General features: G+C 48.1%; 1 protein-coding gene and 1 non-coding gene across 2 annotated transcripts; one reads left to right on the top strand and one right to left on the bottom strand.

Moving 5' to 3' along the window:
- Window positions 1-31,843: 31,843 nt before the first annotated feature.
- Window positions 31,844-32,007, bottom strand: LOC112059981 (U1 spliceosomal RNA). Its single transcript, XR_002889271.1, has one exon. It is a non-coding gene; the product is annotated as a U1 spliceosomal RNA (small nuclear RNA).
- Window positions 32,008-37,552: 5,545 nt separating this feature from the next.
- Window positions 37,553-70,788, top strand: LOC101947352 (zinc finger protein 3-like). The gene is made up of 4 exons (XM_065553213.1): window positions 37,553-37,688; window positions 45,762-45,819; window positions 46,479-46,605; window positions 70,509-70,788. Exons 2-4 carry the CDS (start codon window positions 45,778-45,780, stop codon window positions 70,646-70,648), a joined length of 309 nt encoding a protein of 102 aa, XP_065409285.1. The 5' UTR covers window positions 37,553-37,688; window positions 45,762-45,777; the 3' UTR covers window positions 70,649-70,788.
- Window positions 70,789-71,685: the final 897 nt, after the last annotated feature.

The raw sequence follows: 71,685 nt of genomic DNA, 5'->3' as shown, positions 1-71,685 counted from the left end.
GAGTATGGCCATGAATTTTTGAAAGGCTCTTTCACAGGTGGGTGTCCACATCACCCATCTTGGGGCGGCATCCTTAGTCAAGTCAGTGGGGCGGCTAACTGAGCTCCCGCCAGACAGCACACCCATCGGATCAGCTCTAGTGACAGGCCTGTCTGTTCTTCTTAGTAGGGAGAAGGGATGAAAGTAACTTACAGGACTTACCGGTACTGCCGGAGTACTGAGAGGGGCGTGGCCTCATCTGGAAGAGGGCTCAATTTATCAATGGAAAGCTTCAGTCCATAGGCCTCCAACCTGTCAAGCACTTTAAGAAGTCTTTCTTCATGCTCCTCCAAGGTTCTTCCAAATACAATCCGATCATCCAAATAACCTAAGACTTGCAGTAAATTCATGTCTCCCACAACTTTCTCCATAAGATGTTGAAATGACAGGTGCTCCAGAAATCCCTTGGGGCATATGTTCAAACTGATAAAACCCTAATGGGCAGACGAAGGCTGTCTTCTCCTTATCTTCTGTTCCCAGAGGGATCTGGTAGTATCCATTTCAAAGATCCAATACTGAGAACCACTGGCTTCCCAGCAAACCGTCTAAGGCATCTTGTACTCGAGGCATGGTCTACTGGTCAACTACAGTGTTTAGAGTGCAGTGTGGTAGTCGATACACATCCGGATGTTCCCTTTTTTTTTTATGGATCACCACAATGGGTGAGGTGTATGGGCTGCAGGACTCTGTAATGATGCCATTTGCAATCAGCTCCTGAAGATGCTGTTGCACGTCTTCCATCTCTGAGGGCGCAATCTTGCTAGATCTCTCCCTGAGAGGTCGGGAGTCTTGTAGTCTGATGTGGTGCTCTACTCCTTTTGCACATCCCATGTCCCACTCATGCAGTGAGAATACCTTGGATCTTTCACAAAGTTTCTTCCTCAGGCAATCCTTCCACTCCTCAGACAATGGCGAATCTCCAAAGTCAAACCTTGCAGGATCTATTGCAGGAACTTCAGTTTCACACTGGGGTCTTACAATGGTTTCAGGCTCAAAGAGGTCTGCTATCTTCTGCCCTTGCTTCACAACAACATTGTGGCTTGTTTCATTAGCAATCACTATAATCACCTTTTCCTGGTTTTCAACAGGTAGGGTTATGACTCCACTTGGGACCAGCACTCCTTCAGGGAGCTCTCTTTCAGCCAGCTGCTCTACCATTGCTAATGCCCCTTTACTGTCTTTCAGCCAGGTACTCATGACAAGTACTTCTAACTCCATCCTTGCAAGCACTACTAAGGGGGTTGTGCCCGCATACCTCAATGCTCCCATTGGTAGCTCAGACACCTCCTTTTTAGTGTTGTCAATTTTTCTATAGGCTTCATCACGAAGTGTATGGATCATCAGCGTGTTTCATTTTAGGTAAGACCGGGGACTCTTAGGGAGAGTCCACACCTGGCTGAGACACCTGTCCCCCTCCCTCTCTGCTTTCACAGGGGTCTGGATATCGAGCCCCTGGCTTAACAGGGCCCTTTCAGCTGAGGGTGACCCCCTCATTTGGGACAGGTTAAGTACAGTTCTGCTCCCATTTACTCAGACAATAAAGACAACAACATTGATAACAACATTTCACTACCCCTGCATTCAGTACTAAAGTGATTTGTAACCCAACACCAGCCAAAGTTGATCACTTGGAGCTACACATCTCCTGTCTGCTAGATACCTACGCAGAGCAGGTATGTTCATGTAAATACAGTTTGCTCCTGAAGTCTCTCCCCCTCCCCAGCTAGCTGTCAGGGGAGAGTTCATTCAGACCCTGCTTACATCAGTATAGCAGGGCTAGCTGGGCCATGGGCTCTCCTTAAACCCTTCTCTGCTGGTGTGGGGTCTCTCTGCCCTGTTACAGAGCCCTAAAATTAACAGTTTTTGGATAATGTGTGGGGTGCATTTTTCTTGAATTTTGAAGAAGTTCCTCATGGAAATTCTGCCCTGATACCAAGACTTTGGCCTGCTCTTCACTTAAATGATTTGCAAGCATAGTTTGGGTTGGGGGGAAAATCACATCCCTAATTGACATAGCTATACCAGCAAAATCTCTGGTATAGAATGTCAGGGTTGGAAGGGACCTCAGGAGGTCATCTAGTCCAACCCCCTGCTCAAAGCAGGACCAATCCCCAGGCAGATTTTTGCCCCAAATCACCCCCTCAAGGATTGAACTCACCACCCCTAGGTTTAGCAGGCCAATGCTCAAACCACTGAGCTATCCCTCCCGTCACAGTGGCAAAAAGACCATTTTACAAAAAAGCCAAGGGAATTAAATGCCCATAAATGTCATTAATGCAGAGTTAAGATTAACCAGTGTTACCTTGTGCCGCCCAGAACGTAGCTAAACTTAAGCCTCTGAAAACCAGGAAATGAAGAATTAAAGCGCATTGTCACTCCTGCAATGCAACCTTAACTCTGCCCCCACTCCCTAAACCCTAGAGCTGGCAATAGACACTGGGAATGGTTCAGGAAGGGTGGTGCAAAGTTTAATATACTACCCAGGGAAGAGCAGGATTCTTCATCTCTTCAATTCAATCCTTTCAGGAAGATGATTTATTCAAACACAAGGTATTCAGCTCAATACAGCAGTAACTAGATGAAATGTTATGGCCTGTGGATACGAGGAAAGTGAGAGAACATGCCATTGTTTGTGCTGTGTTTAACACACTGCAATACCAGCATTGATCTGCATGCACTCCCTCCAGCTGTGTGCACCATGTCAGCTGTAGCTGTATCTGAAGGATAGAGGGATAAGCTGGAGCAGCTTGGTAGAGCTGTGACTGTGATATGAAGGAAGATGCATGTGAACCCTGAAGGACCAAATCTCCTTCATAGCAGCGCTGAGTGTTGTAGCTTGTATAAGTATACATGCACAAGAGTGTGTTCTCACCAGGGGGATTGTCAGCAGTCTGGTACCATACATGTTAATTGTCACCAGGGCTTAGTGGGGGGTAAGTGATGGCAGTGACTCAGAAGGAATCCTCAGGGCCTGGCTAAAGTGGGGTAATGTTTTGCATCTCTGCGGGGGCATCTACATGGCAAAACAAAATAACCCACAGCAGCAAAACCACTACACTGTCTACACTGCAAAACCAAAAAAACCTATGCATCAGTGACTCTTAGAGTCTGTGTCTAGACACGTGAGTTGGAAGGTTCACACTATAGCACTGAAAACAGACATGTAGATATTCCAGCTTGGGCTGGAACCTGGGCTCCAAAACTTGCTGAGGAGGATGGCTCTCTGAGCCTGGGTTCCAGTCTGAGCGGGAATGTTTATACTGCTATTTTTGGCCCCGGGAGCCCGAGTCTCTAGAGCAGGGGTAGGCAACCTATGGCACGCATGCCGCCTTCGGCACACAGGCTGATTTTCAGTGGCACTCACACTGCCCGGTTCCTGGCCACCGGTCCTGGGAGCTCTGCGTTTTAATTTAATTTTAAATTAAGCTTCTTAAACATTTTAAAAACTTTATTTACTTTACATAAAACAATAGTTTAGTTATATATTATAGACTTAGAGAAAGAGACCTTCTAAAAACGTTAAAATGTATTACTGGCATGCGAAACCTTAAATTAGAGTGAATAAATGAAGACTTGGCACAGCACTTCTGAAAGGTTGCCGACCCCTGCTCTAGACCTAGTCTCTGAGAGTCGCTGATGCGTGGGTTTTTTGGTTCTACAGTGTAGACACCCCTGAGATGATTTGTGTGGAGCATGGTCAGTGGTTAGCTGTGGGTCAGTTGTAAAGAGCTTCTATTCCCTCACTGGACTTAACCCCAAGTTTTCCCTTAGCAAAGAGAAGATATTAGACTTTGTGCTATCCTGTGATGTGCTCTGTTTCCAAAGTGTTCTGTAGCGGGGAGGGCAGAGCGTTAGCCTATGTGTCACTAGCATGTTGGGCTATTGCTGAAACAGGGCAGAGTTGAGGTTGCATTGTGGGAGTGACATGAACCTTAATTCTTTATTTCCCCTTCTAATATCCAAGGGGACAGGAATCCTTACCCAGCGAGGTAACGTTCTCATAGTTCTGCATGATGTCCTGTAGAGGGCTCTCTGAGCAGGGTCCAGCAGAGCCCACTCCTCCTTGGTGAAATACACAGCCACCTCCTCAAAGGTCACCAGCCCCTGAAAGAGCAAGAGCCCCCCACTCAGTACATGCTGCCCCAGAGACAGCCCCCTAGTCACGGAGGAGCAGGGCCAGGAAAATGGAAGCTCTGGGAGGCACAGTCCCCACAGTCCCACCCCCTCCCTGCTCAGAGAAGCCAGGAGGCATCAGAGTGAGGAGGGAAAGAGAGAGCCCCTCGTCCTTCCCAGCAGACAGAGGGGGCAGGGTCTTCACATTCATCACACACCTATTAGCCAGAAGCTGACACAGCCGATGGAGCCCCTGACAGGCTCCATGGACAGCCCCAGGGTAGGAATCCCAACACCCTCCCTATTGACAGCAGCAGCATGTGAGGAGACAGGACATGTCCCTTGTGCCGCACTGGTAGGTGCGCTCTTCATAGGTCATAGGGGCCTCTGGTTAGCAGGGTCAGGTGTCAGCACTGGAAGCCTGGTAAATTTTCCCTGCCCAGTCTAACGGATTTGTTTCCGGTTCCATAAATTAGGGAATTTCCACCCCCAACCTCCATGGGTCTGTTCCTAGAATCTAGGCTCCAGGTTAAACTAGTCCCAGCAGTTTTGTCACACCATGTTCCCCTCCCTTTCTACAGCCTGTGTATTTCCTGCCCCCTCCCACTCATAGGCGGCAGGTTTGTATAATTTTTGGTGGTGCCCAAAATGGTGGCTCCCGCCCTGTAAGCCGATATAAAATGAAGCTACAATGCGTCGGCACTACAAAATTACAAGGGTCAATTAAAAGTGGAAAGTCAGAAGCAGCACTTGCCTGCTTCAATATACGGTATTATATTTTGTTGCACCTGTTGTGACAAAGAGGGAATGTTCTTAATGTTTTCTCTGAATGGGTGCCTCAGTTTCCTGCAAGGTGCCAACTGAAGGTATTGGGGACAAAGAGATCAAGTGGCCTCCTTATCCAGAAGAGACACAAAGGCCAGAGGAGGGAGTGTCAATTTGGAGCTGGCTGGGGAAATGGGGAGAGGCCCAGAACTTGGATCTGGGCTCCTCACCCCCAAGATGGACCTGACTGAGGGGTCCTGTTTTCTGTACCTACAAGCTCTGTTTTAGACTGTGTTCCTGTTGTCTAATACACCTTCTGTTTTACCGGCTGACTGAGAGTCACGTCTGACTGCAGAGTTGGGGTGCAGGGACCTCTGGTTGCCCCAGGGCCTGCCTGGGCAGACTCGCTGCGGAAAGTGCACAGTGTGGAAGGGCATGCTGAATGCTCTGAGGTCAGACCCAAGAAGGTGTAAGCTTCTTGTCCTGGAGACAGTATGCTCAGAGAGAGGAGGCTCCCCCAGAGTCCTGATTGGCTTTGTGTGGAGCAGTTCCAAAGCATCCCAGCATCCCCTTCCACACCAGGCGCTTCCCGGAAGTCCGCACAGGCACTGACACTCCTTCCTCTGGCCTTTGTCTCTTTTCCAGGCATTAGGAGGCCACCTGATCTCTTTGTTCTCCAACACCTTCAGTTGGCACCTTGCAGGAGAGCGGCCCAGGCCATCAGTTGCCCGGAGACAGGGTTTCGGCCATTCTCTGTGCAGACGGCATCACACTGGCCCTCTAGAGCACTACAACAATCACACCCCCTTATCCCACCATCTAGATCCTTGAGAAATGTATAGGGGAAACTGAGGCACTCACACAGTATTCAGAGAAAACATTAAGAACATTCCCACTTCGTAATACCTGTATGCATACGACCAGTTATATACTTTAAAGGGTGTAAAATAATCAAGTATTGTGCTAAACACAATGATACTCCAAACTGACCACCAAATTTAAATTGCACATTTTTCCCCTCAGGTGAGGGCTCTGGGGTGGGGCTGGGGATGAGGGGTTCACAGTGCAGGAGGGTGCTCAGGGTTGGAGTGCTGGGGGCACAGGCTCTGGGGTGGGGCAGGGCTGGGGATAAGGAACTTGGGGTGCAGACAGGCTGCCCCAGGGCTAGGGCCAGAGAGGACTCCCCCACCCCACTGGCAGCAGCAAGCTCCGGGGGAGGGACTCCTCCTCTTCTCCCCTCCCCCCCCCCGCAGCACACTCACTCTGCACCACAGTCACTGCACATGCTCCTAGGGCCTCTCTCAGGTCCAAAAAGCCCACTGACCTCAAGGGTACCGGGAGGGGGGGATTGCCATCATGTGTGGCCTCCCCTGCTGCTGCCCCTCACTATAGCCTCACTGGAGATGGGGGATGGGGCTGCCCCTGGCCCAGCGTGGGGCAGGAGTGGGGACTGCAGAGTGGTGGCTGGGGGGAGGGGGAGGGTGTCACAAAATTCACCCAAGCCCCAGCTGCTCAGGTCTAGGAAGCCCCCCTCCCCCATCTCCCCTGTGGTGGGTGGGTGGGTGCTGGGGGGGGCGGACTGCCATCACATGTGGCTTCCTTCCTCCCCTGCTGCAGCCTGCTGCCCCTCACCCTAGCCTCACTGGGGATGGGGCTGCCCCTTGCCCAGCATTGGGCAGGAGTGGGGGCTGTGGGGGGGGAGGTGGTGGATCACAGGGTCAAACCTCACGGAAGCCCCAGCAGCTGCTCAGCTGAGTGAGGTCCACTCCAGATGTCCATCTCCTGGCCGAAAGTTCCCTTGGTGTTTCCTCCAGGTGGGTGCCGGGGGATGGGACAGAGGGCTCCCAAGCACGTGCATGCCTCCTCCTCTCTCCCCCTCCCCCTCCCGAGGTGCTCCAACAGTCTGACGGCCTCTATAGCCTTAGACAGAGGCAGCGGCAGGCAGCCTGCAGCACAAGCAAGGGAGAGAGGCACGGTTTTGTTTTGTTTTATCAGGCAAGGAAGCCCTCCGGGGCGGGGGCTGCTCCAGGCAGGGCCAGGGGAAAAACCCAGCTCCAAATATTGGTGGAGCACAGCCCCCAGCCTTGAATATTCCTGGTGCTCGAGCACCACGAGCCCATATAACCTGCCGCCCCTGCTCCCACTCCCACCTCCACACAAAGATCCCCATCCTAAGTATTTACCTCTCCCTCCAGCAGGAACCTGCCAGCACCTCCCCCATAATCCCTACCTGAACTCAAGTATCAGGGGGTAGCCGTGTTAGTCTGTATCTACAAAAATAACAAGGAGTCTGGTGGCACCTTAAAGACTAACAGATTTATTTGGGCATAAGCTTTTGTGGGTAAAAAACCTCACTTCCATTTCTCTTCTTTGTTCTCTTAGAGGATGGGGTCATCTAGAGCAAAACATGGACATTGCTCTGCAGCCTGTCAGGGCAGGAAGGGCAAATCGGGAGATTTCAGAACAGGCTTTAGTTAATTTCACATCATAATTCCCCCCAGGCTTTTTCCCTGCAGACAGCCCTTCTAGACTCTGCCATGCAAATAACAGAAATATCCCAAACACAAGACCTGCTGGTAATGGGGGGACCTGAGCTGCCCAGATATCTGTTGGAAAAGTAACATAGCCAAACACAAAATGTCCACTCAGTTCTTTGAATGCATTGGGGACACCTTTTTGTGCCAGAAGAAGTAACCAGGCTCACAGGGAGTCAGAGGTGCTGGCTTCCTCCGGGCCTCAGGGATGCTCAACCCCCTGCTCCGCCCCAGGCCCCGCCCCCACCCAACCCCTTTCCCCAAGCCCAAACCCCCACCCTGCCTCTTTCTGCCCCCGCTCCACCCCAGGCACTGCCCCCACCCCACCTCTTCTCCCAAGCCCCTACCCAGTTCTGACTCCTCCCCACAGTGCATCCCATTCCCGCTTCTCCTCTTCCTCCCCCAGCGCCTCCTCCACACCATGGAATGGCTGATTGTGGCAGCTGGAAGGTGCTGGGACGGGGAGGAGTTGATCGGTGGGGCCTCTGGCAAGTGGGAGACGCTGGGGGGCAAAGGGGGAGCTGGCTGCTGGTGAGTGCTGAGCACCCACTAATTTTTTTTCCAGGTCTGGAGCACCCACGGAGTCGGTGCCTATGCAGGGAGTAACTGATTATGACCCTGAAGGTGGAAGGAAATTTGGTGAAAGGGCTAATGAAATCAGCAGCACAGGAGCTAGCAAACAGATATTGATAAATGCCAGTTCTGCAGAACATCAGTGAAGTATGTGGGTCACATCATGTCCCAAGAGGCCTAGGTTTCTAGGTTTCTAGATATTTGCCTAGTTTTAAAACAGACAACATAAAAAGCACTAGCAAAGTCAGTACAAATTAAAATTTCATTTAGGCCTGGTCTACACTATGGGTTTAGGTCGAATTTAGCAGCATTAAATCGAATTAAGCCTGGACACATCCACACGACGAAGCCCTTTTTTTCGACTTAAAGGGCCCTTTAAACCGGTTTCTTTACTCCACCTCCGACTAGGGGATTAGCGCTGAAATCGGCCTTTAGGGGTCAGATTCGGGGTAGTGTGGATGGAATTCAACGTTATTGGCCTCCGGGAGCTGTCCCACAGTGCTTCATTGTGACCGCTCTGGACAGCACTCTCAACTCAGATGCACTTTTGAATTTCATTTCCTGTTTGCCCAGCGTGGAGAGCACAGGTGACCATGCACAGCTCATCAGCACAGGTAACCATGATGGAGTCCCAGGATCGCAAAAGAGCACCAGCATGGACTGAACGGGAGGTACAGGATCTGCTCGCCATATGGGAAGACGAATCAGTGCTAGCTGAACTCTGTAGCAGTAAACGAAATGGCAAAATATTAGAAAAAGTCTTAAAGGCCATGAAGGACAGAGGCCATAATAGGGACACACAGCAGTGCTGCGTGAAAATTAAGGAGCTAAGGCAAGCCTACCACAAAGCCAGAGAGGCAAACGGAAGATCTGGGGCAGAGCCGCAAACATGCCGCTTCTACGCAGAGCTGCATGCCATGCTAGGGGGTGCAGCCACCACTACCCCAACCGTGTGCTTTGACTCCATCAATGGAGAATCACGCAACAGAGATCCGGGTTCAGGGTACGAGGAAGATGATGATAAAGACAATGAAGATAGCTCATGTCAAGGCTGCTTCCCCACTCTGAACTTTAGGGTACAGATGTGGGGGCCTGCATGAAAACTTCTAAGCTTAACTACCAGCTTAGGTCTGGTCCGCTGCCACCATCACAAAGCTAATTCCATTCCCTGGATAGCCTTGAGAGACCTTCACCAATTCCCTGGTGAATACAGATCCAAACCCCTTGGATCTTAAAACAACGAGAAATTAACCATTCCCCTCCTTCCTCCCACCAGCTCCTGGTGGATCAAGATCCAAACCCCTTGGATCTTAAAACAAGGAAAAATCAATCAGGTTCTTAAAAAGAAGGCTTTTAATTAAAGAAAAGGGTAAAAATCATCTCTGTAAAATCAGTATGGAAAATAACTTTACAGGGTAATCAAACTTAAAGAGCTCAGAGAACCTCCCTCTAGCCTCAGGTTCAAAGTATAGCAAACAAAGATAAATACTCTAATAAAAGGTACATTTACAAGTTGAGAAAACAAAGTAAAACTAAGACGCCTTGCCTGGCTTTTTACTTACAAGTTTGAAATATGAGAGACTTGTTTAGAAAGATGGGGAGAACCTGGATTGATGTCTGGTCCCTCTCAGTCCCAAGAGCGAATGAACTCCCAAACAAAGAGCACAAACAAAAGCCTCCTCCCCTCCCCCAAGATTTTAAAGTATCTTGACCCCTTATTGGTCCTTTGGGTCAGATGCCAGCCAGGTTACCTGAGCTTCTTAACCCTTTACAGGGAAAAGGATTTTGGAGTCTCTGGCCAGGAGGGATTTTATAGTACTGTACACAGGACAGCTGTTACACCCTTCCCTTTATAGTTATGACACGCCCCCCAAATCACAGATAGTGTTGGACATCCGGTTCCACACTGGCTGTGATTTCTTCCTGGAGCTCTAGGAGAAAACAGAGTTAATAAGACACATGTACCTGTAGACATACTACTGATTATATAAAAACTAACAATATGTTCCCCATTCCAAGAACAATTTTTAACCAGTTGATTCTGGGAAACTTTCCCTGGAGAGTGCCTCAGCCACTTTGTTAGAAGCCCCTGAAATGTGTTGTATTTCAAAATCAAAATCTTGGAGAGCTAAACTCCACCGAAGAAGATTTTTGTTATTCCCCTTGGCGGTATGAAGCCACTGTAGCGCAGCATGGTCTGTTTGTAGTTGGAAACGCTGTCCCCAAACATATGGGCGTAGCTTTTCCAGCACGTACACAATGGCGTAGCATTCCTTTTCGCTGATTGACCAGTGGCTTTCCCTCTCAGACAGTTTCTTGCTGAGAAACACGACAGGATGGAATTCTTGATCTGGTCCTTCCTGCATTAAAACTGCTCCCACGCCTCGCTCGGACGCATCTGTGGTTACTAGGAACGGTTTGTCAAAGTCTGGGGCCCTTAGCACAGGGTCAGACATGAGTGTTGCCTTAAGCTGGTTAAAGGCCTTTTGACACTCATCAGTCCACTGAACTGCATTTGGCTGTTTCTTTCTGGTTAGGTCTGTCAGCGGGGCGGCAATTTGGCTGTAGTGTGGTACAAATTGCCTATAATATCCGGCCAAGCCTAAGAAGGATTGTACCTGTTTCTTTGACTTTGGAACCAGCCACTTTTGGATAGCATCCACTTTGGCCTGTAGGGGATTTATAGTTCCTTGACCCACCTGGTGCCCCAGGTAAGTCACTCTGTTTTGGCCTATTTGACACTTTTTAGCCTTAACTGTTAGTCCTGCCTGCTGGATGCGCTCGAAGACTTTTTCCAGGTGCTCCAGGTGTTCTGTCCATGAATCAGAAAAAATGGCCACATCATCGAGGTAGGCAACTGCAGATTCTCCCAATCCCGCTAGGAGACCATCTACAAGTCTTTGGAAGGTGGCGGGTGCATTTCGCAACCCGAAAGGGAGTACATTGAATTCATACACCCCTGCCTGGGTGACGAAGGCTGACCTTTCCTTAGCGGGTTCATCTAGTGGTACTTGCCAGTACCCTTTGGTTAAGTCTAAAGTAGAGATGAATTGGGCATGTCCCAATTTCTCCAATAGCTCATCTGTGCGTGGCATTGGATAGTTGTCAGGACGAGTTACAGCATTTAGTTTATGGTAGTCCACGCAAAAGCGTATTTCCCCATCTGGTTTGGGAACTAGAACCACTGGAGATGCCCATGCACTATTAGAGGGGCGGATTATACCCATCTGTAGCATGTCCTGGATCTCCCTTTGTATAGCAGTTTGGGCATGAGGTGACTTCCGGTAGGGTGGGGTTCTAATTGGGTGAGCATTACCTGTGTCAATGGAGTGGTATGCCCGTTCGGTCCGTCCTGGAGTGGCTGAGAAAATTGGTGCAAAGCTTGTGCACAGCTCCTTGATCTGCTGTCGCTGCAGACGTCCAAGGGTCGCGGAGAGGTTCACCTCTTCCACTCCACCATCCTTTTTTCCTTCGTAGTAGACACCTTCAGGCCACTCCGCATCATCTGTTTCCTGAGATGTAAACTGGCAAACGTTTAATTCTCTGGAATAAAAGGGTTTAAGAGAATTAACATGGTATACCTTAGGCTTTATGTTGGAGGTGGGGGAGGCTATGAGATAGTTAACAGCTCCTAGACGCTCCTGAACCGTGAATGGTCCTTCCCACGACGCTTCCATTTTATGGGCCTGGAGCGCCTTTAAGACCATGACTTGGTCTCCTACTTTGAAGGACCGTTCTCTGGAATGTTTATCATACCAGGCCTTTTGCTCTTCCTGAGCATCCTTTAGGTTTTCTTTAGCAAGGGCTAAAGAGTGTCGGAGGGTGCTTTGTAGGTTGCTTACAAAGTCTAGAATGTTAGTTCCTGGAGAAGGCGTAAACCCCTCCCATTGCTGCTTCACCAACTGTAATGGCCCCTTAACCTCACAGCCATACACAAGTTCAAATGGTGAAAACCCTAAACTGGGATGTGGTACAGCCCTGTAGGCAAAAAGCAACTGCTGCAACACTAGGTCCCAATCATTGGAGTGTTCATTTACAAATGTACGTATCATGGCCCCCAAAGTTCCATTAAACCTCTCCACCAGACCATTGGTTTGATGGTGATAAGGGGTGGCAACCAAGTGATTCACCCCATGAGCTTCCCACAGGTTTTTCATAGTCCCTGCCAGGAAATTAGTTCCCGAATCTGTAAGGATGTTGGAGGGCCAACCTACCCTGGCAAAAATGTCTGCTAATGCCTGGCACACACTTTTAGTCCTGGTGTTGCTTAAGGGTACTGCTTCCGGCCATCAGGTAGCAAAATCCATGAAAGTCAGTATGTACTGCTTTCTTCTGGGTGTCTTCTTTGGGAAAGGACCCAGAATATCCACAGCTACTCGCTGAAATGGGACCTCAATTATGGGTAGTGGCTGGAGAGGGGCTTTAACCTGGTCTTGGGGCTTTCCCACTTGTTGGCACACCTCACAAGACCGGACATAATTAGCAACGTCCTTGCCCATTCCCTCCCAGTGGAAGGACTTCCCCAACCAGTCTTTGGTTCTGTTCACCCCAGAATGTCCACTGGGATGATCATGGGCTAAGCTCAAGAACTTTACCCGATACTTAGTGGGAACTACCAACTGTCTTTGAGGATGCCAGTCTTCCTGGTGTCCACCAGAAAGAGTATCCTTGTATAAATGTCCTTGTTCTACAACAAACCAGGATCGGTTAGAAGAGCTGAGAGGCGGTGGGGTGCTCCGTGCCGCCACCCAAGCTTTCTGAAGGCTGTCATCTGCTTCCTGCTCGGCCTGGAACTGTTCCCTTGATGCTGGAGACATCAGTTCCTCCTTGGACTGTGGACTGGGGCTTGGCCCCTCTGGAAGCGATGCAGGTGCTAGGGCTGTTTCTATTGACTGTGAACCGCTGTCCGCTGGTGCACTATGTGGTATTTCAGGCTCTGACTGAGCCTCTTGGGTAGGGTTATCTGCTGCTTCCGCCAGTTCAGGCTCGCTCGTGCCCTCTGGCATTGGAGTTGTAGACGGGTTTGCAAGCGCTGGACTCAGTGCTGGCAATGGTTCTGGTGCTGGTTGCGTTGCCAGTTCCGGTTCTGGGACTGGCTTTGGCTGGGTCTCTGGGATTGGATCCACTACGGCTGTTGCAGTCGTTGGCAGGGGATCCGGTTCCACCACCTTTGTTTGGGTCTCTGGTAACACAGACAGTGCCCTGGTGGACGACTCAGGAACAGGGATGGGGGTGCAAACTTGCTTAGCCTGGCTGCGGGTGACTATTCCCACCCTCTTGGCTAGCTTCACATGGTTGGCCAAGTCTTCCCCCAGCAGCATGGGGATGGGATAATTGTCATAGACTGCAAAAGTCCACACTCCTGACCAGCCTTTGTACTGGACATGCAACTTGGCTGTAGGCAAGGTTACAGACTGTGACACAAAGGGTTGAATTGTCACTGGAGCCTCCGGGTTGATGAGTTTGGGGTCCACTAGGGATTGGTGGATAGTTGACACTTGTGCCCCAGTGTCCCTCCAAGCGATAACCTTCTTTCCGCCCACTCTCAAGGTTTCCGCCCACTCCGAGGGTATGAGAGAGGCATCTGGGTCTGGGGATCCTTGGTGTGATTGTGGTGTAATGAACTGTAATCGGTTGGGGTTCTTGGGGCAGTGAGCCTTTATATGTCCCAGTTCATTAAATTTAAAACATCGCCCTGCTAAGGTATCACCGGGGCGATGTTGGTTGGTGGAGACTGGTGTGGTGGGGTGAGAAGGCACCTGGGGTTTCCCTTGGGATGTGGGTGGGGCCTTGGGTTGTCCCCGGTGGTAAGGTTTTGTTTCGGCTTGCCCCTTCTGATATTCACTCCAACTGCTACTAGCTTTTTTCTTTTCTGTCACCTCCACCCATTTGGCTCCAATCTCCCCCGCCTCGGTTACAGTTTTGGGCTTCCCATCTAGGATGTACCTTTCTATTTCCTCAGGAAAACCCTCTAAAAACTGCTCCATTTGCATTAGGAAGGGCAACTCTTCCGTAGATTTAACATTTGCTCCTGATATCCAGGCATCCCAATTTTTCCCAATGTGGTAGGCATGTCGGGTAAATGACACATCGGGTTTCCACCTTAAGGCTCTGAACCACCGACGAGCATGCTCGGGTGTTAGCCCCATTCTGATTCTGGCCTTGTTTTTAAGAAGTTCATAACTGTTCATGTGTTCCTTAGGCATTTCAGCCGCCACCTCTGCTAAGGGTCCACTGAGCTGCGGCCTCAGCTCTACCATGTACTGGTCTATAGGGATGCTGTATCCAAGGCAAGCCCTTTCAAAATTTTCTAAGAAGGCCTCAGTATCATCGCCTGCCTTGTAGGTGGGGAATTTTCTGGGATGGGAAGTGGTACCTGGAGAGGGGTTGTTAGGATTGGCTGTTGTATCCGGACTAGCCCTTGCTACTTCCAGTTCATGCTTCCTTTCTTTTTCTCTCTCCTCCATCACTTTTTCTTTCAGCTCCATCTCTCTCTTGTGGGCCTCATCTTTGGCTTTTTCCAGCTCCATAGTTCTCTTGTGGGCCCCCTCTTTGGCTTTCTCTTCTCTGTCTCTCAGCTCTATCTCTTTTTCTTTCAGCTCCATAGCTCTCTTGTGGGCCTCCTCTTTGGCTTTTTCTTCTTTTGTAGTCATTTTCCTGTTTTCTTGTGCTGGGTCACACCCCTCTGCAGTTGACTGAAACTGGGATGTACTCAGCTCTGGCTGCTGCTGAGTTAACAGAGACTTTCTAACTAGCTACTCCTGAGGATATAAAAAGAAAAAAAAACAATTCAGCTTGTAAATTCCTTTTACCAGTCGTTTGCTCATTAATTGAACCCTTCTCTTAACGAAGGCCCTTGTTAAAAAAACCTAACACCTCTGCCTTCAGGCAAGGAGAGATAAGATATGCATCTACCTTCAGCTCTGCTTTCCAAGCAGCTAGAAGGAAAAAAAAATCTTACTGGGTTTTGGGTTTAAAATGTATCCCACCTCTGCCACCATGTCAAGGCTGCTTCCCCACTCTGAACTTTAGGGTACAAATGTGGGGGCCTGCATGAAAACTTCTATGCTTGTCTACCAGCTTAGGTCTGGTCCGCTGCCACCATCCCAAAGCTAATTCCCTTCCCTGGATAGCCTTGAGAGACCTTCACCAATTCCCTGGTGAATACAGATCCAAACCCCTTGGATCTTAAAACAAGGAAAAATCAATCAGGTTCTTAAAAAGAAGGCTTTTAATTAAAGAAAAAGGTAAAAATCATCTCTGTAAAATCAGGATGGAAAATAACTTTACAGGGTAATCAAACTTAAAGAGCTCAGAGAACCTCCCTCTAGCCTCAGGTTCAAAGTATAGCAAACAAAGACAAACACTCTAGTAAAAGGTACATTTACAAGTTGAGAAAACAAAGTAAAACTAAGACGCCTTGCCTGGCTTTTTACTTACAAGTTTGAAATATGAGAGACTTGTTTAGAAAGATGGGGAGAACCTGGATTGATGTCTGGTCCCTCTCAGTCCCAAGAGCGAACGAACTCCCAAACAAAGAGCACAAACAAAAGCCTCCCCCCCTCCCCCAAGATTTGAAAGTATCTTGTCCCCTTATTGGTCCTTTGGGTCAGATGCCAGCCAGGTTACCTGAGCTTCTTAACCCTTTACAGGGAAAAGGATTTTGGAGTCTCTGGCCAGGAGGGATTTTATAGTACTGTACACAGGACAGCTGTTACACCCTTCCCTTTATAGTTATGACAGCTCACAGCAAGGAAGCGGAGAAACCGATTTCCCCAACAGCCAGGATATGTTTATCACCCTGGACCTGGAACCAGTAATCCCCAAACTCACCCAAGGCGTGCTCCCAGACCCTGAGGGCACACAAGGGACTTCTGGTGAGTGTATCTTTGTAAATATTACACATGGTTTAAAAGCGTGTTTAATGATTAATGATTAATTTGCCCTGGCAATCGCGGCCAGTACACTTATTGGAAAAGTCTGTTAACGTGTATGGGGATGGAGCGGAAATCCTCCAGGGACATCTCCAGAAAGCTCTCCTTCATGTACTCCCAAAGCCTTTGCAAAAGGTTTCTGGGGAGGGCTGCCTTATCCCGTCCACCATGGTAGGACACTTTACCACGCCAGGCCAGTAGCACGTAGTCTGGAATCATTGCATAACAAAGCATGGCAGTGTATGGTCCTGGTGTTTGCTGACATGCAGACAACATCCATTCCTTATCTCTCTTTGTTATCCTCAGGAAAGTGATATCATTCACGGTCACCTTGTTGAAATGGGGTGATTTTATTAAGGGGACATTCAGAGGTGCCCGTTCCTGCTCGGCTGAACAGAAATGTTCCCCACTGTTAGCCACGCGATGGGGGTGAGGGGTGAAGTGATCATCCCAGAGAATTGGGTGTGTGTGGGGAGGGGGGTTGGGTTTGTGCTGCATGTTAACCCGGAAACCGCAGCCCCTCCTTTTACATTGCAAACCCATTTTAAATGGCCAACCCAATGGGTGCTTGGTATGGGAAATGAGGGTGCTGCTGTTTGAAACCATTCCCACATGTTATGAAGGTTAAAAAGGCCAAAAGACTGTGGCTTACCATGGCTGCCTGCAAGCCGAATTCTGTTGCCTGGCACTGCGTAAGTGATCTCTCACACCAAACCGGCAGGCCCTCAATATAAGAGGAAAAATGCGACCTTGTAACGAAAGCACATGTGCTGTGTAATGTGAACACCAAAATTTAACGTGAAAGAGTGTACCCATTGTTCTCTAAAATGTGTCTTTTTTAACCAACTCTCCCTTCTCCTCCACCAGCTGCAAATGTTTCTCCTTCACAGAGGCTAGTGAAGATTAGAAAGAGAAAACGGCGGACTCGGGATGATATGTTCTCAGAGTTCCAGATGTCCTCCCATACTGACAGAGCACAGCAGAATGCGTGGAGGCAGTCAATGTCAGAGTGCAAAAAAGCACAATATGAACGAGAGGAGAGGTGGCGGGTTGAATCGCGGGCTGAAGAGAGCAAGTGGTGGGCTGAAGAGGATAGGTGGCGTCAGCTTGCTGACAGAAGGCAAGAGTCGATGCTCCGGCTGCTGGAGCATCAAACTGATATGCTCCAGCGTATGGTTGAGCTGCAGGAAAGGTAGCAGGAGCAGAGACTGCCGCTACAGCCCCTGTGTAACCAACAGCCCTCCTCCCCAAGTTACATAGCCTCCTCACCCAGACGCCCAAGAAGGCGGTGGGGGGGCCTCCGGCCACCCAGCCACTCCACCCCAGATGATTGCCCAAGCATCAGAAGGCTGGCCTTCAATAACTGTTAAAGTTTTAAAGTTTTAAACTGCAGTGTGTCCTTTTCCTTCCCTCCTCCCCCACCCTTCCCAGGATACCTTGGCAGTTATCCCTCTAGTTGTGTGATGAATTAATAAAGAATGCATGAATGTGAAATAACAATGACTTTATTGCCTCTGCAAGCTGTGCTCGAAGGGGGGAGGGGAGGGTGGTTAGTTTACAGGGAAGTAGAGTGAACCGTGGGGGTGGGGGGTGGGGAGGGAGGGTTCATCAAGGAGAAACAAACAGAATTTTCACACCGTAGCCTGGCCAGTCACAAAACTGGTTTTCAAAGCTTCTTTGATGCGCACCACGGCCTGCTGTACTCTTCTAATCGCCCTAGCGTCTGGTTGCGCGTAATCAGCGGCCAGGCGAGTTGCCTCAACCTCCCACCCCGCCATAAATGTCTCCCCCCTTACTCTCCCCAAATATTGTGGAGCGCACAGCAAGCAGCAATAACAATTGGAATATTGGCTTCGCTGAGGTCTATCCGAGTCAGTAAACTGCGCCAGCGCGCTTTTAAACATCCAAATACACATTCTAGCACCATTCTGCACTTGCTCAGCCTATACTTGAACAGGTCCTGACTACTGTTCAGGCTGCCTGTGTACGGCTTCATGAGCCATGGCATTAAGGGGTAGGCTGGGTCCCCAAGGATAACGATAGGCATTTCAACATCCCCAAGGGTTATTTTCTGGTCCAGGAAGAAAGTCCCTTCCTCCAGCTTTTGAAACAGACCAGAGTTCCTGAAGACATCAGCATCATGTATCTCTCCCAGCCATCCCACGTTGATGTTAGTGAAACGTCCCTTGTGATCCACCAGGGCTTGCAGCACCATTGAAAAGTACCCCTTGCGGTTTATGTACTCGGTGGCTTGGTGCTCCAGTGCCAAGATAGGGATATGGGTTCCGTCTATCACCCCACCGCAGTTTGGGAATCCCATTGCAGCAAAGCCATCCACTATGACCTGCACGTTTCCCAGAGTCACTACTCTTGATATCAGCAGGTCTTTGATTGCGTTGGCTACTTGGATCACAACAGCTCCCACAGTAGATTTGCCCACTCCAAATCGATGCCCAACTGACCGGTAGCTGTCTGGCGTTGCAAGCTTCCACGGGGCTATCGCCACTTGCTTCTCAACTGTGAGGGCTGCTCTCATCCTGGTATTCTGGTGCTTCAGGGCAGGGGAAAGCAAGTCACAAAGTTCCATGAAAGTGCCCTTACGCATGCGAAACTTTCGCAGCCACTGGGAATCGTCCCACACCTGCAACACGATGTGGTCCCACCAGTCTGTGCTTGTTTCCCGGGCCCAGAATCGGCGTTCCACACCATGAACCTCCCCCAGTAACACCATGATTTGCACATTGCTGGGGCCTGTACTTTGTGAGAGGTCTATGTCCATGTCAATTTCCTCATCACTCTCGTCGCCGCGCTGCAATCGCCTCCTCGCCTGGTGTTTCTTTGGCATGTTCTGGCTCTGCATATACTCCAGGACAATGCACGTGGTGTTCATAGTGCTCATAATTGCTGCGGTGATCTGAGCGGGCTCCATGATCCCAGTGCTATGGCGTCGGGGCTGAAAAAAGGCACGAAACTATTGTCTGACGGAGGGAGGGAGGGGCGAGTGATGACATGGCTTACAGGGAATTAAAATCAACAAAGGTGCCTGTGCATCAGGGAGAAACACAAACAACTGTCACACAGAATGGCCCCCCCAAACATTGAACTAAAAAACCTGGGTTTAGCAGGCCGTTGATTTCACGGAGGGAGGGGGAAGCAAATGAATACAGAATAAACCTGGTCCATGTATCTTTTACATCTTAGGCTGGCAGCAGATGGTGCAGCATGACTGATAGCCATCGGCATCTTCTGGGTGCTTGGCAGAAGATGCTGTATTACGACTGCTAACCATCATTGTCCAGACGGTTCAATAAGACTGCTGGCAGGACTGAATCTCCAGAAGACAAAACATGTCTGCCCAGGTGCCTCTGATCGAACTCACTGAGGAATACGACGACGATGGATACCAGTCGTAATACACCATCTACTGCCAAAAGGCAAGGAGCTGCAGCTGTATAGCAATGCAGCCCCACGTCTGCCAGCACCCAGATAGCCGATGACGACTACCAGTCATACTGCACCATCTACTGCCAAAAGGCAATTAGCTGCTGGTGTGTAGCAATGCAGTACCATGTCTGCCGGCACCCAGATGACATATGGTGACGGTGAGCTGAGCTGAGCGGGCTCCATGCTTGCTGTGGTATGTTATCTGCACAGGTAACCCAGGTAAAAAGGCGTGAATTGATTGTCTGCCACTGCTCTGATGGAGGGGGAGGGGCCTGACGACATGTACCCAGAACCCCCCGCGACACTGTTTTTGCATCATCAGGCATTGGGATCTCAACCCAGAATTCCAATGGGCGGCGGAGACTGCGGGAACTGTGGGATAGCTACCCACAGTGCAACGCTCCGGAAGTCGACGCTAGCCTCGGTACTGTGGACGCAGTCCGCCGACTTAATGCACTTAGAGCATTTTATGTGGGGACACACACAATCGACTGTATAAAACCGATTTCTATAAAACCGGCTTCTATAAATTCGACCTAATTTCGTAGTGTAGACATACCCATAGACAATAACTGTTTATACTGCTCTATGTACTATACCAGTGTTTCTCAAGGTGGAGGTGGCGACCCCCAAGGGGGTCATGGGATAGGTTTAGGGGGGTTGCAAGTACAGGACCTGTATTAGGGGGTGGCAAGCTGGGGCCCTGCCAATCTAAGATACATGCTGAAGCCCAAGCCCAAGCCCCACCACTTAGGGCTCAAGCCGAATCCCGAGTGCCGCCGCCTGGGGCTGAAATCAAACTCCTGAAAGGGGTACAGTAGTCTGGAAAGGTTGAGAATTACTGGTCTAGTCCATTCCCGCACCCTGAAGCAGGACCAAGTATACCTAAACTATTCCTGACAGGTGTTTGTCTAACCTGTTCTTATAAATCTCCAGTGATGAGGATTCCACAGCCTCTTTGAATAACATGTTCCAGCCCTGACCTATCATTATAGATGGAAAGTTTTGTCTAATATCAAAACTAAACCATCCTTTTTTGTTTTGGAGCTATGATAGGACCCAGGTACTCAGTTAAGGCCACTTCCTGTTTGCTGGTTTCCAGCAGTCAAGGAGGACAGAGCATGGCTCACAGGCAGCAGTCTGGCAAGGACCAAAACCTGCTGGATAATGCAGGGCACGTGGCTGGCCAGCTGTAGGACAGATTAGCAGACCTATTGCAGCTGCTTGGTGCAGGGGGCCATGTGTTCCCTGTCCTGGACCAGAAGACAACTGGAAAGGTCAAGAAGGAGAGAGGAAAGCATAAGAAGCCAGGAAGGGAATCACATCCTAAATGGCAGGTATGGGGGTATCTCCTGGAACTGAGGCAGTCCATTCTGGATCAGTTTGGAGTCCTGGCAAACAATGGTCAGTCACATCCTGAGACACCCTCATACCTGCAGCAGGATAAGTTCACAAATAGTCGGGGCCCATTGGGAGGGCAAGGAGCAGGCCCCTGTGGTCTGGCCACCTCAGTGGGTGTGTACCCTGCCCCACAGACTTTACTGCAGCAACCCAGCAGGTCTGCTAATGCTGGTCTGAATGTGGTCTCCTGCGCAGCCACTTCTGATTAGCCAGGGGCACATCTTCTCCAGCCAGCACATGAGAAGATAGGGCAGGCAAAGTATCTAGCCATTCTTTCCCTGCTGTTCCAAGAACCTCTACTGGAAAAGAGCGAGAAGGTTCAAAGGACAGAAAAAGATACGGTAAGAAGCCCTACGATAGAGAGGAATTGGGACAAGAGGCTTGCAGCCTACATCACCTATACTGAGGTAATGGGACAGTTATAGCTGGCAATATGTGGGCCCATGCTGAAGGATTTGGATATTACAGGTAGGGCACATAATATGTTTTCAGTCACCTCATGGCTCTTGTCCAATGATCACGTTAGAAGGAGGGCAGCACTGAACCCCTCCCTCTGCTGGGATAAAATTCATGAGTTCATCATCTCATTGCATAGGCAAGGGCTATTACCACTGAAAATAGCTAACTGGTTAGCTGGGATATCCTTTTACTGCAGGTTTGCTGATCATCTGGACCCCTGTCGGGCCCAAAATGTACTGGAGGGTTGGGCCTGGGCTTCTGGGATGTGGCATAAGGAAATGAGTGACCTCGCAGATCCTTAGGCAATTAGTCGAGGTTCTTCCACAGATCTGCCATTTGTGGGGGTGAGGCCGTATTCTTCAAGGCAACTTTGTTTTGGCCTTCTTCAGGGCCTTCCAGATGGGTGAGCTGGTCCCTTCAATCAAGGGAGACGCTTTAGGGCGGGCTCTCAAACTCCAGGATGTGCAGCAGGAAAGTGACTATGGCTCAAGATCCACGGATCAAAAACCCATCAGCATGGGGTCGGCGAAGGGGCTGCTGTGCCCTGTTCGGGCGAGATGGACCTGTGTCCTGCGTGGGCACTATGGTCAGACGTGGCACTGTGGCAGTGAGGGCAGGGGTGCTGGAACAATTTGTATAGTGGGGATGCTGAGAGCCACTGAACCAACTGTAAACCCTGTATATGATGGAAACCACTTCACGTGAGGGGCTGCTGCAACCCCCCTTCCCCCCCCTGCACCCATAGTTCCAGCACCTATGAGTGAGGATCCCTGTGCCTACAGGTGGAGGATAACAGACAAAGGGTCAATAATTTGAGAGAAAAGAGGGGGAGGGAAATAGACAGGGATTTTATATCTGTATCTGATCATTAGAAAGCAAAGGAGAAGAATAGGGGAGAGCTGTGTCGATATTTGAAACAACAATGGCAAAATCAGCGCGACCGTTACGCACTTTCATCTGTCACCTGCTCTGGCCCCCAAGAATTTCCCGACTGCACAGAGCAACGCCTACCCCATTGCACGCCCCCTTTCCCCTCCTCTATCCTTCTGGGCATCCCTTCCCTTCCGACACCCCACCCTAGTCAAACAACGGGGAGAACCCCTGGGGCCCGCTCTCTTTCCCCACCCCGATCCTCCCCACTTTAACAGCCCTGCAGATCCAGACAGGAGCTGGGTGCAGAGCCAGGGCAGTGGCTTCACTGAGGCTAACCCAGCTCTGACCCTGCTGCTTTGTCACCTCTCCATGGGGGCAGGTCTGCAATTAACTTTCTCTGTTTCCAGGGACAGGACCTGTGTCACTTTACTGCGTGGGGAGGCACCAGGGAAACTCACACACTCACGGGCACTGTTCAGATAATAACTAAAGACACCATTAGTATTGTATTGTCGTTATGTTATCCTACCCATGCCAGAGTGGCCCCTCTGCTGAGCAAGAGATGACCTGAGCTTGGCAGGTCGCTCCCCAAGGGAGAAGAAATCAGTGAACGGAGTCAGTCTTCAGGAAGATTGACCTCCAGCCTAGTGCTGAAGAAAGGCCACAGTGATCCCCTGTAGTCCCCCGTCCCCCAGCGCATACCCCTTTCCATTATGGTGGGTGGGGGTTCTAGGTAAATTCACACAAATACACCAGCCCTGGAACAGAGGCAAACAGCACACAGGCAGCCCTCTCCTCAAGAAATCTTAGCACACACCAGTGCCTGCTTCCCAGGAACTACTCTGGGCCAAGCATTCCTCTGAATGCAGAGAATACAGCAGAGCAAACTCTGCTGTCTGCCACAGCTTCTCTCTGAGGGTATCTGCATCCCCGAACTCACACCAGCAAGCTTGTCTTCTGTAGCCTAAACAGTTTTACATGTATAAGACAGGACCCCAGCCGGCTCCCTGCCCCGCGCCAGCATGTCGCGCCAGCCGCCACAGGCCAGGTAAGGAGCCGAGTCGCCCCCTCACCCCTCATCCTGGCTCCTCAGCTGAGCCCCCCCGTCACCCTCCTGGGGGAGCAGCCCCCTTGCCTGCCTGGTGCCCGTACTCACTAGCCACAGGAACTGGAAGCCGGCCACCACCCCCTCCCTCCAGGCTTGTGCCGGCATTCCAGCTGGAAGCCTGGGAGGGAGGAGGAATGCCGCTCAGCTGAGGAGCCGGGGGGAGGGAGGGACTTGGTTCCTTACCTGGCCTGTGGCGGCCGGTGGGACATGCTGGCGCGGGGCGGGGACACTACCCCCCTACAGGGCAGGGTGAGGAGCCGGCCGGGGTCCCCCTCCCAGCCGATAAACTTTACATGCCCACTCGTGTGGCCCTGAGCCGCTCTCCCCTGCCGCTGCCAGGGTCCGGAGTCCCGCGCCTCTTGCTCCAGCGGCTCCTTCCCTGCGGGGCGGCGGGACATGCCGCATGTTCCCGGGGCCCTGGGTGGGGGGAGGGGCAGCGGCCACGGCACGGCCGGCACTGCAAAACAGCTTTTTCTTTTTTCTGCTCCGCCCCCCTCCCTCCCCCCGCGTCCCGATATTTCTTGTCAGTGATCTGGTCACCCTACTGACACCTCTTCTGTCTCTCTGCGGCTTGGCCAGAGGTGTCGGGGAACTAGGTGTTACTAGTTTGTTAAATTGCATCCAGCCTGCAACCCTCACCCCCAGCACAGAAATGTCTCTGTGCCCCCTACCTTCTGCCAGCTGGGATCAGGGGGCTCCTCCATGGGGGCTGGGGGAGCATCTCTTTATGCAATAAATGAAGCAATAGAAACAGTAAAGTACGTGGTTTAGTGATTGTTGGGAATTAGTTACAGAAATAAACATTTTTCAGTACATTTCAATTAAGGGGGCAGGGGAGAGTCCAAAGCAGTATTGGATGTTATAGGCATATGGATGTTTTAGAAGAGGTAACAGCAAAAGTATGAGGGTAGGCCAAAATCCACAGAGGTATATCAAAGGAAATTCGGAGTCCAACTACACTTATGGATCTGGTCCTAATCCACTCTGAAGGCTCAGGAACAAACATAAAAAGAACCCCATATTATTTCTTTTTAAAAATTTCATGCCTTTGGGATGTATAACTCCTGATTTTTGAATTCTTGTGGTCGTCAGTTTCTCTTGGAGTTGTAGATCTATTTTCAGTAAAAATGACAGTAGTAGAACTTTGCCTTTGATAAGGATTTCATATGAAATCAGTCAGTTGGGAGGCTGTTTGTAACAGTTGGTAACTCAGACCCTCCCTTGCTTCTTTTCCCGACTGTGCTTCTCATCGGCACTCCAGCTCATCCCTCCTGGTATTGCCAATGTCCCGTGATGTGTTCTATGCAGATGTCCCTTGACCACCTGATGGCGTCTGACACCATGAGTTGCCGCATCAGCCGAGCATAGCATTGACCAACTCCACATTCTCTCAGCTCTCGCACATTACCAGGGTCCCATGCACCCAGGGCTCCGACATTCAGCATGTGAATTTGGACCTCATAGCCCCTAGCTCTCAGGGTGTCAGCCAGAGGGGTGGATTTCTCCAGCTTTCAAGATTGGGCATTGTGGAAAGCCAGGGTCCTGTTTTCAAAGGGCACTGTGATGTCCACCATGATGACTTTCTTCTGGTCCTCGTTGGTGATGATGATATCCGGTCGCAGTTGACTGTCAGTTCCGGAGATGGTGGAGTTCATGACGACCTTCCCTGCGGGTGGTGGGATGGCTCTACCAGGCAAACTTGGATGGCATTGTGTTGCAGCTGCCAGGCAAACTTGGATGGCAGTGCAACTGCCATCCAAGTTTGCCTGGTAGAGCCATCCCACCACCCACAGGGAAGGTCGTCATGAACTCCACCATCTCCGGAACCGACAGTCAACTGCGACCGGATATCGTCATATCCGGGCTTGCATGAATGGGGCTTGCAGCTACACAGGACGTGGGGTAGTGTCTCGTTGGCACAGCCGCACTTCCTGCATCGCTTGTCCCAATTCCCATGGCGGATGGCTCCATTTAGTGGGACACAGTTGAACTGGGCCCTGTGGATGAACCTCCAGTTGGCAAATCGGGTAAAGCTGCCCCCGGGGGAGGAAGTGGTTGCTGGCATCCCACTTGCACATCACCTCGAAGGCCTTGCCTTGGTCTGGCTTCAGTTTCAGGTTTTCCACATATTGGCAGCGATGGCATCCTTCAGGGTCCTCTCCAGCACAGCTCTGGCTCTTGGAACGATGATGGTGTGCTCCGTGTTCTTCGCCTGTGGCACTAGGACTTCCAGCTCCTGGAATTCCTCGCACCACATCCAGCAGCAGCCGATACGCTTCTCTAGACATTGCGTAGCGTTGCGGGCATGAGTCCAGAGTGAAGCAAAGTCTCCCCCGTCTCTTCCAAATTCGCCTTCCAGCAAGCCGCTCAGGTAGGTGGCAACATCTGGTTGGAGGGGGTCCTGGCAATTCGCTTCATGATGGCATCCTGCAGAGCACTCTCTGAGATATTCCTCACCGTGGAGTCCAGGCACGTCAGAAGGCAGAAGGCGTAGTGATCACAGCAACGTTGCACAGATTGCCCATTCGAGGGACATTGGCGCCACCCTGCCTGTGCGAGATGTACACCAGTTCATTGCTGGCCCTCTGAGGAAGAAATATTCACTTCTTCACCAGCTGCTGGATGGTGTTGTCTGCCTTGCTCAGAGGTACCTTTGCCACAGCAGATCCCCTCAGGATGAATGAGATATGGGGGATCAGGAAGGTGTTCAAGGCGTTGATCTTCTGCCACAGTGCCAGTAGGGAGGAGTCGATCCTGGCCACATCTCATAGGATCTCCGCGATGGTATCCTCAGGTGTCTGCTGGATGCGGAAACCCATCGGCATGCTGAGATATTGGTACACTTGCCCGTCCTCTAAAAAAATCATGGGTTCGCCCTGGATCTGAAATGGTGTCGCCTGGACCAAATCCCTTCTACTGCCATCAATATGCAAGGATGCATATTTCCTGGCATTGAAGCGGAATCCCATCCAGTTGACAGCCTGGCTTGTGATGTCGAGCATTTGTTGAAGATTCTTGGGTTTGTCTGTGATCAGGACCAGATCGTCTGCATAGGCCAAGATATTCACGCTGTTGTCATATTGCTTGAAACTGCCTACACTGCTGGAGATCGCTCAAATGAGTGGCTCCATGGCTAAGGAAAACGATGGGGCCCAGGGGACAGCCTTGCTTCACACCACTATGCTAGGAATTTTGGGTGTCTCTCCTTCCATGGAGCAGATGGTGGGGTGCAGCCTTCATACAGTTCCTGGACCAGTCGGAGAAAGTTTTCAGGCATCCCGAACTCTTGCAGCATGTCAAAAATGTGCTGGTGGGGCATCGATCCAAAAGCATTAGCCAGGTCGAGCCATGCTATGGCACATTGCCTCCGTGCCCTCCTGCCGTGTGGATGGCAGTCTGAAGGACAAAGTTGTGTTCGTAGCAGCCTTTGCATGACATGAAGCCTTTCTGGATGGAGTTGATGGCTCCTCTGTCACTGACCTAGCCATGAGGCAGCTGTCATGCAGTTTGTACATGGTGGAACAGAGAGAGATAGGTCTCCAGTTGTTGGGGTCGTCTCACTCGCCTTACTTGTAGATGAGCACTATCATTGACTTAATCATAGAATCATAGAATATCAGGGTTGGAAGGGACCTCAGGAGGTCATCTAGTCCAATCCCCTGCTCAAAGCAGGACCAATCCCCAACTAAATCATCCCAGCCAGGGCTTTGTCAAGCCTGACCTTAAAAACCTCTAAGGAAGGAGATTCCACCACCTCCCTAGGTAACCCATTCCAGTGCTTCACCACCCTTCTAGTGAAAATTTTTTTCCTAATATCCAACCTAAACCTCCCCCACTGCAACTTGAGACCATTACTCCTTGTTCTGTCATCTGGTACCACTGAGAACAGTCTAGATCCATCCTCTTTGGAACCCCCTTTCAGGTAGTTGAAAGCAGCTATCAAATCCACCCTCATTCTTCTCTTCTGCAGACTAAACAATCCCAGTTCCCTCAGCCTCTCCTCATAAATCCTGTGTTCCAGCCCCCTAATCAGGAGCGGAACTGTATGCATTTGTTGAAAATGGCAGTTAATACCAGGCAACTGGGGTCTCGTTTTTTCAGGAAGTTGTAGCAAATGCCATCTTTTCCTGGGGCTGTGTTTTTGGTCTTTGTGAGTCTGGTCTCTACTTCCTGTGATGTAAAGTCTTGTTCCAGGTCCTCTGCATAGTCAACCCGGGGTAGAGGATGAGGGCACTCTGGACGCTTCATGTCGTTCTGAGCTAAGCGGTCAAACACCCCCTTGAAGTACGAGAATAGTCTCTCGAATGGGATTGCGCAGTAGGATGAGGGCCTGTCAAGGATCTCTCTCATAGCCTTAGGGTAGTTTGACCAGTAGAGCTTCTGGATCCTGGATGCTACTGCTGGGTCATAGCAGTGACTGATGTTCCTTCTCCTGGCGTCCCTCATGTTGTTGTGGTTCTGTCTGGACACAGGAGCTCTGTGCACAATCAGTGTGTTCTCTTGAGTTCCCTTCCTCTCAGATACGATTTCTGCAGACAGATCTTTCGTGAGTCTGTCTACAAGGAGGTCAAAGTCCTCGAAGGAGGGTGTCTTCACCAACTCCTCCATCCAAGCAGCTTGCCATGGTGTGGTGGCCCTCACCCTGGGCTGCTGCTCTTCTGTCTGTGCAATCTCCGCAGGCTGAGTCTGGAAAACTGCTGTGGAGTTAGCCCGTTGTCTTTTTCCCTCCCAGTTTTGAGAACTCCATCTGGCCAGATCTTCCGGAACGAGGGCAGTGTCTTCCCTTACAGATTTTAGGGCAGCACTGGTGGACACTTTTAGAGGCAGCGGTACTGGTCCTTTTAGGGATGTGGTCTTGCTTGGGAGTTTCCGGAGCAACGCCGGTCCTTCTGTGGGTGAGTTCTGTCTGAGGGGTCTTTGATGCAGTGTGAGACCTTCTGGGGGCAAGGTCCCGTTGGATGGTCTTGGAGGCCGTGCTGGTCCGCCTTGGGGTGGGGTCGTTTTGCATGGTCCGAGCAATGGAAATAGCTCCTCCACTGTCTGGGTCTCACTGGGTGGCCTGTGAGGTAGTGCTAGCTCTTCTGATGACAGGATCCAATGGAGTTACCTGGGGTGGGGGACGCTGATCCTTCTGACGATGGCGTTGTGCTGGATGTACTGTCTGGAGATGGAGTTGCATAGATACAACCTAGATGGAGCTACTATAAGGTGGGTGCATAACTGATTGGAATATGGTTCCCAGAGAGTAGTTATCAGTGGTTCACAGTCATGCAGGGATCAGTTCTGGATCGGGTTCTGTTCAATATCTTCATCAATGATTTATATAATGGCATAGAGAGTACACTTATAAAGTTTGCAGATGATACCAAGCTGGGAGGGGTTGCAAGCTTTGGAGGATAGGATTAAAATTCAAAATGATCTGGACAAACTGGAGAAATGGTCTGAAGTAAATAGGATGAAATTCATTAATGCAAAGTACTCCATTTAGAAAGGAACAACTAGCTGCACACATACAAAATGGGAAATAACTGCCTAGGAAGGAGTGCTGTGGAAAAGAATCTGGGCATCATAGTGGATCACAAGCTAAATATGAGTCAATAATTTAACGCTGTTGCAAAAAAAGCAAACATCATTCTGGGATGTATTAGCAGGAGTATTGTAGGCAAGACATGAGAAGTAATTCTTCCACTCTACTCCGAGCTGATTAGGCCTCAACTGGAGTATTGTGTCCAGTTCTGTGTGCCACATTTCAGGAAAGATGTGAACAAATTGGAGAAAGTCCAGAGAAGAGCAACAAAAATGATTAAAAGTCTAGAAAACATGACCTATGCGGGAAGATTGAAAAAACTGGGTTTGTTTAATCTGGAGAAGAGAAGACTGAGAGGGGACATGATAACAGTTCTCAAGTACATAAAAGGTTGTTACAAGGAGGAGGGAGATAAATTGTTCTTCTTAAACTCTGAGGCTAGGACAAGAAGCAATGAGCTTAAATTGCAGCAAGGGCAGTTTAGGTTGGACATTAGGAAAAACTTTCTAACTGTCAGAGTGGTTAAGCACTGGAATGAATTGCCTAGGGAGGAACAGAGGGTCCTGTGGCACCTTTAAGACTAACAGAAGTATTGGGAGCATAAGCTTTCGTGGGTAAGAACCTCACTTCTTCAGATGCAAGTAATGGAAATCTCCAGAAGAGAAGCATTAACATAACTCTCAAAACTATGTAACTAAGTGGCAATCACGGCTCCGAAATGACTCCGATGGATGCAATCATTCCAAGTAAGAACTCCCCACACAGAATTCTGCTCACAGACATAGAATTCTTTCCACCTGGTTCGTTTGGGTCATCTGGCTGGTTTCCCTGGCTGCTGCCAGACACTGCTGATGTGCATAAACCCGCCCACTTACATGTAACACCATCTGTCACTATCAACTCTTACAGCAACAGGTCAAAGAAACTCTGTGCCAGCACTCTGCCGGAGCCCCATGCTCCTTTCTGCCCTGGCCCAGCTACCTGAAACATTCCATCAAGAGTGCCTCAGAAACTTACTTACAGTTTCACTCAACACAAGTCCAGTTCCTTGTCTAACCACTGCACATATGCCTTCCTTGTGCTGACCCCTAGGTTTTGCACTCAGCTCAGGAAAATAGGAATTGAGAGCCCTCTTGTGTAGGGAAGTCATATTGAGGGTAGTTTTCTGGTTGGGGGTGGGTTCAGGGCGACAGAATTTCTGATCCCTAAAAATGGGGGGCTGCCAGCACCCAACCCGTGGCCCCGCCACCCCTCCACCCTGAGGCCCCACCCCTACGCCGCCCCTTCTCCCAGGCCCCTGTTCCACCCCTCTTCCGAAGGCTCCACCCTCACAACACCCATTCCCCCAAACCCCTGCCCTCGCGCTTCCCCTTCTCCCCGATCTCCCACCCTTGCCCCACCCCTTCCCCAAATCCCCGCCCTGCCCCTTTCCCCAAGGCCCCGCCCTACCTCTTCACCAAGACCCCACTTCTGCGCCACCTCTTCTCCCTAAGCCCGTGCCCCGCCCTTTTCTCTGAGGCCCCGCCCCTGTCCTGTCCCTTCCCCCCAAGGCCCTGCCTTCCTGCCACCTCTTCTTTCCAAGCAACCACCCTCGTGCTGCCTCTTCCCCCGAGGCCCCACCCTCACACAGCCCCTTCTCACCAAGCTCCCACCCTCACACTGCCCCTTCACCCTAGTCCCCATCCCTGTGCCGCCCCTTTCCTTGAGGACCCCCCCTGCGCCGCCCCTTCCGCTCTGAGTCCGCCCTCACAATACCCTTTCCCCCAAGACCCTGCCCCCCCTCACTCTTCTCTGCCCCTGCCCCCGTCACTCACCCTTATGGATGGTAAAAAGTGGTGGGGGTCATGGCCCCTTGCCCCCCTCTTCCGGCGCCCCTGGGTGGGTGGCACGACTCATTCCAAAGAATGGAGTAGTAGGGACAAATAACTACATTAGATTGAAAATAGAGTCTGATAAGTTTATGAGTGGGATCGTATTATGTGATTGCCTGCGATGGTGAGGGACCAGGGATGGAACAGGTGGGGCTAGGGGTCCCATCACTTTCAAAAGACAGAGGGCATACCCCTCCCACTTTTTACCGGCAGTAAGGATGAGCAATGGGGAGAGGACAGAGAGGAGTGAGCAGGGGGCAGGATCTTGGGGGGATGGGCGGTGCAAGGGCAGGGCTTCAGGGGGAAGGGGTGGTGCGAGGGCAGGGACTTGGGGGGAAAGGGTGGCATAGGTTGGGGCCACGGTTCAGGCACTGGTGGCCCCTCCCCCACTTTTAGGTAGCTTAACTCACCGTTGGTGAGTGGCTGTGGCGCTCCCTCATCTCCTCCTGCTGGTGCCTGGAGCCCCGGCTGCTCCTCAGCTCCCCGCCACCCGCTGACTACTTGCATTCTTAAGAACCGCCTGGGGTGTGGGGGATTGGGGCTGGCAGAACCCTCGGGGTCCAGCAATTGCATGGGGTAGGGCCCAGGAGCCCGGGCTGCACTGGGTCAGTCCAGGCGGCTGTGGGGAGACTGGAACCTTTCCACCTGCCCTGGGCAGCACACCCTGGTGGGCGAGGACATGGACCGGGGGGCTGCTCTCAGGCTCCCCAGGGCCGAGCTTATTTCTGCCCTGCTGCTGGCCACAGGGCTGCCCTGCCTTCAAAGCCAGGAAGCCGGAGAGCGGCGGCTCATGGCAGGGTACCCAGCTCGAAAGGCAGCACTGCAGAAGAAAGAGTGGAGAGTAATGTAACAAACGGGTGTATATGGGGAGGCTAAAGCAAATTCTGGGACAGCCATAGCCCGCCCTCCTCACGGCACCCCCCACCCTCCCCCCAGCACCACCCCTGCCTGCCATAGTTCCAAACTGGACTCAACAACTCCTCAAAAGGCAGACCAAAGAAGGGGCACAAAGAACCTAGGACAGCAGGAGTCAGCAGCTGAGAGGAGAGCACTCACGGCAGTGCCCACAGCCCCCTACTTTCAACACAGACTCTCCCACCCCTCCCTGACTGCCTTCCATCTGCCCCACCACCACCTTCCCAAGGCAGACGTTCTCTGGCTCTCACAGACCTTGAGGTTCATCTGTCTTTGCATGAGCAAACCAGGGGAAAGCACAAACGCAGTCCCCCACTACCACAAATTATGCAGTTGAGTTTCCAGCATTTGGGGAAATAGCAGGGGTCAGCACATCCACAGTGCAATGGATGAGTCTCCCCATGGGAAAACCACCTTCATGATCATGGTATCTCCTTTGCCAAGTAAGTATGAGTTGCTCAGCCCCAGTCGCCACCCACCCTCGCTCGCCCCAAACTCTCAGCACATGGCCACCTCAGCCCTCCCGCCATCCCCGCCCACACTAGCTCTGACTGCTACAACCAGCCCTGCCACGGCCCCAGGCCCAGACCCCGGCCCTGCTCGGCAGCCTCCTCCTGCTCCCACAATGCTTTGTTTGCACACAGATCTGCATACGTGCACACTTGGCCCTGCCTCTCCCACAGCCCACCCACACCGGGCCCCTCCCCTTGCCAGCCCCGCTCCCAGCCTAGCAGCAGCTGCCCCACAAGCTCAGGCCTGGGCGCGTTCTCCCCGGGCTAGGCAGGCAGGCAACTGCGGGCTGCAGCGCAGAGCACAAGTGCCCGTCAAAGCTGTCTGGCCTGGAACTCAAGCAGCTGCTGGGGCCAGAACTCAGGGGGCACCAATGTGACTTCCAGCCTCCATCGCCCCTCCTCCCCCAGCTGGCTCTGCCGCGGTTCTGAACCAGGCTGCTCAGCAGCTGGAGTAGAGAAGGGGCAAAAGGACATGGGGGAAGCAGGAGCGTTTCAGAAGCCAGCCACAAGAGGGGGAACAGGAAAATCCCTAAGAAAAAGCATCCGACCTCTGCCCCCTGCTCTGTCACAGACTTTCTTGGGCAAGTCACTCAGTCTCTCTGGGTGATGTGCTTCAGTTCTCCCGTCCAGGAAGTGGGGCTGGGGGCGCTTCCCGACCATGCGTGAGCCTTGGGAGAACTACACTGAAGATTAGGAAGATGCTCAGATACTGGAGTAATGGGGCGCAGGATATTAGCACCATTGTTTGGTATGGAGTCTGTTTGGAAAGAAAACAGTTCCCTAAAGTCTGAAAACATCCGTGTTCAGAGATAACGTTCTAAAATATGTCATGGAGCAGAGCGGTTTTCCCCCGTGTAGCCAGCCCCTCAACCTCGTGCCAGCCCCCGCTCTGACCTCAATCCGGCCCTTCTTCCTTCCCCCCAACCATCAAACCCCGCCTCCCCCATGGCTCCCCTTAAACTCCAAAATCGTATCGGGAGGGAAAATAATATAGAACATTACCAAAGACTTACCCCTTATAATAATAAATGATACGTTACTAATACATTAACCTTTGTGAGCTTGTACACACTACTCTTTCTCAGTCTGTGCAGTTAATACCCAATGTACCGTTATTAACAAGAAAAAAAGAGATTACTCAACGATAGACAGAGTCACTTCCTCCCTTTGGCTGTAAGTCCAGCTCCACTCTCCTTAGATTTGATGTTCCTGTGGCTCTACCTCTTTGCACCCAGTTTATCCACAAGCGAGATTTCCTCATGTAGCGGGCCCTCGCTTTTCCATTAGACACCTTTGAACTGTATTCGTCAATAGACATTCAAACAGTCATTCTCTGTGTTCATTTACTTTGGGTCCTTAGTGGGTGGGCTTCTTGTTTACGGTTTTCATCTAACACAGCTTTTTGATCAATTCCCTTTTTCACCAACTATATTTCCTTTCAGTTTTTGCCCTTGATACTCTCTCTCTCTCTCTCTCTGGTACATCTGTAGATTTTATTTCCCTCTCATTCCCTTCTCTAATGGTGTCTGCTCACATTCACAGTTCTATTTTTTTTCTGCTTCTCCTGACTTGAAATCTTCCCTATTTTTCTTCTTTCCTCTTTTTCACTTCCCAGTTACCTACTTCTAGTCTCCAGTTCTTCTTCTATTTTATCACCTCCCTCACCTCCTACCCCAGCATTGGTTCATCTGCTAGCTCAACATCTCCATTCTTCTCTTCCCTCCCTCTTCGCTCACAGCTTTTTCCAACTGCCACCTTTGGGCGGATTGTGAATCCCCTCTCACCGGCTGTCTCTCTCCCTGGGAACACCATTCTATGCTGCTGCCTCACAGCCACAGCAGGCGCTAGTGCCAGTGTCAGAAACAGCTACCCATTGGAAGTAGCTCCTGGCAGCAGTTTCTGGCAGTATGCGTATCAGGTAGGGCTTGTGATTAATGTGCATAAGTCTTGTCAAGTAGTGTCAGGCTAAGCAGTTTTAGGCCTCAATCTTCTGGAAGTTGTAAGAAGCGAGTACAGTTGAATCCTGCAAGCATAAGCATAATCTAGCTAGGAAGCTTTATAGACTAAAAAGGAAACTCTGTAAAGGTAGATACAGACTTGTGGTTACTATGATCTGCAACCAAATACCTCTTTAAGCTAACTCAAGCATTTTTTAGTCTAGAAAATTGACCACAATTAGCCGCATAGCGTAGAGATGAGAAGAGCACAGGTGCACAGTTCATAAATTCAAAACAACCGCAAATACCACACTGAAACATTTGGCCACCTTCATTGGTTGACCTGTTTTGAAACACGGCCAGCAAATACCGTATAAAAGAGGTGCAAAGACGCAAGTGTGTGTTGACCTAAAAGAGATCACTCTTTGTCAGGTTCACATACACCCCCTGAACCAAAGGGACTTGCGCTTCACTGACTATCTGTGCCTGGCCAATGCAGGAAATGATCAACTGAAGGTAATGTATCTTTGGAAAAAGGCAGGGTAAGGCTTTGGAGTGAAGAGGTCTGGTTGTGCTCGAGCTAGTTAATCTTAAGTCTGTATTAATACTATAGTTTAATTATATTAGTAAATTGGTTAAGTTGTTTAAAAATAGTAGTAGTCAATAGTTAATCAATATATAGTAACTGTATATGTTTTGTGCCTTGCTGGAAGCAGGTACAGCGCTGGTGAAGCTAGTAATTTATCAACCATAATAGCTTTACAAGTCGCTGTGCCTGTCTTCACTATAAGATCAATAAAAGTTTATAAGTTGTTATATAAGGTTATAGGTAGGTTAAGGTTAGTAAAATATAGTTAATCAATGTATTAGTATTGCATATAGAATTGTATTTGTTGAGGGTGGTTACAGTACATGTGAAGTTGCTACGGAATCAGTAATAGTAGCGTTGCATGTGCTTGTGACTATTTTCAGTATTATTTACCTTTTATATGTGCACTTATAGGAATAGGTAGTTAATGCATAATATTACTTGTACTTGTGCTTGTCTCTAGTATAACTTGCCATTTGTATTAATCTTCACTCAGTGCTGGTCTTTAATTCTGTTTTTCTTATTCTGTCTATGTTGCCATTATGGTCATAAGTCATTAAAAATCTTTCTTGAGGAATAATTAGTTGTTTAGTTTCTCTTTTGCGGACACTACTCAACCTCATTACATCTGGGTTGGGTGGTGGGAACTAGCGATCACCCAGATCCCCACTAGGGCCCTGACGTGAGCCCCCCTAGGGCTCTGACGTGTGCCTCCTCCTTCCATTAATCTCCACAGGGCTGTCAAGCAATTAAAAAAAATAATTGCGATTAATTGCGCTGTTAAACAACAATAGAATACCATTTATTTAAAATATTTTTGGATGTTTACTACATTTTAAAATATATGAATTTCAAATACAACACAGAATACAAAGTGTACAGTGCTCACTTTATATTTATTTTTTATTACAAATATTTGCACTGTAAAAAACAAATAAAAATATTTTTCAACTCACCTCATACAAGTACTGTAGTGCAATCTCTTTATCATGAAAGTTGAACTTACCAATGTAGAATTATGTACCAAAAAAACTGCATTCAAAAATAAAACAACGTAAAACTTTAGAGCCTACAAGTCCACTCAGTCCTACTTCTTGGGCAGCTAATCACTCAGACAAACAAGGCTGGTTATAATTTGCAGGAGATAATGCTGCCTGCTTCTTGTTTACAATGAGTGAGAACAGGCATTCACATGGCACTATTGTATCTGGCGTTGCAAGATATTTATGTGCCAGATGCACTAAAGATTCATATGTCCCCTCGTGCTTCAACCACCATTCCAGAGGACATGCTTCCATGCTGATGACGGGTTCAACTTAATAATGATACAAAGCAGTCCAGACTGATGCATGTTCATTTTCATCATCTGAGTCAGATGCTACCAGCAGAAGGTTCATTTTCTTTTTTGGTGGTTTGGGTTCTGTAGTTTCCAAATCAGAGTGTTGCTCTTTCAAGACTTCTAAAAGCATGCTCCACACCTCATCCCTCTCCGATATTGGATGACATTTCAGATTCTTAATCCTTGAGTTGAATGCTGTAGCTATTTTTAGAAATCTCACATCGGTACCTTCTTTGCATTTTGTCAAATCTGCTGTGAAAGTGTTCTTAAAACTAATATATGCTGGGTCATCATCTAAGACTGCTATAACACGAAATATATGCAGAATGCAGGTAAAACAGAGCAGGAGACATACAATTCTCCCCCCAATGAATACAGTCACAAATATAATTGATGCATTATTTTTTTAACGAGCATCATCAGCATAGAAGCATGTCCTCTGGAATGGTGGCCGAAGCACGGAAGGGGCATAAGAATGTTTATCATGTCTGGCATGTAAATACCTTGCAACGCTGGCTACAAAAGTGCCATACGAACGCCTGTTCTCACTTTCAGGTGACATTGTAAATAAGAAGCAGGCTGCAGTATCTCCCATCAATGTAAACAAACTTGTTTGTCTTAGCAACTGGCAGAATAAGAAGTAAGACTGAATGGATTTGTAGGCTCTAAAGTTTTGCACTGTTTTGTTTTTGAGTGCAGTTATGTAACGAAAAAAAATCTGCATTTGTAAGTTACACTTTGACAATAAAGAGATTGTGCTTCAGTACTTGTATGAGGTGAATTGAAAAATACTATTTCTTTTGTTTATCATTTTTACAGTGCATATATTTGTAATAAAAAATAATAATATAAAGTGAGCACTGTGCACTTTGTATTCTGTGTTGTAATTGAAATCAATATTGAAAATGTAGAAAAACATCCAAAAATATTTAATAAATTTCAATTGGTATTTTATTGTTATAAGTGCAATTAATGATGATTAATTCTTTTGAGTTAATTGCGTGAGTTAACTGGGATTAATTGACAGCCCTAGTATCAGGGTTTGTGTGCTTCGCTATCAGAATGAGCTGCCCTCCCAGCTTTCTCCCATGGGTAGCTCATTCTGACGGGTGGGGTTGCTGTAAGGTCTAACTCTGAAGTATGCATACCCCTGACAGGCTTCTTTAAATAATTTTATAAGATACAGTATAGATACACCAGCATATACCTGTATATTTCAACCTTAATTCAAAACCCAGCCCATATATTAATTTAAAGATAGGCGCATAGAGACTAGTTTTATAGTTTATGGCTACTTGCAGCTTGGATCCCTCCTGCACGATCTCCTTAATTGTGCCCTTTTTTTAGTCTTGCGCCTCCAGACGGAGAGAGCCCCGCCCCCTGCCCAGTCAGTACTGCTGCATCCGGGTTGGTGCTGACGGCGCAGGAAGCGGCTGCAGCAGCTGAGAGCAGGGGCGGGTCACTGGGAGGAGGGAGGCCGGAACCGGGGAGGACAAAGGCCAGATCGATACTGTGCAACCCCGCCCAGGCTCAGCACGGGACGCTGCTGCCTTCGTGTGATCTGGGAGCCCGAGCTGAGCCACTGCTGCTTCCCCGGGTCCTCCTGTCCTTTCCCTGCTGCCTCCTGTGCCCAGCCTGCGGTGAGGGGGGAGTTTCTCCAGCGGGAACCAGCCCCGGGCTCTGCCGACCCCAGCCCCTGTGCCGGAGACTCCAGGTGAGAGAGGCCTCGGGGACAGCGCTGGGAGCGGCAGGAAGGTGAGTCTCTAGCTCTGAGGCACTCGGAGCTCGCAACCGGGGATCTTCTTCTCGGTAACTGTTAGTGCCCTTGCGGGCAGGGTCGGAGCTGGGTTAGCCTCAGCGAAGCTGCTTCCCTGGTTCTGCACCTAGCTCCTGTCCGGGTCTGCAGGGCCATTAAAGTGGGGAGGATCGGGGCGGGGAAAGAGAGTGGGCCCCAGTGGGTTTGGAAGGGAGGAAAATAAGCCAGCGATGGGGGGACGGGAGAGAGAGGACGCAATGGAATAAACTGAGCTCTCTCCGCAGGCAGGAAGTGCCCGGGGAGAACAGCAGGTGATGGGGGAAGGGCTCCTCTGTTCTCTCCCCCGCCCTTATCAAGTATGGCTGTAACCTCCATGCAGATCCCCCTGCTCTCGAACGACTAGGGTGACTAGATGTCCCGATTTTATAGGGACAGTCCCAATATTCAGGGCTTTGTCTTGTATAGGCTCTTATTACCCCCTATCCCGTCATGATTTTTCACACTGGCTATCTGGTCACCCTATGCATGACTGATCCTTTAGCAGGGGTGAAAGTGCCTCCAGACTTACCGGTAAGGGCTGGGGCCAACTCTGGCCCCTGGAAGGGGCAGGGGCTTGGGTGGAAGGGGTGGGGCTGGGGGTCAGCATCCCCCAGCTAGCCCTTCCAGGCTGCCTGACCCGCATGGCCCAGGGCTCCAGTTGCAATTTAAAGGGGCCGTGGTAGTGGCGTCCAGAGCCCTGGGCCCTTTTAAATCACCGGCCCCGGGAAAGCTGCTCCCTTTGCCCCCCCCCACCCCCATCGTGGCCAAGGGGGGGCAAAAGGGGGAGGGACATTAAAGTGCTGCCGGGTACTTTGTGGTGGCAGCACTTTAATGTTGCTGCCCGCCCCCCATTGGTACGGTACAGACCCTACCAGCAGGGCTGCCAATGGGGGAGGCAAAAGGGGCAGAGACATTAAAACACTGCCGCAGCAGCACTTTTAATATGGGCTGCATATGGGCAGGTGCAGGTTCTTACCAGAACGCTGTACTGGGCCCGTACCGTCTCACTTTCACCCCTGCCCTTTAGCCAATGTTGCCCCATTTTCTCTCTCCTCCTCAAATGTCAGTTTAAATTCTCACCTGAGTTGAGCTGTTTTTCCACCCATTTTATCTGCGGCACTTTGCCCTCGCTTAAGTGGAAAATTGTTGCCCTGAGTCATTCCCCAAATGGGAAGGGGGTTGGTGAGTAGTGGTGGGGAGAGCCTGAGACACGCTGCCTCTGGGGTGGGGAGAGGGTGGCCAGTTTTTGCCATTAACAGGGCATGGAAGGGACACAGCAATGGAAGGCAGGAGCAAGTTTCTCCAATGGAGTATCTGCTCTGAGCTGCTGCCCCTCCCCGCTATCCACCCCCCACCTTCCCCTATCTTTGTCCCCCTCCCCAGGGCCAGGGAGCCTGCCTGCTCCACACCCATCTCCAAAGCAACTTTGCAAAGGGTCCTGCTGCCTAGGTGAATGGTGGTGAGAAACCACTACTTTTTCTGTGGTTATTGAACATCCATACACAGTCCTCTCAAACTTTCCCTCTAATTATTAAATATCCCCCAGAGCTTGGTGCTTTCCTCTCCTATTATCAGATATTTAGTTTTTAACCCTTTTTCTCCCCAATTCTCAAAGACTAAGATAAAAGTACCCTAAACTCTGCCCCATTTTCTCTCTCATTACACTGCTCTACAGCCAAAATGCTTCTGAAATAAATGTAGTCAAACTTTACTAATTCTGGGTCACTGAGAACGAAAATGATGCTTAAAATTGTTGATTGGCTCTAGTTTTCAAGATACGCTATTGGGTCAGTATATACGACCCTTAACTTGGGAATGGCGGAGGATAAGTGAGTTATAAAGGGAAGGGATCTCAATTTAAACCAGAAATTACTAAAATACATCTTTGACTGGATCTATGAATAAATCTGACTGGGTTTGGACAGTACTTGCTTTTTAGGCAAAACAATGAATGATGCAATCTGAAGTTGGTATTGCGTCATACACGATATGAATTGCATCATGTTATTCCTAGAAGTCATGGATGATGCAATCATAACGAAGCTTACATCACTCTGCTGAACAAATTGCCCTATATCAGCTCTAGAAATCATACAGTGTCGTACTCTTATTTGTCAGTGTTTGATTTTGCAAAGGGACACATTTCTGTTTAGCCAAAGTGAGCAGAGATGCCTCGTACTTGTGTGAACAGTGCAGATAACTTCTGCTATGTTTGTGGTGAAGTGACTTTTGCATCACAAAAGCACAGTATCACCACTATGGTTAAGAAAGCCTATCACCTTTATTTTGGCTGCAAAATTGGAGATCAGGACAAGAGGTGGGCCCCACACATATGCTGCAACACTTGTGCAACAAATCTTCGCCAGTGGTTGAACAGGAAAAGGAAATCTATACCTTTTGCAGTGCCAATGATTTGGAGAGAGCCAACAGATCATAGCAGCAATTGTTACTTCTGCATGGTGCCTCCAGTTGGGAAAGGTGTGTCAAAGAAGAAAAAGTGGACTGTGCATTATCCAAACATTCCATCAGCTATATGCCCAGTATCCCACGGAGAAGGACTGCCGGTTCCTGATGCACCAGAATCATTCTCACTTGAGTCAGACAGGGAAGAGGATGAAACTTCTGGTCCTGAACCATCAATGTCACAGGACCCACATTTTCTCCCATCCGCCTCCTCTGAACCACACCTCATAACACAAGGTGAACTGAATGACCTTGTCAGGGATTTGGAACTACCCAAGAGTAAGGCAGAGCTGTTGGGCTCCAGACTGCAGTAGTGGAATCTCCTGGCAGGTGATGTTAGGGTTTCCATGTTCCGTGACTGTCAAAAGGATCTTGTCCCATTCTTCTTCATGGAAGGTGATCTTGTAGCCTGCAACAACATCGATGGTGTGATGGCAGCCCTCAACATCGTTCACGATCCAGATGAGTGGAGACTGTTCATTGATTCATCAAAGACGAGTCTTAAAGCTGTTTTACTGCATAATGGCAATGTTTTGCCATCAATTACAGTTGGTCATGCAGTCCATATGAAGGAAACCTATGACAACATGAAACCATTTTTGAGGTGCATAAACTATGACCAACATCAGTGGCAGTTTTGTGGCGATTTGAGGTTGTTGCTCTCTTGCTTGGTCTGCAGACTGGATACACAAAGTACTGCTGTTTTCTCTGCGAATGGGATAGTCGTGCAAGAGATTTCCACTACATCGAGAAAGATTGGCCACTCCGACAGTCATTGGAGCCTGGGAGGAAAAGTGTTCAGCATCCAGCACTTGTTGAATCAAGGAAGATTTTGTTACCACCCTTACACATCAAGCTGGGTCTGATGAAGAACTTTGTCAAGGCCATTGACAAAACACAAGCAGCTTTCAAGTACCTCCGTGGAAAATTTCCAAGGTTAAGTGAAGCTAAGATAAAGGAAGGTGTCTTTGTTGGTCCTCAGATTCGTGAACTTCTTCGAGATGATGCATTTGACCATGCTCTGCGTGGCAAGGAAAAGACGGCATGGAAAGCCTTCCAGTTAGTGGCAATAAATTTTCTCAGAAACAACAAGGCAGACAACTACAGGTTGTTGGTGGAAAATCTCCTCAAGGCATACAAAAGCCTTGGTTGCAACATGTCACTAAAGATACCTTTTTTGCATTCTCATCTAGATATTTTTTTTTCCACCGAACAGCGGAGCAGTGAGCGACGAGCACTGCGAGCGATTTCACCAGGACATTGCAACAATGGAGAAACGCTATCAGGGCAAATGAAGCCCATCAATGCTTGCAGACTATTGCTGGACAGTGACAAGAGATGCTCCATTTAATGAATACAAGAGACAAGCCAAGAAGCGCTGAGTAGACACTGAATAGGACTAAACTATGTACATAATAGTTTTTTGCCTTTTGTTTCATAATAAATTTTATTTATATAACCCTTTTGCTGATTTTTAAAGTGTTACATAAACAGCACAGGTGAAATATTATCATGTAAAGCAACCATAAACACATGAAAAGACGTAGGTTTACAATTTATGATTAAAACTCTATCTACACAATATACATAGACATAAAATGTAAAAACTTAAATATCTTAGAAACAGTAGCCAATCAGTTGTTTTAATTGTCATATTTGAATTCAGCACATCAAAATACATAATAAATAGCACATTTTATCTCTGAAGCAGATGACTTCTCAAAAATTATAGACCAGTGTTATCTATTACTAATGTATTATGCTCTGAGATTATCCTGTCTCTAATTACAAAATGTTAACATAAAATCTGTTTTTGCTCTTTCCTTTCACTCTTGATTATTGATATAAAATCCCTGGAACTGTTTCCCCTTTTCTCTCTTATCAAATATTGATAAGAAATTCACTCAGATTTTACCTCTTTACCTATTATCAACTATAGATATAAATACTTCACATCCTCCTACTTTCCTTTCTAACTTATGAAGATTGATCCAAAATTCCTCAGAGTTCCACCCTTTTCTCTTTAATTACTGAAAACTGATATCAAATCTCAGTCAGCCATTTCCACTAATTATCAATCAGGCTACAATTTAGTCACAGGTATTTTTAGTAAAAGTCATGGACAGGTCATGGGCAATACACAAAAATTCACGGGCCTTTGACCTGTCCATGACTTTTACTAAAAATACCCATGACTAAATCTTAAGGGGGTCGCTGCTGCGGGGTGTGTGTGGAGGGGTGCTGGGGTTGCTGCTGGGGGATGGTTGCCCCAGAGGGCTGTTGCTGGCGGGGGCCAGGGCCAGCCATAACAACAGCTGCCAGTGGCCGCCGGCAGCAGCTGCCCTGGGCACCGCCGCCGGAGGCCACCTGGGGAAGCAGCTACTCCAGCCGCCTGGGGACTTCCTCTGGAGGCTGCTGGCAGCGACTGCACTGGCCGCCCAGGCACCGCTGCTGGCAGCGTCTGCACGGGCACCACTGCTGGGGGGCTGCCCAGGGAAGTGGCTACTCCAGCTGCCTGGGGACCGCTGCTCAGGCAGTCTTTGCGGCCAGCCGCACTGGCCGCTTCTCGGGCGGTCCTCAGGGCTAGAGCCTGAGCAGTGGCCGGTGTGGCTGGCCCCGGGGCCACTCCAGCAGTGGCTGGTGTGGCTGGCTGTGGGGCCGCTGGAGCAGCTGGCTGCAGAGCTGCTTCACCAGCAGCCGGTGTAGCTGTCCCCAGAGCCAGCTGCTTGAGCTGACTAACTCTATGACCAGAAGTATCTCCATCCCCCATGTGGGATTGCTTCCCCCAGCTCTGAGGTGCAGCCATCTCTGAGGTTGGTCAGTGGCCATTATTTTCCAGGGACAGGCCAGGAAATGTCTTAAATATGTTGGCTCCTCCATGCCGTCCTTCTGTTAAGGAAGTATCACACAGTGCTCCTAGCTGCCTGTGTGAATGGCCGTCGGGCGGGAGGTGGTAACTTTCTATCCATTTACCAAACACTAATGTGAAATCACCACAGATTTTGCTTTTCTCCCTCCGTCAAAACTGCAAGAACTTCTGGTTTTGGATGGAAACTGTTGTTCAGAGCCCTTCTCTCGGATGTGGGGAGGGAGGAAGTTGGGAAAGGGGTTACCCGGTGTCACAGCTACTCGCTGTGCTGCACTGCCCAACCCATTTGCATTGTCTCTTCCAATATACACCCGGGCTGTTCCTTTTTCCCCATGTACATCTTGAAACTTTATATTCCCAGCACTGCAGAATATAGTACAGGCATGTGCCAGGAGGAACCTTCCACCCAGCCCACTCTATTACACCCCACTCTCACTGAGCTTCCTGGTACATCCTGTCCCTCCCAATTATATAGTCTTCCCCTTATTGTGCTAATCGCCTCGTTAGCCAATGATCTCACTATAACAGGTTAATTGTCTCTGGTTAAGCCAGTAATTTTCTTTTGTGAGGCAATTATCTGAGAGACCAGGGTGCTATAGCTAGCCCTCCACAGGCCCCATGCAGTGATCTGCCTAAAAGGGGTCTGGCCTCCTCCCTTCTGAGCTTTGCTCCTGGTCTCATTGAGACCAATATTAATCTGGAGTCATGGCAAGGAAGCACAAGGAGTGACTCCAGATTAAAATAGGGGCAAATGAGATCCACATCCTCCCTGTGGGGAGGTGATTCCATAAGCTGCTCTCACCAGAAAGCTCTGGTTTTTGATAAAGAAGGAAAGGCTGCTCCATAAGCAAGTTAAAGTAGTATGGGCTGGATGAATGGACTATAAGGTGGATAGGAAGCTGGCTAGACCATTGGGCTCAACAGGTAGTGATCAATGGCTCCATGTCTAGTTGACCGCCGGTATCAAGCGGAGTGCCCCAGGGGTTGGTCCTGGGGCCGTTCTTGTTCAATATCTTCATTAATAATCTGGAAGATGGCATGGATTGCACCCTCAGCAAGTTTGCAGATGACACTAAACTGGGAGGAGTGGTAGATCTGCTGGAGGGTAAGGATAGGATACAGAGAGACTTAGACAAATTAGAGGATTGGGCCAAAAGAAATCTAATATTGTCCTTGTTGAACAAGTGCGGAGTCCTGCACTTAGGACAGAAGAATCCCATGCACTGCTACAGACTAGGGTCCGAGTGGCTAGACAGCAGTTCTGCAGAAAAGGACCTAGGGGTTACAGTGGACGAAAAGCTGGATATGAGTCATAGAATATCAGGGTTGGAAGGGACCTCAGGAGGTCATCTAGTTCAACCCCCTGCTCAAAGCAGGACCAATCCCCAGACAGATTTTTACCCCAGTTCCCCATATGGCCCCCTCAAGGATTGAACTCACAACTCTGGAGTTAGCAGGCCAATGCTCAAACCACTGAGCTATCCCTCCCTCCTCAGTAGTGTGCCCTTGTTGCCAAGAAGGCTAACGGCATTTTGGGCTGTATAAGTAGGAGCATTGCCAGCAGATCGAGGGACATGATCATTCCCCTCTATTCGGCATTGGTGAGGCCTCATCTGGAGTACTGGGTCCAGTTTTGGGCCCCACACTTCAAGGAGGATGTGGAAAAATTGGGAAAAGTCCAGCGGAGGGCAACAAAAATGATTAGGGGGCTGGAGCACATGAGTTACGAGGAGAGGCTGAGGGAACTGGGATTATTTAGTCTCCAGAAGAGGAGAATGAGGGGGGATTTGATAGCTGCTTTCAACTACCTGAAAAGGGGTTCCAAAGAGGATGGCTCTAGACTGTTCTCAGTGGTAGCAGATGACAGAACAAAGAGTAATGGTCTCAAGTTGCAATGGGGGAGGTTTAGGTTGGATATTAGGAAAAACTGTTTTCACTAGGAGGGTGGTGAAGCACTGGAATGGGTTACCTTTAGGGAGGTGGTGGAATCTCCTTCCTTAGAGGTTTTTAAGGCCTGGCTTGACAAAGCCCTGGCTGGGATGACTTAGTTGGGGATTGGTCCTGCTTTGAGCAGGGGGTTGCACTAGATGACCTCCTGAAGTCCCTGCCAACCCTGATATTCTATGATACTATATAGCCAGTTATTACCCAATTTTTCCTTCCTAAAAGTAGTACTTTGCATGGGGCTTTACTGAAATTCATGTTGTTGATTTCAAACAAATTCTCTAATTTGTAAAGGTCATTTTGAATTCTAATCCCATCCTCTGAATTGCTTGCAACCCCCTCCCAGCTTGGTGTCATCCACAAATTTTATAATCATACTCGCCACTCCTTTATCTAAGTCTTTAATGAAAATATTGAATAGTGCCACACAGGACAGATGCCTGTGGGACCCACTAGATATGACCTTCTAATTTGGCAGCGAACCATTGATAATAACTCTTTGAATACAGTCTTTCAACTAGTTATGCACCCACCTTATAGTAATTTCACATTTTCCTGGTTTTCTTCTGAGAATGTTACATGAGACTGTCAAAAGTCACCCGTGCATGGCAGAGTCTAGAACATTTGTCTACATGGAAAGAGCCTGGGGGAATTGAGGGGAACTTGATGTGAAATTGGCTAAAGGCAGTTCTGGAATCTCCCTAGCTGCCCTTCTTTCCCTGACAGGCTGCAGAATAACATCCACGTTTTCCTCCAGATCGTCTCATCCTCCCATGGAACACGGAAAAGAAATGGCTGCTGACGAGCCAGTCCAGGTAGGGATTTTCAGGGAGATACGGGAGGAAGAGGGACAGTAAATATTTAGGAGGTGGGAACTTCTTGGGGGTTTGGTCTAGAAAGGAACAGGAACAAGGTGTGACAAACCTGCTGGGACTAGTTTACCTTGGGCCTATATTCTAGAAACAGACCCATGGGGGCCAGAGATGGAAATTACCTCTTTTGTGGAACAGGAAACAACCCCCCTGGACAGGGCTGGGAAAACTTACCAGATTTCCAGTGCTGGAGCATGAACCTACCAGCCATAGGCTGTTAGGAGATATGAAGTTGGCACCCACCAGTGAGGCTAAGAGGAGATGCCCCATCCCCTCATATCCAGCTGTGGGAAATGGGGAGGATGTTGGGATTCGTACCATGAGGCTGTCCTTAGAGCCCCCAGCAGGATCCATCTCCTGTATGCTCTGGCTAGTAGGTGTGTGATGAATGTGAAGACCCTGCCCTCTCTGTCTGCTGGGAGGAACAAGGGGCTCTCTCTTTCTCTCCTCACCCTGATACCTCCTGGGGGTGGGGACTATAGTGACTGTACCTCCCAGAGCTTCCATTTTCCTGGCCCTGCTCACCCCCCCTCCCCCCCCCCGTGACTAGGGGGCTGTCTCTGGGGCAGCAGGTACTGAGTGGGGGGTTCTTGCTCTTTCAGGGGCTGGTGACCTTCGAGGAGGTGGCTGTGTATTTCACCAAGGAGGAGTGGGCTCTGCTGGACCCTGCTCAGAGAGCCCTCTACAGAGACGTCATGCAGGAGAATTATGAGAACGTGACGTCGATGGGTAAGGATTCCTGTCCCCTTGGTTATTAGAAGGGGAAATGAAGAGTTACCCCTACAGTGCAACCTCAGCTCTGCTCTGTTTCAGCAACGTGCCAGTAACACACATGCTAACGCTCTGCCCTCCCAGCTACAAAACACTTTGGGAACAGAGCACATGACAGGATAGCACAAAGTCTAACATCTTCTCTTTGCTAAGGGAAAACTTGGGTTCATTTTCATTGTAGCAGACAGAAGCTACCTACCTCAGTTAAACACTGAGCCTACTGCACACAAAGCATCTCAAACTAGCAAAATGTTACCACCCCTTTGCCCTTGCACTCAGGATTCCTTCTGAGTCATTGCCTTCACTTACTCCTCACTAAGCCCTGATGACAGTTAACATGTATGGTACCAGACTGCTGACAATCACCATGGCAAGAACATAGCTTGTGTGCCTTTACTGACACAACCTACAATAGTCAGCACTGAAATGAGGCAAACTTGGTATGTCAAGAGTCACATGCACCTCTCTTCATATCAGTCACAGCTCTGCCAAGGGATCCAACTAATCCCTCTTTTAATTACAGCTACAGCTGAAACAGTGCACACAGCTGGAATGCATGCAGATAAATACTGGTGTTCAACTCTGTGGAGCACAACACAGATAATATGTTCTCCCAGTCCTTCCTTGTATCTATTGTAGATTGATAGATTTTGGGGGGAGAGATAGCTCAGTGGTTTGAGCATTGGCCTGCTAAACCCAGGGGTGTGAGTTCAATCCTTGAGGGGGCCACTTAGGGATCTGGGGCAAAATCAGTACTTGGTCCTGCTAGTGAAGGCAGGGGGCTGGATGGACTTGATGACCTTTTGAGGTCCCTTCCAGTTCTATGAGATAGGTATATCTCTCTCTCTCTCATATATATATATATAAAGGACAGGAGGGTCCTTATTAGGTCATCTAGTCTGACCTCCTGTGTAACAGACCACAGAATTTCATCCAGTTGCTATTGTATTGCTGAATACCTTGTGTTTGATTAAATCATCTTCCTGAAAGGCAGCCAGTCTTGGTCTGAAGACTTCAAGAGACAAAGGGTCCTCTACTTCCCTCTGTAGTTTATTAAGATTTGTACCACCTTTCCTGAACTATTCTCCGTGGCTATTGAAGCTCTAGGCCAGGAGTCCCCAACGTGGTGCCCGCGGGCGCTATGGTGCCTGCCTACTGGCTACCGAAAAAGTAGCTGCTGAGAAGCGGCAATGTCAAGAAGTGCTACTGCCGAAATGCCATCAACGGCGGCAACGTCTCTTGACGTTGCCACTTCACGGTGGCATTTCGGCGACTGCTTAACCGACGGCCATGGTCCTCGGCTTCTAGTCGTCCAGCGCCCGCCCCACATAAACGGTTGGGGGACCACTGCTTTAGGCTTAGGGGTGGGGGCAGAGTTAAAGTTGCATTACAGGGGTGACGTGGTTTTCAGAGGTTTAAGTTTAGCCACCATCCACATTCTGGAAGGGCATGAGACAGCACTGAACAACCTTAACTTTGCATATGGGCTTTTAATTTCCTTGATTTATTTTAATGGATTTTTTTTGCCACTATAACTGTGTCTACACAGAGCTTTTGTTGCCATAGCTATGTTGGCTGGGGATGTGATTTTTTTTTTTTTCCCCCTCCCATAACCAACAGAACTATGCTGGCAAATCTTTTGCATGCAGACCAGGCCAAATTTGGCATGTGGATTTTAGTGCACTTTGAAATATTGTTCTTAACCCAGAAATGTTGGTATCAGGGCAGAACCCAAGAAAGATGTGCAATACATGTCTTCAAAATATCTCTGGTAGGGCTCATACTCAAATGCATGGGTGTAGCTTATTTTCAGTGGCCACAGCATGCCCCCTCTAGCCAAACAATTATTGTGACAGCTGATTGTTGGAAACACTCTGGCTCTTAACAGAGCCTTAGTCTTGGTGTCCATGTGCATTTCAGTCTCTTTGACTTTACAGTTTGGCTCATGCTGATCTAAAATTCCAAACTCTAGTTATTAAACTTTTTCAATACTGCTTGCCCAAAGAGGCAGTGCTAGCTGAGATAAAGACCAAGTGCCTGAGATCAGTTGGGGGACAATGAGAACCGCAGTTTGAGCCCCATGTGGGTGCAAGGAAATGTTATAAGAGCATGGTGAGTTTGTAAAAAGCTGCTTTTGGGGATAGGGGTGTATCTCAGGAACTTCTTGATCAAATAACCCCACATTTGTGTGTGGCTGCTGCTGGAGCGCAAGTACTGTTCTTGGAGCTTCAGTGTTAGCTGCAGTAGCAGACAGTGCAGCATGTTCATTCAGCAGAACTCTATCTTATTCATAAGACCACAGGGTCGGTTCAGTGGTGAAGGAACTACAGGAACACTAACCTATGTATGCCTGTGACAATTGTACTAGCTCAGTCAGTGCGCCAGGACACTGCCCCCTAGGCTGGCCAAAGGTGCCCCTCCTATGAACGTCTCCTTTTATACATTGATAGAAACAGTTACGTATCACATTCCTGACATGGTTAGTTACCAGACCTACACCTGGTACCTGCTAGTTGGAACCAAACATCCTCATCCATTATCCTGTCATCCCATCCTTATCTTACAAGGGGGTTGGTGTGTCCTTGCACCATCTCTCAAGAATGTGTTTATGTGGTTACTTGGGAACTCGGGGTGTTCTTCTACCATCCTCTCTGGTCAGGAATGTGCTTGCTTGGTCAGCCAATACCTAGTGTTATTTTGCCAAGGCCAGGCCTGCTCTGGTTCCCAGCCTTTGGTTCACTGTTTGTAATTGAGGTAGGCCTTACTGGAGCATAACTAACTCTTCCCTTCTCCGTCATAAGCAACACAATTCTAGACAATCTGAGTAGGCATGTGCAGTTTAGAGCAAACAGAAAGAAATGTTGAACCTTAACTATAGCAGAGCTGGCACGTTACTATAATAACTTCCCAAGTGTGTTGAGCCTGTGACAGTCAGGTGGGCTCATCTGTTGAAAGAGACAATGCGAAGTTCCTATTTAGGAGTCCTTGGGAGGAGATAAGGCAGAGAGCAGTGGGAGGGGAGACGATAGGGAGCTGGTGCAGGGAGGGTGAGAGTAGTGGGAGGAAGTGAGGGGTTTGGGGAGGATTAGAGAGAATCAAGGAGGGTTGGGTGAGGAAAAGGGGAGACTGGGACTGCAGTTCCTGGGAAATGGTCATGGGGTGGGCTGGGGGAATGGGAGATTTGGAATTAGGAAAAGGGGGTGGAGCTGTGGTGCTGTTGGTGGGGCACGATTGGATAGGCAGTCCAGGTTATGGAGGGCTGGGGGAACTCTGGGGTAGTTGGAACAGGAAATGGTTGGGAAATGGTTGCTCTAGTGAGCGGGGAGGGTCTGGTGGGAAAGGGACGACGGGAAGGTTTCATGGAAAGATTTGGTGCAGTCTCCAATGACCTATTGTGATGCTTTGGCATTCCACCCACATCAGGGAGGGTTGTCACTGCCTGCCCTGTAACCCTGGGTGTCTGCTGTGCTGCTTTGGCTCAGAGCCCTGCTACAAGCAGTATGCTTACAGTGCAACAGCTTCACTCTGGCTTCCACCAGCCTGGGTTACTCTTTGCAACGTGACCCCTATTCTGCCCCCCCCCCCCCCATCCCCTAGTCCTGAACATCTCCTCCACTGTCTGCCTGTAGATGGGTTTCAGAGGGGTAGCCGTGTTAGTCTGTATCAACAAAACGAAGCGAAGGCCAGCACAGAGGAAAACAAAGAGAACAACAGAGTTTAGCCAGTGTGTTTTGGGGAAAGTCGAGGAGACCACAGAAAGCCTGTTTGAACTGGCACACAAAGCACCAGGAACAAATGTCGCTCCAGGCAGCTTGGTAATGAAAATCTGTCACAGTTTTGGTGGAGAATGAGGGCATCTATCTCGCATTAGAAAGCATTAGAGCCCCAAGTCCTAACCTACTTTCATACTCACACACCCACTACCCCAAAGCTGGCCAGGCTTGGGTGTAATGCAAGAAGAAGGGGGCGGGAGGGATGGACGGAAGTGCTGTCCTGGGCCCAGGGCGTCCGAGAATCTGCTGTGCTCTCTGAAGTGCTCCAGCTCTCGAGGGTTTTAGAGACGCATACAAAAACTCTCTAAATTATTAGTTGTCCCATTACAGCCCTTCCTGGCTTTCGTCATGGACGATGTTTGCTTGGTTTAGTGGTTACAGCAACAATATTACACCCCAAAATCAATAATTGCTATTGCTTGCCAAAAGGGCTTCCCATTCCACTTCCACTCCAGGCCCCCCACAGGAGGAACCAGGTTTGTCCCAATGGGATCCAGGGGAGGTCCGGGGCCACCCACCTGGTATTTTGCTGTGGCTCTACTGTGTTTATCTGGACCATGCACTGTCTCCAAGGTACCTCCCCTCCAGCCTTGCGCCACACTGTGGCTTGGGCCCCATCAGCAGCTCGAGTCAGGGAGAGCCTTTGGAGGTATTCTCCCTTCTCAAAATCCCATGGAGAGAGAGAAACCCAGATAGTCCAGGCAGGTGGCTGGTCCACAACGGAGGCCCACGATGCGATGACCAGAAATCTAGGGAGAAACATATGTTTTGAGCTGATTGGCATGCGCCCATTTCAATTTGCGTGGTAGCTGAAGCTGGTACACTACCGGGGAAATGCGATTTACAATCGGGTACAGACTCACCCACTTTTGCAACATTACCTTGTCTCCAATTTGCCATCCCCAGATGTCTTTAATGACAATCCCCTTACGCTTAGCCTTTTCCTTATCTAAAGCGGTTTCTACAGCTTCGTGGGTTTTTACATAGCTTCTCCCTCCACTGGGCAAAGCTGAGCTTTTTGGTTGTGGCAAACAGAAAATGTGATTGTTGGTAAACACAGTGCTTACATTACATTTACATTTGTTTATTAGCTGGTTGCTAACACTTCCATCCTCCCAAAACACTTCTTCCCAGGAATTAACACATATACATTGCCCATTATACAGTACTTTGATCTCATTATCCAATTCATCCCACATACAGGATCCTAGTACAATGCCTTTACTACAGTGCTCTGGAGCAACAGGCAAGGACAAGCACACCCACTTTTGAGGAGTCCACTCGGTACAACCTCTGGTGTCCAACTGCATCCCTCCCTCCCCAGCCCACTGTCTCGAGGTCTGGGGTAGCCAGAAGGATCCCATGTGCAATATGGGGAGTGGGCTAACTTTCCATATCTTTGCCTCCAGAGCCTGTTGGAGTGCAATTTTTAACAACAATTTTCTCCAATTAAAAGGTCTGGCCTTACTATGCTAAAAGCATACTACATCCATTCGTATTGATAAGTATCAAACAGTGATCCTTTTTTTTTTTTTTTTTTTTTTTTTTTTTTTTTCCTTTAGCAAGTGTATCAAAACCTTAGTGTTTTCTGATATTACCCAAAACATTTTGTGTTCCAAGGTGGATAAAGCAAGTATCTGCATTTCAGTACATCCCATAGCTACAGCAGTATGGTTTTTCATTTGTTTTTGTATTAGGCTGTCCTATAGCTGGGACAGAGAGCTTAATTTATTCTTAATTACCTCCAGATCTACAGTATGTATAATCCCTGCTCCAAAACCAGTTTCTCCCAATATGTTGTCTGCTGCCTGGGGAGGTTTCCCTGCAGCATTTGGTAGACAACAGTGCTAGCAACCAGACAAACACAAAACAAAACATGGAACACACAACACAATTTCTATTGTGACAGTGGATTCATGGTATTCTGGGCTGCCCTTCAGCTGGTATCAGCTTTTCCTGATTTTCTAAAAGACAAAAAGAACATATTTCTACCCCTTTGGAGGTGGCAGATTATTGCTTAAAATATTCCTTTCTTTATAAATACCCTTGCTGATTGCAGGCAAAACAGAGACATTAGCCCCATATTTTCCTGTGTTTGTTTTATAGGCTGGCCAGATTGCAATGGCTTTTACCTTTATCAGGTCATGGTATTTTGCATTAACACAGATGCTTTCTGGCTTGCATTTGGATCCAAAGCCATCAGCAGCTCAGAGACTCTGTCTTACAAGGGGCACAATCAGCTTTCACCCGAGTTTTGATTACTTTTAACTTCTTGCTTCCAAAACACACAGTGATTTAAAAAGGAAAACACAACCTATTGGGGCTCCTTTTTGGCAAAGTGACAGTTTGATTACACAGAGCCACCTGAAGGCTCAGTGTGGGGCATGGTCTTTGTCTCTTTTACTACAGCTCTTATCTGCTATTTTGTTCCCCAAAAAAAACAGATTTAAAATCTTTTCCCATTCTCCTGGCTTTGATTGCCCTGCTGCAGCCACGACTTTGGTTTTTACTTAAAACAGTTTAAATTTTGTAGAGCATTGAATTACCTTAAGGGTTAAATGCTAAATACCAAAGTTAAACAACACTAGTTACCTATGTCTGGCAAAAATGTTTTTTGGTTTTGCAACTTTGAATGGAAGATTCAAATGGATTTTAGTGGTATTATTTAAAACAACACCAATTTATCTCAAACCTACAAAACAAAGATTATACACACCAGGAGTGTTCTTTTAGCAAATGGGACTAATTTGTTCATAGTCAAATGATTTCACTTAAATAACCTCTTTGCCTGGATTATTTACAGACATTCTTTGGAAAAGGGCCCATTTTCCTTCAGAATAACTGCAAAGAAACCAAGAATTGTTGTCTTCTTTAACACCTTTACAGCGTTCAACTGATTAACTCTCTCCAGAGTTAACTTCTCACTCTCTTTCCTTAAATCACTTGCTTATCTCACAAAATGACACCTTAATCAACTCAAATTTTACCATGTTTAAGTACTATTTCAGGGATTTAAATTCCCCATGTCTGCACTTATTGCGTCCTTCACTTCTGCCACTATGCTTTTAAGGTTTTCAACCCATTTCTTTATCTGTTGCCTGCCTGCTTGTCTGGGCCCGATCCTTTTTTTCTTGCTGCATTGTCCCTTTCCATGGGCAGAGGCTTTGTTCCGCTACCAATTTAGCAAGGTGGGTGGGCTCCTTAACTAGCCCCCACCCCTCCTGGTCCCTTTTCTTTCTGTAATCACCCCACGGGGTGCTTTTCCTTGTAGTTGGGGGAGGGGTGCCGTACATTCAACCTTTTCCCCCTTCACCTGCTATAATGGCTGCCACCTGGACAGAATGCATGCCCAATTGGCATTTTAACTGTTTAATTTCCTTTTCATGACAAGCACACTGCTGTTGTGGCGTATTTTGAGCACAAATGGTCAAATTTTTAACGAGTCCCTGAAGGACCGGTACTTGCTTAGCCAGCGCTTCCAGGTGGGTGCGTTTCTCCTTTTCCGCCTGGAAGTCCTGTCTCAGGGCCTGCAACTTGTCCTGGGCATAGGCTTGGGTTGCAGCCTGGTTAGTAATTTGCGCTTTCAGTTGCTCAATTTCCATCAACTGTCGGGTAAACACCTCCTCCCTTCTCCCCAACTCCTTTTTCTGTCCCAACAATGTCTGATACCACATGGCTGCTGCAGTCCAAATTAATCCCACAATTGCCCCTAGGTTTTTACCCTTCAGCTTTTCATCCTCGCCATACAGGTCTAACAAATCCTGCTAAGTCAACACTCTTTTCTGGAGCTCTGCCACGGAACCCCAGGGATTGTATCCCACCTTGGTGAGAGCCCTCTCCCACCAGGAGAGGTTTTCACACACACCCTTGGAAAGAGGTAGCAGGGTCCTGTCCCTCTTTGCTGCCTCCCCCGTGGCTTGGGCATCAGGTTCACCTGCCTCCCATGGCACCAGCTAACTGGGCAGCTGGACTTCCATGTCCGCACTCCCTACAGCCCGTATGTCCGGCCTTGAACCCATCGCTGATGCCATCGCCCACAACTGCGGGACTCCCAAGTCCGTAGCTACACCCTTCTGTTTCCCGAACATCATGTCATAATCCCTTAGTACAACTCTTAAGATCTTTCAGTCACTTTCATTTATTTCTGTATTAGGTTGTCCTGTAGCTGGTATCAGCTTTTTCTGATTTTCTGAAAGACAAAAATAACATTTTTCTACCCCCTTTGGGGTGGCATTGATTATTGCTTAAAATATTCCTTTCTTTTACAAATACCCTTGTTGATTTCAGACAAAACACGAGGAATTACCTCCATATTTTCCTGTGTTTTTATTCTATAGGCAGGCCAGATTTTAATGGCTTGTATCTTTTAAGAGTTATGGGGAAGTTATTTTACTGTTCAGTCACTAAATCCATGAGGTGGTGTACCACAGTTTTTCTTATACCGCAGACCAAGTTTATAATGTTTTTCCTGCTGTGTTAAGCTTTAAGTTTACTCACAGGTAATAGCTGAGGAGCATCATTACCATATTACCTTAAAGGATTTTTCCAAAAATCATACACACTATACTTGTTACAGGGTACTTATTAACATTACATTTATCCTAATGTTTAATATTAACAATAACATTAGCATTAAATCTATGAAAGGTATTATACCATGCCTTTTATTTAGACAATTTGTTTGCTGACCAGGAATGTCCTTTATTTTCAGTTTCTTTGTGCTGGCAGTTGTTTCCTTCATCAATCAGATAGGTAATTTGCATTAACACAAGCTTGGCTATTGGATTCAAAGCCATCAGCAGCTCAGAGACTCTTGTCTTAAAAGGAATACAATTAACTTCCACCAGAGTTTTGATTACTTTTAACTCTTGCTTCGAAAACAGACAGATCTGAAAAAGAAAACACAATCTATTGTGGCTCCTTTGGAGCCCTAATAGAATTTTAATTGAGTAGCAGGTTTCGTTTGCATTTCTTTCACCCCTTCTATAATATACACTGCACATGTCCTGGGGAAAATGCACCTTCCTTCTATAGTTTAACTTCTATACATATCAATTTTTTTTTTTACATAAGGTGTAACTGTTTCTTTTGTTCTTACAGAGTTTTCATTTACCCTTATCAAAGTGACAGTCTGATTACACAGAGCCATCTTAAGGCTCAGTGTTTCTAACATTGCTTCTTTTTATTTTGTGCACCTCACCCCTGCTGTTGCTTCAGAGGGGCACTGTCTTTTTGTTTTTGTTTTAAATTTCTTATTCTTTTACTACAGCTCTCATCTGCTATTTTGTTACAAAACAAACAAACAAACAAGAATCCACAGTCTTTCCCTATTCTCCTGATTTTGACTGCCCTGCTGCAGCCATGACTTGGTCTTTATTTAAAAACATTTTAAATTTTGTAAAGAATCAAGTTACCCCTTAAGGGTTAAATACCAAATTCCAAAGCCAACCAACACTGATTACCTGTGTCTGGCAAAAAGGTCTGTCAGTTTTGCAACTTTGAATTAAAGAGTCAAATGGATTTTTAGTGGCATTATTCAAAACAAAACTAATTTATCTTAAACCTACAAAACAGGATTTGACAAGTCAGGAGTGTTGGCCTAGGTCCCTAACACTCCACACATTTACACAATATATCTGTACACACACAGAGAGATACAAACACTCTTCCGCTTAACATCCCTTACACTGCTTTAATTTTTACACAGCTGTACATAGATTACATTTGCTATACATTATATTTGGGGCAGTTAAGTTCCAATAGAACCTCCCCTATGTTCTTTTAGCAAATTTGACTAAATTGTTCAGTCAAATGATTCAAAGCAGATTGTCTTTCTCTCTGGCTTATTTACAAACATTCCTTTGGAAAAGAGCCCATTTTTCCTTCAGAATGGCTGCAAAGAAACCAAGAATTCTTTTTCTATTAACACTTTCCTTTGTTAACATTTTTACAAGGTTCAACTGCTTAATTCCCTCCGGCCTCTGTAGAGTTATCTTCTCCCTCTTTCCTTAACTCACTTTCTTATCTCCCAAAATGACCCCTTCAACTCAGATTTCACCATTCCAAGTATTGTCCCAGCATCTGAAATCCCCATGCCTGTACTTACTCTTTTCCTTACTCCTGCCACTATGCCCCTCAGGGTTCCCAACCTGTTTTCCAATCTCTTTATCTGTTTCCTGCCTGTTTGTCTGGGCCTGATCCTGCTTTTTCCAATGAACCTTTCCTTTCTATGGGCACAAGCTTTGTTCCACTACCAAAGCTTTGTTCCACTACCACTTTAGCAAGGAGGGTGGGCTCCTTAGCTAGCCCCCACCTTTCCTGGTCCCTTTCCTTAAACATTTTTCAAAATTGTGAAATGACCTCAATATTACACACACAATACTACACTGCCCAAACTCCTATATACTTCAGAGATTGGTTTAACAGAACAGGATCTGGATCTTATGTTTGCTCGTGCCAGTGCTTATGATTTTAACCCACTCTGGGCCAGAGGGAGAGATGCTAAGCTTCCCTCTGTATTGCTCGGGCTTCTACCACCGAGAGTTCGTACAACAAACATAAAAACCCCTCCTAGGGCAGAGTGAGAAACCCTAAGTTCTCCTCTTATCCTCAGTCATGCTACGACCGAGGGTTTATGCACCTTCTCTTGAACATTTTTAAAAGCTTGTTCAAACTTTCCTGTCGCCCCTGACACCATTCAGCGAGTGACACAGCCTAGATTCTGAAATCGTAGCTTATATTTGTTATTTTCCTGCTACCTATCTGGAGGCCAGCAGGTTTGGTTAACCAGATTGTTTTGTGCCAAGTTTACTTGGTGCACACCAATATTTACAATAACTGAGGTACTTTACCAATATTCCCCCTTTCGCAATTCTCCACCAATTATGTTACACTAATAAAATAATACCAACAGGATCTTATAAGAAGGATAAGGCAAAATGCCACGTTTATTGCAAATACAACAGACAGTTGTTACATTCATTCATTCACACGAACACTCACATAGATTCTGCATTAATCAGTTATGGTTACCAGCCTGGAAGTTGCTCGTGACAGAATACTGGCCAGGTATCCTGTCCACGAGAGTGGTGCCGAGTCTGTGTCAGATGCGCACCTGATGCTCCTGGAGGGTGGTAGCAGAACCCGAGACTCAGAATCCATAGTCTTTAGAGTCCATTTTTATAGGAATTTATTCCTGTGGGAATTGCTTCATCCTGCTGTTGCTGAATCAATCAGCAGGTGACACATTCCTGATGGCTCCGTGCTGTCAGATGTTGGTTTTTCTCATCCTTTGAGATGGTGGGGTAGATTCCAGTTTGCCCTCTGGGGGTCATCTGGTTGTTTCCACTTGACGCCTTCTTCGGCCGATGGATTCTGCATTCCTAGGCTGGCACCTCCCTGATCATTCATGTAAACCAAGCATTCATTCACATACATTCCTTCTTTTAATCACATTTATTTTACTGTCTCCACCACTTTTGGGATGTTTCTCAAATAAATTAGTCTCCCTGCCCTTTGATTATAGAGGGAGGGGTTTTTTTCTGTGCTGCCTCTAAGAGAAGTTGCCGTTACAATATATCATTTTGAGTGGAGAGTTAATTAATGGCTTACCGCCTTTGTTTACAAAGTATCAATTACAGAGCATGATTAGAGAACAGAGTCAATTGACTGTTTGCAAGTTTTACATAGCAATAAAGTATCTTTCTGAGAACAGATGCAATCAATGGCTTACAAGTTTTACACAGACAGTAGCTTGTAAGTTAACAATAAATCCAAGAGATTTTACTTGGTAATGCTATGAGATTTAAATTATGGGGGAGCAATTATGGGGAATCACTTTCATTTCTAATATAAACCTTCTTTAATATCCCTACACTGCTAGGAGTGGGGGTGTATGCACCGAAAATTATATGTGTGGAGCGAGACTCCCTGAGTCTTCCCCTCCTATTACCCAGACTTCTAAAACCGGGAGTGTACCCACCTGCACCCTATCCCCGCCAACTGGGGTGGAGAGAGGAATGCTAAACCCCTCTCTGGTTCTTAGGCCTACTACGGCTGAGAGTGGGCACACCTTTAATCAGAAAATCCTCAATATGTAATACCAACAGTGCTGGACAGAGCAAATATGAAATACCAATGGCGGACGAGGCGTGCCACAGGGTTCCCCGCCTCTGCAATTCTCCACCAAAATTGTGACAGATTTTTGTTACCAATCTGCCTGGAGCATCAGGTGATCAGGCTGATGCCGCAGGATCACATGGGGAGGAGATGACGAAACACATCAAGTGTCTAGATTTTAAAGCTTTATTGATAAAATAATAAAATCACAGCAGAGAGTGCTGGGAACGCTCCCACGTCACTCAGGGGAAGAAAGAAAGCATTAGAGCCCCAAGCCCTAACCAATTTCATGCTCACACACGCACTGCCCCAAAGATGACCAGGCTTTGGTGTAACATAAGAAGAAAGGGTGGGGGGAGGATGGACGGGAGTGCTGTCCTGGGCCCAGGGCGTCGAAGAATCTGCTGTGCTCTCTGAATTGCTCCAGCTCTCAGGAGGGTTTTAAGTCCTGGGCTCCTTTGGGGGTGTTCCGTTCCGCGACCTCTGTTTCTGGTGCTTTTTGTGCCAGTTCAAACCGGCTTTCTGTGGTCTCCTCGATTTTTTTCCCCAAAACACACTGGCTAGACTCTGTTGTTCTCTTTGTTTTCCTCTGTGCTGGCTCTCGCTTGTTATAGGCTGGATCTGCAGGTCTGTGTCTGTTCCATTCCGGGCTCCCCTCATTCTTGGCTGGCAGCTGAGAGTCAGATGTGTGCTGTGGCCTTGAGTGTTTTATCTTCGGGCCTAGCAGGGCGTGCCCTTCTTCTTTCTGTCCCTCCCCTCTCTTGGCCTCTCATACTCCTGTAAAGGAATCTTTTATTCCCCACTCACACAACTTTGACCCTCCCCAAAATGCTTTGCGATGCTTGCAACAGCGTTCACCACATACAATGCTGATCTGCGTTCCCCGGGGACTCCCTGAGGAAGGGGGCCATTGGGTTGTGACAGTGGCCCATTCCCAACAGTTGACAAGAATCGGTGAATATCAAAAGAGGGAAAATTACTTTTTGTAATGACCCAGCCACTCCCAGTCTTTATTCAGGCCTAATTTGATGGTGTCAAGTTTGCAAATTAATTCCAGTTCTGCAGTTTCTCGCTGAAGTCTGTTTTTGAAATTTTTTTTGTTTGAAGAATAGCCACTTTTAAGTCTGTTGTTAAGTGTCCAGGGAGATTGAAGTGCAAGAGATCCACTTCCTGGACACTACAGTGCAAATAAGTGATGGTCACATAAACACTACCCTATACCGGAAACCTGCTGACTGCTATACTTACCTACATGCCTCCAGCTTTCATTCAGAACACATCACACAATCCATTGTCTTCAGCCAGGCCCTAAGATACAACCGCATTTGCTACAATCCCTCAGACTCATAGACTTTAAGGTCAGAAGGGACCATTATGATCATCTAGTCTGACCTCCTGCACAACGCAGGCCACAGAATCTCACCCACCCACTCCTGTAACCAACCCCTAACCTTTGTCTGAGTTATTGAAGTCCTCAAATCGTGATTTAAAGACCTCAAGGTGCAGAGAATCCACGCTGCAGAGGAAGGCAAAAAACCTCCAGGGCCTCTGCCAATCTGCCCTGGAGGAAAATTCCTTCCTGACCCCAAATATGGCGATCAGTTAAACCCTGAGCATGTGGACAAGACTCACCAGCCAGCACCCAGGAAAGAATTCTCTGTAGTAACTCAGATCCCACCCCATCTAGCATCCCATCACAGACCATTGGGCATATTTACCTGCTAATAATCAAAGATCAATTAATTGCCAAAATTAGGCTATCCCATCATACCATACCCTCCATAAACTTATCAAGCTTAGTTTTGAAGCCAGATATGTCTTTTGCCCCGACTACTCCCTTTGGAAGGCTGTTCCAGAACTTCATTCCTCTGATGGTTAGAAACCTTCATCTAATTTCAAGTCTAAACTTCCTAATGTCCAGTTTATATCCATTTGTTCTTGTGTCCACATTGGTACTAAGCTTAAATAATTCCTCTCCCTCCCTGATATTTATCCCTCTGATATATTTATAAAGAGCAATCATATCACCCCTCAGCCTTCTTTTGGTTAGCCTAAACAAGCCAAGCTCTTTGAGTCTCTTTTCATAAGACAGGTTTTCCATTCCTCCGATCATCCTAGTAGCCCTTCTGTGTACCTGTTCCAGTTTGAATTCATCCTTCTTAAACATGGGAGACCAGAACTGCATACAATATTCCAGGTGAGGTCTCACCAGTGCCTTGTATAACGGTACTAACACCTCCTTATCTTTACTGGAAATACCTCGCCTGATGCATCCCAAGACCGCATTAGCTTTTTTAATGGCCATATCACGTTGGCAGCTCATAGTCATCCTGTGATCAACCAATACTCCGAGGTCCTTCTCCTCCTCTGTTACTTCCCCAATTTATAACCAAAATTCTTATTAATCCCTAAATGCGTGAACCTGCGCTTTTCACTATTAAATTTCATCCTATTACTATTACTCCAGTTTACAAGGTCATCCAGATCTTCCTGTATGATATCCCGGTCCTTCTCTGTATTAGCAATACCTCCCAGCTTTGTGTCATCCGCAAACTTTATTAGCACATTCCCACTTTTTGTGCCAAGGTCAGTAATAAAAAGATTAAATAAGATTGGTCCCAAAACCGATCCCTGAGGAACTCCACTAGTAACCTCCTTCCAGCCTGACAGTTCACCTTTCAGTATGCCCCATTGTAGTCTCCCCTTTAACCAGTTCCTTATCCACCTTTCAATTTTCATATTGATCCCCATCTTTTCCAATTTAGCTAATAATTCCCCATGTGAAACCATATCAAATGCCTTACTGAAATCGAGGTAAATTAGATCCACTGCGTTTCCTTTGTCTAAAAAATCTGTTACTTTCTCAAAGAAGGAGATCAGGTTGGTTTGGCACGATCTACCTTTTGTAAAACCATGTTACATTTTGTCCCAATTACCATTGACCTCAATGTCCTTAACTGCTTTCTCCTTCAGAATTTTTTCCAAGACCTTGCATACTACAGATGTCAAACTAACAGGCCTATAGTTACTCGGATCACTTTTTTTCCCTTTCTTAAAAATAGGAACTATGTTAGCAATTCTCCAATCGTACGGTACAACCCCTGAGTTTACAGATTCATTAAAAATTCTTGCTAATGGGCTTGCAATTTCATGCGCCAGTTCCTTTAATATTCTTGGATGAAGATTATCTGGGTCCCCAGATTTAGTCCCATTAAGCTGTTCGAGTTTGGCTTCTACCTCAGATGTGGTAATATCTACCTCCATATCTTCATTCCCATTTGTCATCCTACCATTATCCCTAAGCTCCTCATTAGCCTCATTAAAAACTGAGGCAAAGTATTTGTTTAAATATTGGGCCATGCCTAGATTATCCTTAACCTCCACTCCATCCTCCGTGTTTAGCGGCCCCACTTCTTCCTTTGTTTTCTTCTTATTTATATGGCTATAGCATCTTTTACTATTGGTTTTAATTCCCTTTGCAAGGTCCAACTCTACATGGCTTTTGGCCTTTCTCACTTTATCCCTACATGTTCTGACCTTAATAAGGTAGCTTTCCTTACTAATCCCTCCCATCTTCCACTCCTTGTAGGCTTTCTGCTTTTTCTTAATCACCTCTCTGAGATGCTTGCTCATACAGCTTGGTCTACAACTCCTGCCTATGAATTTTTCCCCCTTTCTTGGGATGCAGCCTTCTGATACTTTCTGCACCTTTGACTTGAAGTAATTCCAGGCCTCCTCCGCCTTTAGATCCACAAGTTCTTCAGTCCAATCCACTTCCCTAACTAATTTCCATAATTCTTTAAAGTTAGCCATCTTGAAATCAAAAACCCTAGTCCCGGATCTATTTTTGTTTATCCTTCCATCTAGTTTCAACTGAATTAGCTCATTATCACTCAGACCAAGGTTGTCCCCTACAATCATTTCTTCTATGAGGTTCTCACTACTCACCAAAACCAAATCTAAAATGGCATCCCCTCTTGTTGGTTCTACAACTACTTGGTCAAGGAATCCATCAGCTATCGCATCCAGGAAAATCTGAGCCCTATTATTTTATTACTAGCACTTGTCCTCCAGTATATATCTGGGAAGTTAGTCTCCCATGATCACACAATTCCCATTAGTGTTTACTTCATTAAAAACATTAAAGAGGTCTCTATCCATATCCAAATCGGATCCTGGCGGTCTGTAGCACACCCCAAGCACTATCTCAGGGGAGGCTCTAGTAGCTTTCTTTCCCAATGTGATTGTTGCCCAGACAGACTCTGTCTTATCCATTCCATCACTTCTTATTTCTTTATAGTTTACCTCATCATTGATATACAATGCTACTCCACCACCTTTGCCTTTATTTCGGTCTTTCCTAAACAGCACATAGCCTTCAATACCTATACTCCAGTCATGACTACTATTCCACCATGTTTCTGTTATCCCTATAATATCCGGTTTCACTTCCTGCACCAGTAGCTCTAGTTCCTCCATTTTGTTACCTAGGCTCCTCGCATTAGTGTACAAACATCTTAATTTTTGCCATTTGGCTTCACTGACATTCTTTACCCGATTAGGCACAGACATTCTACCACCAGTATCACCTATTAGACTGATATCTACACTACCCTTCCTCCTTATGTCCATTCTCATACCCATGGCTGTATCCTTTCTTACTTTGTTTTCTTCCCTCTCAATGTTAAATTCCAGTGTGGAGATTACCTGGACATCTCCCAACCATCTCCCCCAAATTCCTAATTTAAAGCTCTCTTAATCAGTTGTGCCAGCCTCCATCCTAGAAGTCTATTTCCCTCCTTACTCAGGTGAAGTCCATCCCGAGAGAACAGTCCTCTGTCCATGAATGCTACCCAGTGGCCATACATCCCAAAGCCCTCCTTATAACACCACTACCTGAGCCATCTGTTGATCGCCATAATCTTGTCACACCTTTGTTGCCCTTCTCTAGGAACAGGCAGAATCCCACTGAAGATCACCTGAGCCTCTATTTCCTTAAGCGTCTTCCCCAGCCTGGCATAGTCTCCCTTGATATGTTCCACCGAGAATCTAGCCGTATCATTTGTTCCCACATGAAGGACAATCAGCGGATTCTTTTCCGCTCCCATTAGGATCCTTTTAAGCCTCAGGTCCACATCCCGTATCTTAGCACCTGGCAGACAGCACACCCTTCTGTTCTCCGGATCAGCTCTAGTTACAGGCCTGTCTATTCTTCTCAGTAAGGAGTCCCCAATCAAGTAGACCTGCCTTTTCCTGGTGATGGTGTGATTCTCTGGTGTATCCTGTGTTCCCTCTGGCTGCAAGTCCTCTCTATTTCTATTGTCCCTTGCAATCCTCCGCAATCCATCCCGTACCCTCCTGGGGCTCATATTTGGTGTTGTTATCTCCATTGACTCTTCCCCTCTTCCTATGGGACTAGCTGCTCTTCTCTTCTTCCTTGCCCTCTCACCTTCAGCGACCACCTGCTGTGCCCCTTCTTCATTTTCCAACTCTGCAAACCTGTTCCTGAGCTCTATTTCTCCTTCACTAGCCTGTCTTTTCCTCTGCCTGGTTCTCTTAGTCACATACTTCCACTGTCCACTTTCCTCACCCAGCAGTCTCCCCTCAGAATTCTTTGGTCTTGCTTCCATCTGCAAGTCTGAGCTTTTCCCTTCAGCCTCCCCATGTCCTTGCTCCATCATCTGCTCGAACCCCCTTCTAAACTGAACCAGAGTTTCCACCTGCATCTCCAATCCTCGGATCTTTTCTTCCATCAGCTCTATCAGGCAGCACTTCATGCAGACAAAACTCTTCTCAGGTACCCCCTCCAGGATCATGTACATGCTGCAGCTTCCACATCCAGTCATCCTCATTGTGTCTTCCACTGCTGCCTCTGTATCGGTCATAGCCTTCCCACCTAAAACCTGTTAGTCTGGGAAACACAAACCCAATCAAACCACCACCACCACCCACAGCAAAACAAACCCCCAACAGGCACCAGAACACCACCCACTCCCTTCACTAGCCTGTCTATTCCTCTGCCTAGGTCTCTTAGTCTCCCCCGCAAACTCCCACTGAAACTCCTCTGTTTACAGCTCTGTTTGCTGGCTCCTGTGCCGCTGCAGCTGTCTATGCCGCTGCCTGACTGGCTACCTTTATAGGACCCCTGAGCAGAGAAGCCCCGCCCCCAATCAGGGCTTAGCTTTTCTCCCAGCACACTGCCCCTACCAGCCTCCACACATATAACTTCTCCTCACACACCTACAGGATCTCTATCAAGTGTTCTTAAAACTACAGTACCCACCTGGGGAATTGAAGAAACAGATTGACAGAGCCAGAAGAGTACCCAGAAGTCACCTACTACACACAGGCCCAACAAAGAAAGTAACAGAACGCCACTAGCCATCACCTACAGCCCCCAACTAAAACCTCTCCAGCGCATCATCAAGGATCTACAACCTATCCCTCACTTTCACAGACCTTGGGAGACAGGCCAGTCCTCGCTTATGGACAGCCCCCCAATCAGAAGCAAATACTTACCACACGACAAAAATACTAACCCAGGAACCAATCCCTTCAACAAATCCCATTGCCAATTCTGTCTGCATATCTATTCAAGGGACACCATCATAGGACCTAACCACATCAGCCACACCATCAGGGGCTCGTTCACCTGCACATCTACCAATGTGATATATGCCATCATGTGCCAGCAATGCCCCTCTGCCATGTACATTGGCCAACTGAATAAATGGACACAAATCAGACATCAAGAATTGTAATATTCAAAAACCAGTAGGAGAGCACTTGACTCTCCCTGGAATGCAACAACAGACTTAAAAGTGGCCATTCTTCAGCAAAAAAACTTCATAAACAGACTTCAACGAGAAACTGCAGAACTGCAATTAATTTGCAACCTTGACACGATCAAATTAGGCCTGAATAAAGACTGGAAGTGGCTGGGTCACTCCAAAAAGTAATTTTCCCTCTGTTGATACTCACACCTTCTTGTCAGCTGTTGGGAATGGGCGATATCCACCCTGATTGAATTGGCCCCATTAGCACTGACCCTCCACTTGGTAAGGCAACTCCCATCTTTTCAAGTGCTGTAATATATATAGCTGCCTACTGTATTTTCCACTCCATGCATCTGATGAAGTGGGTTTTAGTCCACAAAAGCTTATGCCCAAATAAATTTGTTAGTCTCTGAGGTGCCACCAGGACTCCTCATTGTTTTTTGTTTGCCTGTAGTGTCCAGCCCGCTCCTGGAACTCTCGCAGAAGTTACTAATTTCACTGCTCTTCTGAGGAGACAGTAAACATCAACTCATTAATTTAACTGGGGTTTGACACTCTTATTTCAATCACAGCGCTGTGTTAGTTTATATTAAAAGTAAAGCACATTTATTAATCAAAAAGGCATAGTTTTAAGTGATATCAAGTATAATAAATAAAGATAGAAAGGGTGACAGGGAAACAAAAGCAAATATACCCTCCTAAGACTAAAACCTGATTTAACAAACTAGAGTCTTTTGGTCAAAAAGGAGTCTTTCTCAGCAAGTCTCTCTTCCAGCAATGGCTTACAAGCTCCTCTGGCCTTGATCCTTTACAGAGTTCAAAGTGCTCAGTTTCAATGTCTCTTTAACTAAAAGGATCATTCAGGGGTTCTCTGACCATTCCTTTATAGTCCAGTAAACCTTTGATGTGTATTCTTCTGAAATGTATCCCTCCATGCCCCCTTTTCTCCTGCGGGGAAGAGACGTGATGTGGTCTGGCGAAGGCTTCATGCTGGTTCCTCCCTCCGGTGATACTGAGTGGTTATCTCCTTCCCTTGCTAGCTTGGTGGCTTTGTTTACCTTTTCTGTAAATGGATTTCCAGTGTCTCTCAAGTTATCTTGGAGACACATGCAAACAGGTGAAACCACATTCCTTTGTCTAGGGTGGGTACCTTACGTTCTGCCTGGCACACAATTAAGAACCTAATTCCACCATGTTTGTAATTTTGCATGTCACCCATGTGGTTAGATGTTGATAGATGTTTGGCTGCGTGTGTGTTCCCAATGCGTGCCGCCCCAGCCTTGCGCAGACAGCTGGCATAGCAGACCTCAAGCAAACTACCCAATGACCACAAGATCCGTTAAGGGACGAAGGCACCCGGCCAGGTTTATTGTCGACGAATGACTGTACTAGTATCCCGCAGACTCTACTGGACCACTAATACGTGAATGCCCATAACAATGGACCAGCTCAGTGAATGGCAGGACTTTCCGTTCCTCCCTAGGCCAGACAAAGATACTCCCTCTGGGATGCATCTTTATACCCCAATACAAGCAAGTAAGTACTGCCCCTCTGACATAGTTACTGTGGTTACTGCCCCCTGATGTGGCTAGTTATCACTTATTACCTTATACGTGTTGGTTTGATCAAAACAGCTCTATTACGTACTGTCATCCTGACCTTATCTTTTAGGAGGGGTCAGTGTGTTCCTCTTATCCTTGGGGAATGTTTTTGTACCATCCTTGATATTGGGATGTTCTGGTACCACTTGATATCTGGATGTGTTTGCATGAGTACTCTGTACTTCTTAGGAATGTGTATTTCTGCAATATCAGCCCTGTTCTTGCCAGATTCTGTGAGCAGGTCCTGCCTCATACCAGGCCTCTGATGCAAGGGCTTATGTCTCAGGCTCTCTTCCTACTACAACCCATACATGCCTCCCCCCACCCCCCACAATAGTATTAATGATCAGTGAGTTCTGAGTTCTTCATCAAGTGCTTGCTCATGTCCATTCAACTTAGTGTGTGTGCTCACCACGTGCACTGGTGCCAGAAGTTTTTCCCTCAGCAGTATCCATAGGGGACCGGCTCCGCACCCCCTGCAGTGGCGCGTACATGCCGAGGAATATATGGGGCCATCGGCTCCCGCCACCCTCAATTCCTTCTTGCTGCCAGTGATGGTACTGGAACTGTTGCTGCTTCAGCTAGTGCTGTTGCTGCTCATTCGTACAAACTAGTTATTTCTTGTATTATAGTGCATACAGTTTTCTGTTAGTGTTTGTAAATCCCTTAGTTATAGTTAGGGACTTCATAGGTCCCGAACAAGACTTTGCCTCAGGACGAGGCATGCCCCAGTCCCCAGGCTTTAAGCCCTGTGATCGCTGCAAGAAGCCTATGCCCATTAGTGATCCACACAGCAGTTGTCTGCGTTGCTTGGGTGAAGGGCACATTAGTGAAAAGTGCAAAATTTGCAAGTCCTTCAAGCCAAGAACTAAGAAGGAACACGATATTTGTTTAAGAGTGGTCCTTATGGAGTCGGCCCTCACCCCAGCACTGAAGCTCCGACTTGGTGCCGAGCACTGTGACCTCGGTATGCAGCGCCCCACCAGGACCGGTACTGGCACCGGTCCCCATCTGTGGCTCCGACCAAGAAGCCCAAGAAGACAGTGCTAGGTCTGTCTCCAACCTCCTGCAAGGGGAAGGATAAGACTCGGTGCGAGCAAGGTCCCATGCCGGGCAACTCTTCACCCCCATCGGGATCTCAGGCCCAAGCTCAGCCCGCTCCCTGCCGCCTTCCCTGGATAGTGGAAGAAGTCTCCATCAACTCCAGATACCGTCCATGCCAGAGGCCCTGCAGGCGGCACAGGAGATAAGGTCCCTCCTAGTGCCACCCACACTGGCTCCTGTGGTTACCTGGTCACAGGGTAAACCCACGTTCGGACCACTTCAGTCCCCACCTCCGCACCACCGTTCCTCGTCATGGGGGACGTCCTACCAGCGCTTACCCTCCCGTAACCGCCATGCCTCTGATTGTGAAAGGCAGACGCACTGCAGCCCCATTGGGTCCCCAGACCTTGGGCATGGGTAGAGAGGCTCAAGACCCAGCTCACCGGCTACTGGGTGCAGACATTTGGAGGCATGCACCCACCCACCCCGGCAGGAGTACCGGTCCCGGCACCCAGTATGTCCGTACCATGGTACCACTCCAGGGCCCCGTCGAGGGATCAATGTTACCATTCCTTGGACCATCGTTGATCCCCTAGGAGGGCATCACTGCGTGCAGGTGCTTTCTGGCACCAGGCCCATTCTGACTCCCGGTCCCACTCCTCATCCCGGTCCCATTCGTCAAGCGCGAGACATAGATTGCTGGCTTCAAGCTGTCACGGATCCGTCAAGCACCACCAGTCCCGAAGACCCTGTGATGGGTTGGATCACAGAAACCCCCTTGGGAACTGCCAACTGATGTGCCAATACTACTTCTGCCCCTGCCTTCTCTGCCCTGCCAGCTTGGGACTCCAGCACCCTGTCTTGTTGAGCCAGACACGCCAGTCTGCTCCAGCACAGACCCAGGGTCTGAACCACGTGCCCCAAAGCTGCAGACTTAACTGAAAGCCACTTAAGAAGTGTTCCTGTCTTTAACACTCAGATGCTCCCAATGGGGGCCAAACCCCAAATAAATCTGTTTTACCCTATATAAAGCTTATACAGGGTAAACCCCAAATAAATCTGTTTTACCCTATATAAAGCTTATACAGGGTAAACTCATAAATTGTTCACCCTCTGTAACACTGATAGAGAGATATGCACAGCTGTTCCCCCCCCACCCCCCAGGTATGAATACATACTCTGGGTTAATTAATAAGTAAAAAGTGATTTTTATTAAATACAGAAAGTAGGCTTTGAGTGGTTCCAACTAATAACAGACAGAACGAAGTGAATTACCAACCAAGTAAAATAAAATAAAACACGCAAATCTAAGCCTAATACAGTAATAAAACTGAATACAGATAGGTTTCAGAGTAGCATCATATGCATCCGAAGAAGTGGGCTGTAGTCCACGAAAGCTTATGCTCTAATAAATTTGTTAGTCTCTAAGGTGCCACAAGTACTCCTGTTCTTCTTTTTGTGAATACAGATAAAATCTCACCCTCAGGGATGTTTCACAGACTGGACACCTTCCTAGTCTGGGCACAATTCTTTCCCCTGTTACAGCCCTTGCTCCAGCTCAGGTGGTAGCTAGGGGATTTCTCATGATGGCTCCTCCTTTGTTCTCTTCCACCGACTTATATATCTTTTGCATAAGGCGGGAATCCTTTGTCCCTCTCTGGGTTCCCACCCCCTCCTTCTCAATGGAAAAGCACCAGGTTAAAGATAGATTCCAGTTCAGGTGACATGATCTATAAGACTTCATTACCCACTTGACAGCACACACATATACAGGAAGACTTACAAGTAAAACAGAGCCATCTACAGTCAGTTGTCCTGGTTGATGGGAGCCATCAAGATTCCAAACCACCATTAATGGCCCACACTTTGCATAATTACACTAGGCCCTCAGAGTTATATTTCATATTTCTAGTTTCAGATACAAGAGTGATACATTTATTCAAATAGGATGACCACTCTCAGTAGATTATAAGCTTTGTAATGATACCTTACAAGAGACCTTTTGCATGAAGCATATTTTAGTTACATTATATTCACACTCATCAGGATACTTTCATAAAATCATATAGAGTGCAACGTCACATCCTCCTCCTGAACTTACTGCCGGAGACTTGGACACTGACTATGGCGGAGGCAGTATACCTAAAATTCCTCTTTGGGCTCCCCTCTGGGGCAGACACTCCTGTGTCCCCCAAAAGGGAAAGAGACCCTGATCCAGCTGTGGGCTCACAGCTACCAGCTATGACAGACCTTTCACTGGCCAGCAAAATCCCCCCCCCCCCGCCCCTTCACTCAGGTTGGGCTTGCTTCCAGCTACAAAGTCCTTGAGGTCTGTTCCCACCGCAGCAGTCACCAGGACCCCAACTTCCAGCTCCAGGATACATGTCTCTGTGCACCTCTTCCACTCCATTACAGCCAGTTCGTGCTTCTGGGTCTCAATTTGCTTTGTCTTTTAAGTCCAGGGAGTGCGGGTGGGCAGCCTTTTCTTTTTCCAGAGCAGCCTTTTCCTGGGCAAATTGCACATACATTTCCATTTGTTTTCTCTTTAGACCGTCACTCGATGAGCTGGGATACCACAGAGAACCCCTTCCTGCCAGAACAGGCACCCCTCCACTCCTGTCTTGCTAAGTTAGACACTCCAGTCAGCACAGACACAGGGGTTGGGCCACACCTGTCTGCAGTTCACTGAAACTGAGATGCACTCAGCTCAGGGGCGTCTTAGCTTGTATGTTCTCAGCCCTGCCCGCAACCAGTTCAAGCCACAGCAGCCTCAGGACCAGGGGAGCCACCCCCGCCAGGAGCCTCCCCATAAGAAATCCAGAGACTACAAGAAGCGTCCTAGCCAACAGCTTTCACAGGCTTCTCAGTCGAGCTCGACCTGCAATAAGCAGGCGGGCAAGCGCTCGTTTTGAGGGTACACCCGAGGGCAACCTACCAGACTGTTCCCAGGATCCTTCCTCCCTCCCCTATTTTTACCAACCAGCTTTCTCCTTTCCTCCCTGCATGGGCATCTATAACATCAGACCGATGGGTCCTCAGTACGGTGGCATGGGGTTACACCCTTTAGTTGCTTTCTACCCCTCCTTCCCACCCCCCACTTCCCCGTCCCTCTTCAGGGACCCTTCTCACGAGGGGTTACTGCAGCTAGGTGCGGTGGAGGTTGTTCGTCCAGAGTACAGGAACAAGGGGTTCTATTCCCATTACTTTTAATCCCAAAGGCGGTCTGCAACGTATCCGGGACCTGCGAGACTTGAACCGCTTCCTAACGAAGCTGAGGTTCCGCACTGTCTCCCTGGCCTCCATCATCCCTTCCCTGGATCCGGGAGACTGGTACGCTGCCCTCGATCTGAAAGATGCGTACTTTCACATCGCCATCTTCGAGGGACACAGCTGCTTCCTCTGGTTTACAGTAGGTCCCAACCACTATCAGTTTGTGGTCCTCCCATTTGGCCTAGCGACAGCACCGCAGGTATTTACCAAGTGCATGTCGGTAGTGGCGGCTTACCTCAGACGTCAGGGTATCCAGATCTACCCATACCTCGACAACTGCCTGGTCAAGGGCAGCTCCAGGTCCAAAGGCATGTCACAATGCTCTTAGCCACTTGCAATCGCCTCAGCCTGTTGGTAAATGACAAAAAATCCCCATTAGTTCTGGTACAGAGGATAGAGTTCATCGGAGCAATGCTCAGCTCATCCTCCGCCAAAGCATTCCTGCCATTGGAGAGA

Source organism: Chrysemys picta, chromosome 7, assembly GCF_011386835.1.
Source record: "Chrysemys picta bellii isolate R12L10 chromosome 7, ASM1138683v2, whole genome shotgun sequence".
Classification (NCBI taxonomy): Eukaryota; Metazoa; Chordata; order Testudines; family Emydidae; genus Chrysemys; species Chrysemys picta.
The sequence above is the reverse complement of the archived record's forward strand: the minus strand, read 5'-3'. Positions and strand labels throughout refer to the sequence as shown.

What these genes read in the sequence shown, in the direction of transcription:
- LOC101947352 (XM_065553213.1), top strand. Translation starts at nt 45,778, where the DNA reads ATGGAACACGGAAAAGAAATGGCTGCTGACGAGCCAGTCCAG. An exon ending in CTGCTGACGAGCCAGTCCAG is followed by an intron (nt 45,820 to 46,478) that starts GTAGGGATTTTC and finishes TTGCTCTTTCAG; the next exon opens with GGGCTGGTGACCTTCGAGGA. An exon ending in TGAGAACGTGACGTCGATGG is followed by an intron (nt 46,606 to 70,508) that starts GTAAGGATTCCT and finishes TTTTCTCTTTAG; the next exon opens with ACCGTCACTCGATGAGCTGG.